Source organism: Vombatus ursinus, unplaced genomic scaffold (assembly GCF_900497805.2).
Source record: "Vombatus ursinus unplaced genomic scaffold, bare-nosed wombat genome assembly UNPS02015016.1, whole genome shotgun sequence".
NCBI classification, from domain to species: domain Eukaryota; kingdom Metazoa; phylum Chordata; class Mammalia; order Diprotodontia; family Vombatidae; genus Vombatus; species Vombatus ursinus.
The window spans coordinates 554,984-627,072 of record NW_020954794.1 but is presented as its reverse complement, the minus strand read 5'-3'; the positions used below and the strand labels follow the sequence as shown (position 1 = coordinate 627,072).

At 40.8% G+C, this 72,089-nt stretch overlaps 2 protein-coding genes and 4 gene segments (V, D, J or C); 5 read left to right on the top strand and 1 right to left on the bottom strand.

The window, feature by feature from the left end:
• The first annotated feature begins 3,752 nt into the window (after positions 1-3,752).
• On the top strand, positions 3,753-4,737 carry LOC114030851. The gene is made up of 2 exons (XM_027845752.1): positions 3,753-4,040; positions 4,202-4,737. The coding sequence occupies exons 1-2, from the start codon at positions 3,782-3,784 to the stop codon at positions 4,735-4,737; spliced, it is 795 nt and encodes a 264-aa protein (XP_027701553.1). The 5' UTR covers positions 3,753-3,781.
• Positions 4,738-13,871: 9,134 nt separating this feature from the next.
• On the top strand, positions 13,872-14,674 carry LOC114030846. The segment is given in 2 exon segments: positions 13,872-14,001; positions 14,173-14,674. Coding segments are annotated over 2 exon segments (525 nt in total).
• Positions 14,675-24,946: 10,272 nt separating this feature from the next.
• Positions 24,947-25,815, top strand: LOC114030843. The segment is given in 2 exon segments: positions 24,947-25,161; positions 25,325-25,815. Coding segments are annotated over 2 exon segments (525 nt in total).
• A 4,691-nt stretch (positions 25,816-30,506) lies between these two features.
• LOC114030841 lies at positions 30,507-31,364 on the top strand. The segment is given in 2 exon segments: positions 30,507-30,704; positions 30,865-31,364. Coding segments are annotated over 2 exon segments (534 nt in total).
• A 6,455-nt stretch (positions 31,365-37,819) lies between these two features.
• On the top strand, positions 37,820-39,329 carry LOC114030840. The segment is given in 2 exon segments: positions 37,820-38,465; positions 38,609-39,329. Coding segments are annotated over 2 exon segments (690 nt in total).
• Positions 39,330-70,148: 30,819 nt separating this feature from the next.
• The window catches only part of LOC114030835 (zinc finger protein 2 homolog), a 19,400-nt gene continuing 17,459 nt past the window's right edge, over positions 70,149-72,089 (bottom strand). For both annotated transcript variants that reach the window (XM_027845742.1, XM_027845740.1), the window contains one exon: positions 70,149-71,932. In XM_027845742.1, the coding sequence (XP_027701543.1) occupies positions 70,260-71,932 (1,673 nt within the window). In that variant the 3' untranslated portion in view covers positions 70,149-70,259. The remainder of the gene's footprint in view (positions 71,933-72,089) is intronic.

The window sequence follows — 72,089 nt, the reverse complement described above, 5'->3', positions numbered from 1 at the left end:
AATGTAATAAAAACTAAAAGGGATTAAGGAAAGCATGAACTGTAATAAAGGAGGTTGAGGGAGGGACAGGGATAAAAAAGTCTGCTTGTTTAGGGGGTGGATTGGATAGAATGTCCAGCCTGAAGTCAGGAAGACTCATCTTCCCGAGTTCAAAGGTGGCCTCGTACACTTAATAGCTGTGAGGCCCTGAGCATGTCACTTAACTCTCTTAGCCTCAGTATCCTTATCTAGAAAAATTATCTGGAGAAGTAAACCATTCCAGGATCTTTGTTAAGAAAACCTGAAATGGGGTCCTGAAGAGTCAGACATGACTGAAACAACTAAACAACAATGCACTTTCAACTGAAGTTGGGCTTCACACCAATAAAACAATTTAAAGCAGCTATGTGGTGCAGTGGATAGAACACTGGGTCTCAAGTCAGGAAGACTCGAGTTCAAATTCTGCTTCAGATATCTCCTTGCTCTGTGACTCTGGGAAAGTCACTTAACCCTGTTTGCCTCAGTTTCCTCAGCTGTAAAATGAGCTGGAGAAAGAAATGGCAAACTACTCCAGCATCTTTGTTAAGAAAACCCCAAATGGGGTTTAAAGAGTTGGACCCAACGGAAAAGACTGAACAATAAAGAATTATAAGTACTTTAAGGTTTGCTAAACACATTACATGTATTAACTGATTGGATCCTCACAACAGCATAGGGGCTATTATTATCCCCATTTTACAGATGAGAAAACTCAGATGTGGAAAAGATAAGTGACTTGCCCAGGGCCACACAGCTTGCACTCTACCCACTGTACCAGCCAGCTGTCAAGTTAGAGCTAAACAAATATGGCACATGAATGGAATGGAATATTACTGCATCATAATAAATGAGGAATATGAAGATTTCAGAGAAACTTGGGAAGACTTATATGAACTTAAAGTAAGAACTAAGAAAGCAATACATACAATGAATAACAATGTAAATATTAAGAATTAAACAGTGAAACTGAATGTGGTGTAACTATTATGATCAAACTTCCCCCTAAAGAGCAGCAGAGGAAATACACCTCCTTTCCTTCATTGCAGAGGTGGGGGATGATGGCTGTGGAATATTGTATACACTGTCAGAATCAATTGATATATTAGTTACTTTTACTGAACTCCTTTTTTCACTTTTTTTTTAAATTATTCATTACAAAAGGTGGCTTTCTGCAAAGCAGGAGGGAAATTCAGAAATGAAGATGAAACAAAAACTAAAAAATTAACTGAAATGTTTAAATCAAGGGCAGGATTTGAACTCCGGCCTTCCTAACTCCAAAAGCAATATTCTAGCCACTAGGCAACACTGCCTTCCTAGATAGGAGAGAGGCAGAATGCTTTAATAATCAAAGCACTGGTCTTAACATATCAAAAGACAGTATTTGAACCCCAATTATGTCATTTAGGGGTCAGGTGACCATGACTAATTCAAAACCTCACATTTCTCATCTATAAAATGGAACAAAAGCATTTATATAGCACCTACTATGTGCCAGGCACTGTGCTAAGCACTTTACGACTATTATCTCCTTTGATCACCACAATAACTCTGCAGTTATCCCCATTTTATAGATGAGAGAACTGAAGTAAATAGAGCTTAAGGGAATTTCCCCAGTGTGACAAGAGTAATATATGAGATTAGATCTTAAATCTGGTTTTCCTGATTCCAAGCCTACCTCTCTATCCACTGGTCTACCACCTGCCCCAAATGAGAATAATGATAACATCTACTTCACCTTCCTTAAAGGATGCAAAGGACTTTGTAAATTGGCAAATGCCATTTATACTGGTTTTTGCTATACTCACACAAGTCTGTGATGAACTCAAAGATTGCCACTGAGTCGCAGAACAATGGGAATTGGGAGCAGATTGCAGCATTTCAAGAGGGTAAAGAGACTGGGAAAAACAGAGGGCAGGTAGAGGTAATATGTTCATAAGGTTTATCAATCAATCAGTCAAAAATATTTATTAAGCACCTTTTAGAATCCATAGGTTCTTTCAAACCTCAGCTCAAGTGCCACTCTCTACATCAGAAGGTGGCATCACCTTCCCTCTGAAAATCCCCTCGTGTTTATTTTGCAGATGCTTAGATATGAATATGTTGATTACCCAGATGCAATGTAGCCATAATGTCTAGCACAGAGGAATCACTTAATAAATTCCTAGTTGAGGGAGGGAGTGTTGAACAGTCATCCTTAACAAGTGTCATTGCCATGAATCCTAACAGAAGGGTTAAGAATGACAGGGGCCACCCAGCTGGTTTTGTTCACAGGGAAAGATTCCAAGGTGGGGGCTGGTTGGTGTTTGTTATTTGTCCTTTCTGGAAGAGGACCAATGACATCAGGAGGGGGACAGCTTGACTTGCCAATGGATTTAAGTGAGGTAGGGCTGTGCAAAGACATCAGCCTCACTCTCTCCTCCAGTCATCACAGGCCAGTGGCAAGACATAGGTCAAGATGACTGGCACAATGGCCCCAAATGCAGTGGAAAGAGAAGTCTTTCCCAGGTTTCAGTTTTTCTTTTCTCTTTCTCAGGTCTCAGGGCCCATCTCCAGTCATCCTGATCTATGTCTCACCACTGAACTCACATGGCTCTCCAGGAGAGAGTGAGGCTGGTGATTTTGTACAGTCCTATCTCACTTAATCTAATGAACTTGCAAGTCAAGACGGACATCATCTTCCTGATGTAATTAATCTCTTCAAGAACAAAGGATGAACAATAATCTTGCGAAGAGGAGTAGCTGCCCCACTGGGGACCCAACTGTCCAGTTCCAGTTAAGCAATGCTCCTTCTTTCCTTCCTACCTTCCTCAATCTTTCTTCCTTCCTTCCTCCCCATGGGGAATCATACACTTGCATTTGGGTGCTCTGACCAAAGGAATATAAATTGCTTAAGACTGAGTTCTAGAAAACCAGGTTTTAATAAAACCCACTCAGATTCAAATGGAGCTACTTCACTATGACTTATAGACAAACCACTCTGGTTCTCATTGACTGGCCAATAAAAAGTCCCTACCCAAACCTTTCTGAGTCACTCTTTGGGTTCCGTGGCCCAGAGTGAGTGTAAAGAACAATTGTTTCTGTATTGGACAGAAACCCTGAAAGGCTTCCCCTCCCAAATCATTTTGTGACTTGATCTCCCCATATCACCAGGCTGGAAATACAACGGGTGCTCACAGGTTTGATTCCACTGTTGATTGGCATGGAAACTTTCTGAGTGGAGAAAAGGAGATGACGGACTTCAATAGGAAAAAGGCACCTGAATAACCACATCTTCCCTTTTCGCCTCAGTTTCCCCATCTACAAAATGAAAGGTTGAAACCACCAAACTTTTTTTTCTTTTTAGTTTTCAAATGATATAACATAAATACAGAAGAGAAAAATAAACTTCTCTCCCCAACAACTCAGGGGACACATTCTCCCTATACCATCTGGGAGACTATAGAATCTCCAGAGTCCCCTCCATCTCCATTGCATGTAAGCCTGTGTCCTTAGCTAAGGCTCCTTAAATATCGTTTATTCCTCGATCTTAGTTTTCTAACTCAGCTCCTTCCTTTGTTTCTTAATTTTGTCCTTTGCATAGACACTTATCAACTCTTGGTGTCTAGACTCAGAGCCATCTGATCTCTCCTGGGAAGAGAGCCCCTCACCCCCTTCCTTTCCACCCTTCCTACCATTTATAACCACAGTTGGCCACCTGTCACAGCCACCACCATGTCCAGTCTAAGGCAGGTACATGTAATAGAGCAATAAATACAGAAGCCACATGAGGTCACGCCTTCAAGGAAATACAATTGGGCCACTCCCTCCATGTCCATACAACCACTCCTGGGGTCATTCAGTTCAGGCTGGACCAGCACTGTTTTGCATGCTGATATCCAAGGCACCTTCTCAAACCCACCCTGAGATACAAATACCTCCCATCAGTGTCCCTCTGAGCTCAGAGCTCTCTGCCTCCAGCTCTACAAGGGTCACAATGCTCTCCCAGTCCTTGCTCCTCTGGCTGCTACTGCTCTGGCCTGAAGGTAAGACTTCCAATGAGCCATGGGTTGGCATCACTTTAGAGACAGAAGGAGTTTTCCAGGGGGCTTCTCTGACAAAGCCTGTGGGTAAGGGAACTACTCCTGCATTCACTGTGTCTACACAGAATTCTTCATCCACTGAAATCTTTCTTCTTCTCCTTTAGAATCCCAGGCAGCCATTGTATTGACCCAGTCCCCAGCCTCCCTGTCTGTGGCTCCAGGAGACAGAGTCACCATCAGCTGCAAGGCCAGTTCCAGCATTAGCAAGGGAATGAACTGGTACCAGCAGAAACCAGGACAGTCTCCCAAGCTCCTGATCTATGGTGCTTCCACCCTTCAGTCTGGGGTCCCGGCCAGGTTCAGTGGCAGTGGCTCTGGGACAGATTTCACCTTCACCATCAGTGCAGTTCAGGCTGAGGATGCGGCAGATTATTACTGTTCTCAGTATTATAATGCTCCATTCCCACAGTGTTTCAGCCCTGAACAAAAACCTCTCCAGGCTGCTCAGCCCTTCAGCATAGGGGAGCAGCTGCTTCCCCAGTCACAGGCGTGGGCCAACCACTGTCCTCAGGGGAGAATTGGGCCCAATTCAGCCCTGCTGCAGGAGCCATTTGTCCCAGGGACTCTGGCTGAAGTAGAAAGATTAAGAAGAGAGAGAAAAAGGAGAAAGAAAAAGAATCTTCTGCCTGGTGTGCTTTAGCCAAGGACCACAAACCGTTCCGTGGGGGCTGCTTCTCAAACTTACTCTGTCCTCTGCTCCTCATCCTATGCCCCAAGCCCTAAGCTGATGTTCAAGAGCAATGTGTAGACAATGCAGGGGAATGGGCCTGGACTTTCAGCTCTGACTGCTTTTCCCCAGCCGGGACAGACAAGGTATATTAAACAGTCCCCAAAGTTCTTGAGGCAATCCCATCTATAGGATGAATCCTGTCTCTCTCCTCACTCTGGTAACTCACTGTCACTGTCCAATCATTCATGTCTGCCATCTCCCGGGGTAAATGGCTGAAAATCTCATTTGAGGACATCAGTCCTGCTATCCCTATTCCCATAGGGCCAGGATATTGCCCTCCCCATAAAGAGGGGCAGGGCCTAGACTGAGCAGCAGTCACAATGGAGTCAGATGACAGAGGGGTAGAGGAATTAGCATTCATGACCACAAGCACACAAGCAATCAAGGGGACCAAAGCAAGTCTCAGATACACACATACACACACACACACACACACACACACACACACACACACACACAAATACAGGTAACCAGGTTGAAGGGAACCAAGAGGTCTCAAACCCATCGGGGTGTCTACCCCAAGGCTGTGAAGACTTCCCCTGGTGGAGTGGCAGATGAGAACAATCTGTTACAATGCCCACAAAGGTGGCTGAACCAGGGGCTGTGGAGTGCTTAGAGCTTGGTTAGACATCGAAGATGCCAAGGTCACCCACTGCATGTCTAGCCATCACCAGTCATCTTGGCTCTTTCCTTGACTCTGATCACTCTAGAGGGAGGTTGATAATTTTATGCAACTCTGTCTCACTTAAACGCAATTCACACATGAATCAAAAGACATCACCCATACCATTTTACCATTTTTACATATTTCAGAGTCCTGTGGTGACAAGCAAGTGACAAGCAGCAGGTGCAGATACACTGGGAGCTGAAGTCACAACCCTGCACACAGGTGACCCAGGCCACAGGGTCATTTCTCACTGGAAGCAGCAGTGGGATTCAGCAGCCTCCTGGGTGGCTGAGGAGCCTTTTTGAAGGATCACACTGCTCACCTCTTGGTGTGAGGGAGGGGCTGGTAAAGGTGCCTTAAAAATTCTCAGCTTACCCAACCCTGGAGTAATTGAAAGGATTACAGACTGCGCAGTACTTTCACTTTAAGTTTGGATCTCAAGATATAATGACACATACTCAGTACAAACTTAACAATCACATTTATTTTACAATGATTAATAATGATTAAAACAACATAAGCATATAAAGATAAGAATAACATTCAGTGCAATAAGTAATAATCAAAATCAAGAAAAGGAGGAATAAGAAAAGAAAAGATACACACTCACTGACCAGGCAAGTGCAAATACCTACAAGACCGGGGAGACTGGGGATGATCAAGAGGTCTGATCAGGAGGCCAGAAGAGTTGTGTCCTGCTCTTAAGCAACAAGGACCGTGCACATGTTCTGCCCTTGAACAACAACAGAGATTCGGCATCCCTATCTCTGACATCAAAGTACTCCAAAAAATCGCCTTTCAGATGCCCCTTTTATATCTACGTAAACCTGGGAAAAACAATCTTAATATTTTGTTTTGTGTACATATCCTTGGTAAGCTCAAGTCCTGGATAGGCACACATACACACAAAGGTTGGGGCTTGATCAGAGCCCCAGATACCTGTTTGTTGTGTAAGTTTTCAAGGAGTGATCAGGTCCTTGGACAGTTACACACCTCTCTCAAGAAAAATGTTCCTTGAGATAAGAATTGCTTTCCCAGGTAACATAGTTTGTTGGTCACTTAATGTTCCATCTCCATGGCACCCTCAGCCATGCATAACTCCAATTTACATTCTTTATGTAAGGTCATGAGGTGGTTTCACGAGGGGCTGGGGAAGATCTTCCTCAGTTTCCCTCATACCTGGCCTGATTACCACAGCAGGCAGGAATCCCACCCTGTGGTGGAAACATAAAAAAAGTGCAAAAATATCTGCACAGATGATTCCATTCACCATCAGTATAGGGCATGTGCACACACTTAGAGGCAACACAAAATCCAGTAGACCTGAAAGAGGAACAGCTCTTGTTGTAAGAGAACTCAGAAGGTATCCCATCCAAATAGCAGCCCTGAGTGAAACTAATTCCTGCACCTGATAGAAGAATCTTGTAAATATTGGAGGGTGCAACAATAAAATGAGCTCTTCTACCTTTTATAATTATCAAACAGATACTTCAATAATGGAAAAATCATTTCACTTTCTTTTCCATTATCCATACAACTTATATGTAAATTTCAATTTTGAGAACTTATCACCAAAACATGCTCAAAGCTTGAATTTCCATGAGAGATGAGTTGTAGATGTCTATATAGAGTTAAGCATAGTAATAGTAATCATAGTGAGAGAATTCATAGACACCTACATAGAGTTCTTTGAGAAAACTGTCTGATCCTCTTGCTTTTCTCAAAATTTACTATTCTATTTAATTAGAAAATGATCACATCACATCTTTGTCTCATTACTCTGCCTAATGATTTCCCCCTTAGGAGGATATCATCCCTATATCATTATTTGACCACAGATATAGGTTAAAATTATAAGATATTCATACTTGCATCTTATTATAGTAACTCAGAGATGTTTTAGTATCAATCTATTATTTAATAGATTTAGTCTTGTATTTGCAAAACTTCTTGATTATAGAAATTTGCTATAAAAGGAAAAAGAGGGACATAGTTGTAAAAATGTGCTATATCATAACAGAAGGGAAAAACTCCCTCAGCTATGTGTGATTCCAGGCATGAGTCATATCTCACAGCTAATCATGTAGTCACAAGGCGTTAAAAGCAAGGCTCAGGATTAACAAGTTGGGAATTTTCCTTTTCAGAAAGGAAATAGAACAATGAGGATAAAGAGTCAAGAGGATCCTACCAAGGCCTTGCCACCATCATTCCCAAAAGTTTGCCCTGGTTCAAACATTCACCTTTAGCACTTCCCAGACTGCAGCACATACCATTTTCTGCCATTAGCTTCATGAGAGTTCAGACAACGATCCCTGTAATCAAAACTTAAAACAATAGTAAATTACACTCCCAAGAATTTTTACCTGAAATAGCAACACTTACTAACCACAACTTAGGGCTTGAATATCCTTCCTCATGTTTCCCTAACAGTTAGTGTTTCATTTATCCTTTACATGGATGGGGGATTAAGCAGCCATAAAGCAAGGAAGTGCCCCTGACTCAGGATGTCTGTGCAAGCTTAATCAGATCTTCTGGTTGCTGACACAGCAGGAAAATTTCAGGTTCACTCAGAGATCAACGCAGAGGATTGTTGGCATCTCAGTCCAGAAGGGCTTAAATCGTCTTCTCTGATTGACCAGTCCACATGTTTGGCCTTCGTTGGGTAATGAAGGGCTCGAGCAGGTCTCACATCCTACACACCAAATATAAGCTCAGAAAACTCTAAGGCATCCCATAGCCTTCAAGGATGACTCCTTGAAGGCAATAACACCCCAAGGGACAGGTGACAATTCCTGACCTTGTTCTTCCACATACCCAACATTCCTATCTCCCATCTCCATAACTTGGTACTGGAGAGCCCCCATGCAGGCCCTCCCCTCTACCTTTTAGAATCCTCAGGTTCTTTCAAATCTAGGTTTCTACCTGAGAAGGTGGTGTCACTTTCCCTCTGAAAATTACCTCATATCAATTTTGCAGATGCTTAGATAAGAATATGTTGAATACCCAGATGCAATGTATCCATAATGTCTACCACAGAGGAATCATGTAATAAATTGCTTGTTGAGTAAGTGATTGATTGATTAATTGATTAATTGATTGACAAGTCATGCTTAACAAAGGAGTGTCAAGTCCTGAAATCAATCCAAGCCAGAAGGAGAGAAGTAAAACATATTTCATGGAGATCCCAGGGTAGCAAACCTGCCACTCTGGGAGATGTCCCAAGAGTGCAGAGCAAAATGGATTTCCCAATCTAGAGATCTATGAAAAGTTTTTTTACCTTTAGGAAGGAAGTGCAGGGGCTAGCAAGGCCTGGTCATGAGATGCCAGTCACCCTGGGTGAGCTGGGCAAGGAAAACCACTTCATTCTGACTGTTCTGTCCTTCATGCCATGAATCCTAACAGATGGGGTAAGAATGTCAGGGGTCAACCCGGCTCCAGCTGGTTTTGTTAACAGGGAAAGATTCCAAGGTGGGGGCTGGTTGTTGTTTGTTGTTTATCCTTCTCTCTGGAAGAGGACCAGTGATATCAGGAGGGGGATGTCTTGACTTGCCAGTGAATTGGATGTAAGTGAGGCAGAGCTGTGCAAACACATCAGCCCCTCTCTCTTCTTCTGTCCCATCAGAGGCCTGTGGTAAGACATAGGTCAAGATGATAGGCAAAATGGCCCCAGATACAGTGGGAGAGAGATCTTTCCCAGGTCTCAGTTTCTCATTTCTCTTTCTCAGGTTTCAAGAACTATTTACTCTCATCCTGATCTATGTCTTGCCACTGGACCCAAATGGTTCTGGAGGAGAGAGTGAGGCTGGTGACTTTGCACAGCCCTGCCTCACTTAAATCCAACTCACTTGCAAGTCAAGACATCACCTTCCTGATGTCATTTGTTCCCTTTAAGAATGAAGGAAAAATCAGATCTAGATAATTGGAAAAATATCAGTTGCTCATGGGTATGCTTGGCTATATAATCAAAATGACAATTCTACCCAAATTAATTTACTTATTGAGTGCCATACCAATCAAACTACCAAAAATTATTTTCTAGAGCTAGAAAAAATATTAATTTTGTTCTGGAAGAACAAAAGATCTGCAATATCAAGGGGATTAAATAAAAGAAATGCAAGGGAAGGTGGCCTAGGTGTACCAGATCTACAACTATTAAAAAGCAGCAATCATTAAAACTACTTGGTACTGGCAAAGAAATAGAGTGGTAGATCACTGGAATAGATTAGGTACACAAGACACAGTAGTCAATGACTGTAGTAATCTACTATTTGATAAACTAAAAGACTCCAGCTCTTGGGATAAGAATTAACTATTTGACAAAAAGTGCTAGGAAAATGAAAATAGTATGGCAGAAATTAGGCATAGACCAACACCTTACACACTATATCAAGATAAAGTCAAAAGGGTACATGATTTAGACATAAAGACTCATACTATAAGTAAATTAGGAGAGGAAGGAATAATTTACCTGTGAGATCTATGGAGAAGGGAAGAACTTATGGCAAAAGAAGAGAAAGAGAACATTATGAAATGCAAAATGGATAATTGTGATTATATTAATTTAAAAGTTTTTGCACACACAAATACCATACAATCAAGATTAGAAAAGAAGCAGAAAGCAGGAAAATAATTTTTATAGCCAGTATGTCTGATAAAGGCCTCATTTCTAAAATATAGAGAGAACTGAGTCAAATTTGTAAGAATACAAGTCATTCCCCAATTAACAAATGGTCAAAGGATATGAAAAGGCAGTTTTCAGATGCAGAAATTAAAACTATCTATAGTCATATAAAAAAATGCTCTAAATCACTATTGATTAGAGAAAGGCACCCTCAAAGAACTCTGAGGTACCACTTCACACCTATTAATTTGGCTAACATGACAAAAGAGGAAAATGATAAATGCTGGAGAAGATGTGTAAAAATAAGGACACTAAAGCATTGTTGGTAGAGTTGTAAACTGGTGCAAAAATTTAGAACTCAAAACCTTATAAAAGTGAATGTTGAAAACTAAAAATAAATGATTTTTTTTTAAAAGAATGAAGTACAAACAACAATCTGTGAATAGAAGTAGCTGCCCCACTGGGGAACCAACTGTTCAGTTCCACTTGGGCAATGTTCCTTCCTCTCTCTTTCCTTCCTCATTTCCTCCATATGATGAGTCATATACTTACAAATGGGTGGTCTGAAGTCATGCCCTGAATCCTAACCGAAGGGGTAAGAATGTCAGGGGCCAACCTGGCTTCAGCTGGTTTTGTTTACAGGGAACAATTCCAAGGTGTGGGTTGGTTGGTGTTGTTTGTTGTTTATCCTTCTTTCTGGAAGAGGACCAATGACATCAAGAGGGGACAGCTTGACTTGCCAGTGAATTGGATCTAAGTGAGGCAGAGCTGTGCAGAGACATCAGCCTCACTTTCTCCTCCAGAGTCATCAGAGGTCAGTGGCAAGATATAGGTCAAGATGACTGGCACAATGGCCCCTGATGCAGTGGAAAGAGATGTCTTTCCCAGGTCTCAGTTTTCATTTCTCTTTCTCAGGTCTCAGAGGACATCTCCAGTCATCCTTATCTATATCTTCCTATTGGACTCAGAAGGATCTGGAGCAGACAGTAAGACTGCTGACTTTGTGCAGCCTTGCCTCACTTAAATCCAATTCACTTGCAAATCCAAACGTCATCTTCCTGAAGTCATTAATCTCTTCAAGAACAAAGAATGAGCAACAATCTATGAAGAGGCATAGCTGCCCCACTAGGGAAGATGTGTAAGAATTAGAACACTAATGCATTGTTAGTGGAGCTGTAAACTGGTCCAAAAATTTAGAACTCAAAATCTTATCAAAGTAAATGTGAAAACTAAAAAAAGGAAAAGAAAAGAATGAAGGACAAATAACTATCTGTGAATAGTAGTAGCTGCCCCACTGGGGACCCCAACTGTCCAGCTCCAGTTAGGCAATGCTCCTTCCTTCATTCCTTCCTTTCTTTTTTTTTTTAGGCAATTGGAGTTAAGTGACTTGCCCAGGGTCACACAGCTAGTAAGTGTCAAGTGTTTGGTCTAAGGCTGGATTTGAACTCAGATCCTCCTGATCTCAGCGTCAGTGCTCTATCCACTGTGCCACCTAGCTGCCCCTCATTTCTTCTTTTATTCCTCAATTTCTGTCTTACTCCCTTCCTCCCCATGAGGAATCATACACTTGCGTTTGGGGGCTCTCAACAAAGGAATATAAATTGCTTGATACTGAGTTCTGGAAAACCAGGCTTTGATAAAGGCCATTCAGACCTGTATATAATTCTTACAGGAAACAGTCTAATCTTGTTGCTTTTCTCTCAAAATTTGCTCTCCTATTTAATTACAAATGTGTCACAATTACACCTTGGTCTTCATACTTTGTCCAATCACATCCTCCTTAGGAGGATGTTATCCATATGTTATTTGGCCACGAATGCAAGTTAAAATGGTAAGATATGCATACTTGCATACTACTATAGTGACTCAGTAGTGTTCCAGTATCAATCTCTTATTGTATTGCTATTATGTTGTATTGCCTTATTATATTATTAATATTGTACTTAACAGGACTTCTTGATTATAGAAATTTGCTCTAAAAGGGAAAGGCCAGGAAAGAAATAAACACCTCACCCTTGATCATAGCACCTTTGAAGAACTGAAAATTTACAGGTCTCTAGAAGTATCTATGAAAACAGCTGCAAAAAACCCCTGAAGCTTGGGACAGTGCATTCTCCACACTGGAAGCACACCTCTACCTTAACAAAGAGTTTATAACTCAAGTAATTGGCTGGGATCATGAGCACACAGCACAAAAAGAATCAGACCATAGAATCTTATTTTGGTGAAAAGGAAGATCAAAACACACAACCAGAAGAAGGAAACAAAGTCAAAGCTCCTACATCTAAAGCATCCAAGAAAAATATGAATTGGTCCCAGGCCATGGAAGAGCTCAAAAAGGATTTTGAGAAGCAACTAAGAGAAGTAGAAGAAAACCTGGGAAGAGAAATGAGAGTGATGCAAGAAAATCAGGAAAAACAAGTCAACACCTTGCAAAAGGAGACTCTAAAAAATATTGAAGAAAATAACACTTTAACAAAAACGCTAACCCAAATGGCAAAAGAGGTCCAAAAAGCCAAGGAGGAGAAGAATGCCTTAAAAAATTTTTAAATTAAAAAGCACACCCAGTCAGACACCTGCCACAGACACTACTGTGTCCAGCGTGAAGTATGGGCATTAGAGAAAAGACTGCATGGGAAGATCATACTAGCAAGAAAATATAACTGGAAGCTTCCCCACTTGTTTGTTTCTGAGCAAACAGGAAGCACGTGAAGCCAGGAAGCGGCAGTGAGGAAGAAGAGCATTCCAGGCACATGGGACAGCAGGGAAGGGGCACAGGGTCAGAGGAGGGTCCTTTATGAGAAACAGCCAGAAGGCCCCAGTCACTAGATGATGGGGTACTTGGAAGGGGGTAGAGCATAAGGAAATGGGAAAGGGAGGAATTGGCCAAGTCTGAAAGACTTAAAGGATATTTTATTAGATCCTGGAGGAGAGAAGGTGACATGGTGAGACCTGCTCTCTCAGATGATCAATTTAAGAGCTGAGTGCAGCATTGGCTGGAGTGGGGAGAGAATTGAGGCATGGAAACCAACCAGACCACCATGGTAGCAGTTCAACCTTGAGATGGTCAGAGCCTGATAAAAGGTGACAGCTTTCTGAGTAGAGAAAAGGAGATGAAAAGGGCACCTGAATAAGCATTTTGCTCCTTTAGGCGTCAGTTTCCCCATCTACAAAATGAAAGGTTGAAACCAGAAATTCTTTTTTTTCTTTTTAGCTTGTAGAAAGAAATAACAGAAATACAGAAGAGAAGAATAAACATCTACTCCAACCACATCCAACAACAACTCAAGGGACTCATTCTCCCCACAACACCTAGTAGACCAGAGAATCTCCAAGTCCCCTTCAACTCCATTTCATCTAAGCCTGGGCCCTTAGCTCTCTATAAATTTTGTTGGTTCTCTGGTCCTAGTTTTCTTTCTAACTCAGCTCCTTTCTTTCTTTCTTAATTCTGTTCTTTGCATACATACTTACCAACTCTTGGTCTCTAGACCCAGAGCCATCTGATCTCTCCTGGGAAGGTAGATAGGCCTCCCCCTGCTTATAACCACAATTGGCCACCTGCCATAGCCACCACCATGTCCAGCCTAGGGCAGGTGCATTTAATATAACACTAAAAATAGAGGCCACATGAGGTCATGCCTTCAAGGAAATACATTTGGGCCACTCCCTCCATGTGCATATAACCACTCCTGGGGTCCTTCAGTTCAGTCAGGACGAGTACTGTTTTGCATGGTGATATCCAAGGCACCTTCATAAACCCAGCCTGAGATACAAGTATCTCCCATCAGTGTCCCTCTGAGCTCAGAGCTCTCTGCCTCCAGCTCTGCAAGGGTCACAATGCTCTCCCAGTCCTTGCTCCTCTGGCTGCTGCTGCTCTGGCCTCAAGGTAAGACTTCCAATGAGCCATTGGTTGGCATCACTTTAAAGACAGAAGGAGTTTTCCAGGGGGCATCTCTGACACAGCCTGAGGGTAAGGGAACTACTCCTAATTTCACTGTCTCTACACAGGATTTGTTATTAACTGAAATCTCTTTCTTCTTCTCCTTTTCCCTCCAAGAATCCCAGGCAGCCATTGTATTGACCCAGTCCCCAGCCTCCCTGTCTGTGGCTCCAGGAGACAGAGTCACCATCAGCTGCAAGGCCAGTTCCAGCATTAGCAAGGGAATGAACTGGTACCAGCAGAAACCAGGACAGTCTCCCAAGCTCCTGATCTATGGTGCTTCCACCCTGCAGTCTGGGGTCCCTGCCAGGTTCAGTGGCAGTGGCTCTGGGACAGATTACACCCTCACCATCAGTGCAGTTCAGGCTGAGGATGTGGCAGATTATTACTGTTTTCAGTATTATAATGCTCCACTCCCACAGTGTTTCAGCCCTGAACAAAAACCTCTTCAGGCTGCTCAGCCCTTCAGCATAGGGGAGCAGCTGCTTCCCCAGAGTCACAGGCTTGGGGCAACCACTGCCCTCAGGGGAGAATTGGTCCCAATTCTGCCCTGCTGCAGGAACTATTTGTCCCAGGGACCCTGGTTGAGGTAGAAAGATTAAGAAGAGAGAGAAAAAGGAGGAAGAGAAAGAATCTTCTGCCTGGTGTGCTTTAGCCAAGGACCACGAACCTTCCCATGGGGGCTGCTTCCAGGAGCTGGTCTCATTCTTATGCTGCCCTCATAGTTGAAGACAATGTGATGGTCACAGATCCAGTGGGAGAGAGGTCTTTCCTAGGTCTCAGTTTTTCATTTCTCTTCCTCAGGTCTCAGAGGTCACCTCCAGTCATTCTGATCTATATCTTGCTACTGGACTCAGATGGCCCTGGAGCAGAAAATGAGACTGGTGACTTTGCACAGCACTGCCTCACTTAAATCCAATTCACTTGCAAGTCAAAACATCCCCTTCCTGATGTCATTGGTCTCTTCAAGATCAAAGGATGAGCAACAATCTGTGAAGAGGCATAGCTGTCCCACTGGGGAAGATGTGTAACAATTAGAACACTAATGCATTATTAGTGGAGTTGTAAACTGGTCCAAAAATTAGAACTCAAAGTGTTATCAAAGTGAATGTTGCCAACTGAAAAGAAATAATTAAAAAAAAAAGAATGGAGGACAAACAACAATCTGTGAATAGAAGTAACTGCCCCACTGGAGACCCCAACTGTCCAGCTCCAGTTAGGTAATGCTCCTTGCTTCATTCCTTCCTTTCTCTTTCTTTCTTTTTTTTTTTTAGGCAATTGGGGTTGAGTGACTTGCCCAGGGTCACACAGCTAGTAAGTGTCAAGTGTTTGGTCTAAGGTTGGATTTGAAATCAGATCCCTCTATTCTCAGGGCTGGTTCTCTATCCACTGTGCAAACTAGCTAAGCCTCACTTCTTCCTTTCTTCCTCAATTTCTGTCTTACTCCCTTCCTTCCCATGGGGAATCATACACTTGCATTTGGGGGCTCTTACCAAAGGAATATAAATTGCTTGAGACTGAGTTCTGGAATACCAGGCTTTGATAAAGCCCATTTAGAATTCAGCTCTGACTGCTTTTCCCCAGCCTGAACAGACAAGTTGTATGCAACAGTCCCTAATGTTCTTGAGGCAACCTCATCTATAGGATGGATCCAGTCTTTCTTCTCACTCTGGGAACTCACTGGCGCTGTCCAATCATTCATGTCTGCCATCCGCCTGGATGGGTGCCTGAAAACCTCGTTTGAGGACATCAGTCCTGCTATCCCTATTCCCATAGGTCCAGGATACTGCCCTCCGCATGATGAGGGGCAGGGCCTGGACCAAACAGCAGCAACAATGGAGCCAGATCAGAGAGGGAGTAGAGGAATTGGCATTCATGACCACAAGCACACAAGAGGTCAAGGGGACAAAAGTAGTCAGATACACACACACACTCATACACAAACACACACACACACACACACACATACACACATATATAGGTAATCAAGTTGAAGGGAACCAAGGGGTCTCAAACCCATCAGTGAATTAGGGGGTGTCTACCCCAAGGCTGTGAAGATTTCCCCTTGTGGAGTGGCAGATGAGAACAATAGGTTCCAATGGCCATGAGGGCCAGTGAAGCAGGCGCCATGGAGTGCTGAGAGCTTGGTTAAACTTTGAAGATGCCAAGGTTGCCCACTGAATCTCGAGCCATCACCAGTCATCTTGAATCTGGCCTGTCACTGGACTCTGATCACTCTGGAGGAGAGAGTGAGGCTGACGACTTCCTGCAACTCTGCCTCACTTAAACACAATTCGCACGTGAATCAAAAGATGTCACTTCTCTGGGTCACTGTTAGGGATTTGATGGCTCAAAGAGAGTGTAAATAGCAATTACTACTGTTCTGAAAAGAAACCCTGAGATCTTCCCCTCCCAAATTGTTTGGGAGTAGATCTCCCTATCTCACCTGACTGGTTAGAGCTTGGTTAGACATCAAACAAGCCAAGGTCACCCACTGCATGTCCAGCCATCACCAATCACCTGACTATCCTTCCACTGGACTGTGATCCCTGTGGAGGGGAGAGGGAGGCTGACAACTTCATGCAGCTGTGCTGCACTTAAACCCAATTCACACATGAATCAGATGATGTCACCCATACCATTTTACCATTTTTACCTATCTCAGAGACCTGTGGTGACAAACAAGTGACAAGCAGCAGGTGCAGATACACTGGGAGCTGTAGTCATAACCCTGCACACAGGCGACTCAGGCCATAGGGTCATTTCTCACTGGAAGCAGGAGTGGGATTCAGCAGCCTCCTGGGTATCTGAGCAGCCTTTTTTGAAGGATCACACTGCTTACCTCCTGGTATGAGGAAGAGGCTAGCAAAAGTCCCCTAAAATTTCTCAGCTTACCCAACCCTGGCCTGATTGCTGTGGCAGGCAGGGATCCCACCCTGTGGTGGAAACATTAAAAAATGGACAAAAATGTCTGCAAAGATGATTCCACTCACCATCAGTATAGGGAATGTGTACACACTTAGAGGCAACACAGAATCCAATAGACCTGAAAGACAAGAAGCTCTTGTTGCAAGAGAACTCAGCAGGTATCCCATCCAAACAGCAGCCTTGAATGAAACTAATTCCTGTACCTGATAGGATAATCTTTTAAAAATTGGAGGGTCCAACAATAAAATGAGCTCTTCTACCTTTAATAATTAACAAACAGATACTTTAATAATGGGGAAATTATTTCACCTTCTTTTCCATTATCCACACAATTTATGTGTAAAATCCAATTTTGACAACTTTTCACCAAAACATGCACAAAGTTTGAATTTCCATGAGAGATGAGTTGTAGACATCTATATAGAGTTAATCCTAGTAATAGTAATTGTAGTAAGAATAATCATAGACATCTATATAGAGTTCTTTGAGAAAACAGTCTAAACCTATTGCTTTTCTCAAAATTTACTGTTCTATTTAATTAGAAAATGATCACATTACATCTCTGTCTCATTACTCTGCCTAATGATTACCCCCTTAGGAGGATATCATCCTTATATTATTATTTCACCACAAATATAAGTTAAAATTATAAGATATTCATACTTTGGCTTAGATTCTTAAAATCTAGCCACTGCTCAGATTCTTGTAATCTAGCCAATAGCTTATTAATGTTCAGACTCCTTAAGAGTCTGTCCAATATGACTGATGTTCTGATAAACCTTGTCTTTGGCTGAAAGAAGGCTTGGGTTGAATTCTTTCAGGCAGTACATGAATGCTGTGATTTTGGGGTCCCAGCACCCCTAAATCCCTAAACCTCAACATTTTGGTGGCCTGTAAGGGGAAACTGCCTAACCCCAAGTTCTTCTTCAGCCAAGACTGGAAGTTATGTAAGCTTCTCCCACCCCTGCATTCTTGCTCTGCAGTTGGGGTCCCTCTCCAAGCACCAAAGCTTTTCTGGTAGACAGTTAATGAGGCTGTCTCACACTCAGCCTGACACTCTCAGGTTCTTGGTCCACTGGTTCGATTGGAGGCCATGGACCTGGGCGCACCTTCCACAGCATAGAGGACAAGGATGGACACCCTATCAGGAAGTGTGTGCCCAATTCTGTGAATTCTCTCTGCCCTAGGGAATTGGGGATAACTGCAGTTGCTTTTTGGTTCCCTGAGGCTTCCTTATTCCCTTTCGTCTATACCTCTGAATCCTCCTTCATGGAGGTTACAGGGAAAAGTTAGAACAGCTAAAAATATCTTGGCAGATTCTGGAGGTTTTGTGATTGATCATTAAGGAGTTTTGAAACTCCTCCTTACAACCCTGGTCACCCCTTTCTTCCACTCCCTTCACTTGAGTCAAGAGGGTATCTGTTAACCCCTCTCATAGGAGAAGAGAATTTCACCCTTTACCCCTCATCCCTGATTTCATCGTCCCCCACCTGGCAAAGGAAGGAGGGGGGAGGGTCAGCAGCTATAGCATGGGCCCCACTGGCAATGACCTTGGGCCCTGGGGCAACTTTTGCCTGGAGGCATCACCCAGGTTCAGCATATCCTGCTAAAGGTAAAGAAGCTAGTCTCAGAACCTGGGTAAGCACACCCTTTTTAAAGTTGTAGTTTTAACTGTTAATGAAATGTTGATCCTCTGTGTAAAGTAATCTGGAAATGCATTTAACAAAATTGAAGCCACCTGATTGCTAATGGGTTCATTTCAAGTTTCAAATTGGTGAACTTTTTGTAGCAGTTATGTCAAGCAACTTTTTACAATTTGGTTACCACTAAAATAATTTGGCTATTGTTGGTTATTGTTTTAATGTGTAAACTTGCCAAAAAACTTGTCTGGGTTTTGTCTTGCTGAGAATTTGCAAGTATTTAGAAATAATCTCTAATGATTGACTTTTTACACTAGGACAAATTTAAGTTTGAGATGTAAATCCTGGAAAAGTTTTTCCTGAGCTGTGAAACTAGCTGTGGGAGGTAAAAGCTCATGGGATTTTATTTTGAGTTGTCTAATGGATCTTAATAATCCATCAATAAATCAATAATCCACCACCTGAGACATGCCACAAGCTACTCAGGAGAATGTGATAGTGGTGGGAAGTCAGCATTGGGAAAAACTGAGAGGACAATTTTAGCCTCAGTCTAAGATAGGATCCTCCTGGCTCAGTTTCCCCATTATGTTCCTTTGAAAGGGAATGTTACCCATCTGGCTATTCCTGAGTCTGGCTATGAGATGGATTAGGTACTGCATGGTTGGAAAACTAAATTATCTGAATCCAAACAGAGCTAAGGATGTTTTATTCTCTCATATTTGGGCCCTAAATCTAGTCCCTGCTTTACATCTCGGCCCTACAGTCTTTTCTGTCAAGTTTGTGTCTTCCAGACTACAGGCCATTCACCTCCAGTTGGTAGCAAACAGTGGGTACCAGCCAGTGTTCCCCCATCCTTCCTTGGATGCAACTTGTGCTGGGTTCCAGTCAACCTCCTCTTTGGGACCCCCTCGATGCAGGGACAGCTCTATGCCCTTTGCCAGCAGGAAGCAGTTTCAGAAGCCAAGACCCCTTACCCCAAAAATATTTGGGTCCCATTTGTTTGAGGGGGGAATGATGGGGTTGGGATCTAGACCCCAAAAAGGAAAAACCCTGGACTTTCCCACATGACCAAATCTCTGGCTTTCATCTAACGCTATAATTCCACCAACTGGCCTTTCATTGTAGCTACACCCAATCTCTCAATTTTTTTACCCTTAACCTAGCCTAGCCCTCCATTGTCTTACCTCCCTATGCAACCTCCCCCCGACTCCCGCCACTTTCCACCCTTAATCCTATCTAGGCTCCATTTTTCTTTGGTCACTGGATGCAGGTCCCTGGACTTCTATTACTTTATATACAGGTATATACTTTATATACAGGATCTTATATACAGAAAGACTATGGGAGGAGTGGCCACTATTTGGCCATCTTGTCTCCATTAAGATGCTTAGATTCTCACAATGTAGCCACTGCTCAGATTCTTAAAATCTAGCCCATAGCTTACTAATGTTTCAACTCCTTAAGAGTCTGCCCAGTATGAGAGATATTCTAATAAAACTTTTCTTTGGCTAAAAAAAAAATTAGAATAGAACAAATGGAAGCTAATGACTTCATGAGAAATCAAGAAATTATAAAACAAAACCAAAAGAATGAATAGAAGGCAATATAAAATATCTCATTGGAAAAACCACTGACCTGGAAAATAGATCCAGGAGAGATAATTTAAAAATCATTGGACTACCTGAAAGCCATGATCAAAAAAGAAATAGCCTAGACATCATCTTCATGAAATTATCAAGGAAAACTGCCCTGATATCCTAGAACCAGAGGATAAAATAGAAATTGAAAGAATACACTGATCACCTCCTGAAAGAGATCCCCAAAGAAAATTCCTAGGAATATTATAGCCAAATTCCAGAGTTCCCAGGTCAAGGAGAAAATATTGCAAGGAGGCAGAAAGAAACAATTCAAGTATTTTGGAAATACAATCAGGATAACACAAGATTTAGCAGCTTCTACATGATGGAATATGATATTCTGGAGGTCAAAGGAAGTAGGATTACAACCAAGAATCACCTACCCAGCAAGACTGAGTATAATTCTTCAAGGGGAAAATGAGCATTCAATGAAATAAAGGACTTTCAAGCATTCTTGATGAAAAGGCCAGAGATGATGAGAAAATTTGACTTCCAAATACCGGACTCAAGAGAAGCATGAAGAGGTAAACAGGAAAGAGAAATCATAAAGGACTTCCTAAAGTTGAACTGTGTACATTCCTAAAAAAAAATACAATACTAAATCTATTAAATATCAATCTATTATTTAATAGTTTTAGTCTTGTATTTACAAAACTTCTTGATTGTAGAAATTTGCTATGAAAGGAAAAAGAGGGATATAGTTGTAAAAATGTCCTATATCATAACAGAAGGGGAAAACTCCCTCAGCTATGTCTGATTCTAGGTATGAGTCATATCTCACAGCTTTTCATGTAGTCACAAGGTATTAAAAGCAAGGCTCAGGATTAACTAGTTGGGAATTTTCATTTTCAAAAAGGAAATAGAACAATGAGGAAAAAGAGTCAGGAGGATCCTACCAAGGCCCTGCTGCCATCATCCCCAAAACTTTTCCCTGCTACAGACATTCACCTTTAGCAGTTCCCAGATTGCAGAATATGCCATTTTCTACCATTAACTTCATGACAGTTCAGACAACTATCCTTGTAATCAAAGCTTAAAACAATAGTAAATTATACTCCCCAGAATTTTTACCTTAAATAGTAACATTTCACTAACCACAACTTAAGGCTTGAATGTCCTTCCTGATGTTTCCCTAACAGTTAGTGTTTCATTTATCCTTTACGTGGATAGGGGACTATGCAACCATAAAGCAAGGAAGTGCCCCTGACTCAGGATGTCTGTGTAAGGTTAATTTGATCTTCTGGTTGCTGACACAGCAGGAAAATTTCAGGTTCACTCAGAGACAATCCCAGAGGATTGTTGGCATCTCAGTCCAGAAGGGTTCAAATTGTCCTCTCTAATTGGCCAGTCCACATTTTTGACCTTCATTGAGTAATGAAGGGCTCAATCAGTTCTCACATCCTATACACCAAATCTAAGCTCAGAAAACTCTAAGGCCTTCAGAGAGTCAGAAGGCAATAACACCCCAAGGGACAGGTGACAATTCCTGACCTTGTTCTTCCACACACCCAACATTTCCATCTCCCATCTCCATAACTTTGTACTGGATAGCCCCCATGCAGGCCCTCCCCTCTACCTTTTAGAATCCTCAGGTTCTTTCAAATCTAGGTTTCTGCCTGAGAAGGTGGTGTCACTTTCCCTCTGAAAATTACCTCATATCTATTTTACAGATGCTTAGATAAGAATATATTAAATACCCAGATGCAATGTATCCATAATGTCTACCACAGAGGAATCATGTAATAAATTGCTTGTTGAGTAAGTGATTGATTGATTAATTGATTGATTGATTGACAAGTCATGCTTAACAAAGGAGTGTCAAGTCCTGAAATCAATCCAAGTCAGAAGGAGAGAAATAAAACATATTTCATGGAGATCCCAGGGTAGCAAACCTGCCACTCTGGGAGATGTCCCAAGAGTGCAGAGCAAAATGGATTTCCCAATCTAGAGATCTATGAAAAGTTTTTTTTACCTTTAGGAAGGAAGTGCAGGGGCTAGCAAGGCCTGGTCATGAGATGCCAGTGACCTTGGGCAATCTGAGCAAGGAAAACCACTTCATTCTGACTGTTCTGTCCTTCATACCGTGAATACTAACAGATGGGGTAAGAATGTCAGGGGTCAACCCGGCTCCAGCTGGTTTTGTTAACAGGGAAAGATTCCAAGGTGGGGGCTGGTTGTTGTTTGTTGTTTATCCTTCTCTCTGGAAGAGGACCAGTGATATCAGGAGTAGGATGACTTGACTTGCAAGTGAATTGGATGTAAGTGAGGCAGAGCTGTGCAAAGACATCAGTCTCACTCTCTTCTTCTGTCCCATCAGAGGCCTGTGGTAAGACATAGATCAAGATGATAGGCAAGATGGCCCCAGATGCAGTGGGAGAGAGATCTTTCCCAGGTCTCAGTTTTTTATTTCTCTTTCTCAGGTTTCAAAAACCATTTATACTCATCCTGATCTATGTCTTGCCACTGGACCCACATGGCTCTCGAGGACAGAAAGAGGCTGGCGACTTTGCACAGCCCTGCCTCACTTAAATCCAACTCACTTGCAAATCAAGACATCACCTTCCTGATGTCATTGGTCCCCTTTAAGAATGAAGGAAAAATTGGATCTAAATAATTGGGAAAATATCAGTTGCTGATGGGTATGCCTGGTTAATATAATTAAAATGACAGTTATACCCAAATTAATTTACTTATTGAGTACCGTATCAATCAAACAACCAACAATTACTTTATAGAGTTAGAAAAAAAATAACAATTTTGTTCTGGAAGAACAAAAGATCCAGAATATTAAGGGAATTAATTAAAAGAAATGCAAGGGAAAATGGCCTAGGTGTACCAGATCTACAACTATTAAAAAGCAGCAATCATTAAAACTACTTGGTACTGGCAAAGAAATAGAGTGATAGATCACTGGAATAGGTTAGGTACACAAGACACAATAGTCCATGACTATGATAATCTACTATTTGATAAACTCAAAGACTCCAACTTTTGGGATAAGAACTATTTGACAACAAGTGCTAGGAAAATGAAAATAGTACAGCAGAAATTGGGCATAGACCAACATCTTACCCACTCTATCAAGACAGAGTCAAAATGGGTACATGACTTAGATATAAAGACTGATACTATAAGCAAGCTAGGAGAGGAAGGAATAGTTTCCCTGGCAGATCTATGGAGAAGGGAAGAACTTATGGCAAAAGAAGAGAAAGAGAACATTATGCAATGCAAAATGGATAATTGTGATTATATTAGTTTAAAAATTTTTGCACATGCAAAGCCCATACACCCAAGAATAGAAAGGAAACAGAAAGCTGGGAAATAATTTTGACAACCTGTATCTCTGATAAAGGCCTCATTTCTGAAATATAGAGAGAATTGAGTCAAATTTATAAGAATACAAGTCATTCCCCAATTGACAAATGGTGAAAGGATATGAACAGGCAGTTTCCAGATGCAGAAATTAAAACTATCTATAGTCATAAAAAAAGAATGCTCTAAATCACTATTGATTAGAGAAACACAACATAAAAGAACTCTGAGGTACCACCTCACACCTATTAGATTGGCTAACATGACAAAAGAGGAAAATGATAAATGCTGGAGAAGATGTGTAAAAATTAAAACACTAATCCATTGTTGGTGGAGTTGAAAACTGGTGCAAAAATTTAGAACTCAACATCTTATAAAAGTGAATGTTGAAAACTAAAAATAAGTATTTTTTTTAAAAGAATGAAGTGCAAACAACAATCTGTGAATAGAAGTAGCTGCCCCACTGGGGAACCAACTGTTCAGTTCCACTTGGGCAATGCTCCTTCCTTCTCTCTTTCCTTCCTCATTTCCTCCATATGATGAGTCATATACTTACAAATGGGTGGTCTGAATTCATGCCCTGAATCCTAACCAAAGGGGTAAGAATGTCAGGGGCCAACCTGGCTCCAGCTGGTTTTGTCTACAGGGAAAAATTCCAAGGTGGGGGCTGGTGTTGTTTGTTGTTTATCCTTCTTTCTGGAGGAGGACCAATGACATCAGGAGAGGATAGTTTGACTTGCAAGTGAACTGGATCTAAGTGAGGCAGGGCTGTGCCAAGACATCAGTGGGGGAAAGGAGAAGATGTGCTTTAATGGGAAAAAAGTAACGGAATAACAGTTTTGCTCCTTTTGGCCTCAGTTTCCCCCTCTACAAAAAAAAAAAAAAGGTTAAGACCATCAATCTTTTTTTTTCTTTTTAGCTTTCAGAAAGATATAACAGAAACACAGAAAAGAATAATAAACTTCTCTCCTCAATAACTGAAGGGACACATTCTCCCTATATCATCTAGTAGACCATAGAATCTCCAAAGTCCCCTCCATCTCCATTTCATCTAAGCCTGTGTCCTTACCTAAGGGTCCTTAAATATTGTTGGTTGCTCAGTCTATTTTCTTTCTAACTCAGCTCCTTCCTCCCTTTCTTCATTCTGTTCTTTGCATAGACACTTGTCAACTCTTGGTCTCTAGACTCAGAGCCATCTGATCTCTCCTGGGAAGGTAGAGAGGCCACCCCACACAATCCCAGTTTATAATCACAATTGGCCATCTGCCACAGTCACCACCATGTGCAGCACAGGGCAGGTGCATTTAATAGAGCAATAAATACAGAGGCCACATGAGGTCACACCTTCAAGGAAATACAATTGGGCCACTCCCTGCACATGTATATAACCACTCCTGGGGTCCTTCAGTTCAGGCTGGACCAGCACTGTTTTGCATGGTGATATCCAAGGCATCTTCTCAAACCCAGCCTGAGATACAAATATCTCCCACCTTTCTCACTGAGCTCAGAGCTCTCTGCCTCCACCTCTGCAAGGCTCACAATGCTCTCCCAGTCCTTGCTCCTCTGGCTGTTATTGCTTTGGCCTCAAGGTAAGATTTCCAATGAGCCATGGGTTGGCATCACTTTAGAGACAGAAGTTGTTTTCCAGTGCGCATCTCCGACACAGTGTGGGAGTAAGGGAACTGCTCCTGCATTCACTGTCTCTACACAAGATTCTTCATTCACTGAAATCTTTTTCTTCTTCTCCTTTAGAATCCCAGGCAGCCACAGTGATGACTCAGTCCCCAGCCTCCCTGTCTGTGGCTAAAGGAGAAAGAGTCACCATCAGCTGCAAGGCCAGTTCCAGCATTAGCAATTGGATGGCCTGGTTCCAGCAGAAACCAGGACAGGCTCCCAAGCTCCTGGTCTATGATGCTTCCAACCTGCTGTCTGGGGTCCCCACCAGGTTTAGTGGCAGTGGCTCTGGAACAGATTTCACCCTCACCATCAGTGCAGTTCAGGCTGAGGATGTGGCAGATTATTACTGTTTTCAGTATTATAATGCTCCATTCCCACAGTGTTTCAGTCCTGAACAAAAACCTCTTCAGGCTGCTCAGCCCTTCAGCATAGGGGAGCAGCTGCTTCCCCAGAGTCACAGGCTTGGGCCAACCACTGCCCTCAGGGGAGAATTGGGCCCAATTCTGCCCTGCTGCAGGAGTCATGTGTCCCAGGGACCCTGGTTGGGGTAGAAAGATTAAGAAGAGAGAGAAAAAGGAGGAAGAGAAAGAATCTTCTGCCTGGTATGCTTTAGCCAAGGACCACAAACCTTGCCATGGGGGCTGTTTCCAGGACCTGGTCTCAGTCTTTACTCTGCCCTCTGTTCCCTATCCCAATCACCTCACCCTGAGATGGTGTTTAAAAGATTACTGAGGAAGCCCATCAATTGGGGAATGGCTACACAACCTGTGGTGTATGAACATAATGGAATGTTATTGTCCTATAAGAAATGATGAGCAGGCAGAATTCAAAAAAACTTGGAAAGACTTCCATGAACTGATGCAGAGTGAAATGAACAGCACCAGGAGATTGTTGTACACAGTTACAGTCACAATATGCAATGACTGACTTTGATAGGCTTGGTTCTTCTCAGCAATGCAAGAATCTAAGACAACTCCAAAAGACTCACGATGAAAATTGCTATCCACAGGCAGGGAAAGAACTATGGAGTCTGAAAGCAGAAGGAAGCATACTATTTGCTCTCCTTTTCTATTGTTGTTTTGTTTTATTGCTTCATCCTGGTGGTTCTTCCCATTAGTTCTTTACATCATGTCTAATGGGAAAATATGCTTAACGTGAATATATATGTAGAGCCTTTATGGGCCCTCGGGTCAGGGGACTGGGGGAGTGGAGAAATAGGAGGAGGAGAAAATTTAAAACTCAGAATTTTATGGAAATGAATGTTGAAAACTAAAAATAAATAAATTTTTTAAAAAAATAAGAGGAAACTGTAAATGATCCAGGGGAATGGGCCTGGACTCACTGCTCTTCTTGCTTTTCCCCATTCAGGATAGAAAACTTGGATGGAACACTCCCTAAAGTTCTTGAGGCAACATCATCTATAGGATGGACCCAGTCTCTCTCCTCACTCTGGGAATATTACTTTCAGACAAGACCAGATCTCCTGTCCTTGCCACCTGCTGGCTTGGTAGTCACCTGTTCATATTCCCAGAGCTGCACCATCAGTATTGGTGATAACCATCCTTAACTTCCATAAGACTTCTAAGGAAAATGTAAATGCAAAGAAATTTAAGGGGCAAAGGAGAGAAAAAAAAGGGAGTAAAAAAGAAATTTTCATGATAACTTTGTTGTGTATTTGATAGGAATAACAAGTTGTGCATAGTGGATTGGTAGTTTTAAGTACAATCATCTTTATATCATACTACATTGTAGAAATGCCTGCTTCCCCAGAGTCACAGGCTTGGGCCAACCACTGCCCTCAGGTGAGAATTGGGCCCAATTCAGCCCTGCTGCAGGAGCCATTTGTCCCAGGGACCCTGGTTGAGGTAGAAAGATTAAGAAAAGAGAGAAAAAGGAAGAAGAGAAAGAAACTTCTCCCTGGTATACTTTAGCTAAGGACCACAAACCTTGCCATAGAAGCTGCTTCCAGGAGCTGGTCTCATTCTTACTCTGCCCTCATAGGTGAAGACAATGTGATGGCCATGGATCTAGTGGGAGGGAGGTCTTTCCCAGGTCTGTTTTTCATTTCTCTTTCTCAGGTCTCAGAGGCCATCTCCAGTCAACCTGATCTATATCTTGCTGCTGGACTCAGATGGCTCTAGAGGAGAGAGTGAGGCTCCTGACTTTGCACAGCCCTGCCTCACTTCAATCCAATTCACTTGCAAGTCAAGACGTCACCTTCCTGATGTCATTGGTCTCTTCAAGAATGAAGGATGAACAACAATCTGTGAAGAGGAATAGCTGCCCCATTGGAGACCCAACTGTCCAGTGCCAGTTAGGCAATGCTCATTCTTTCCTTCCTCTCTCCATTTCTACCTTCCTCCCCATGGGAAATTGTACACTTACATTCAGCGGCATGGACCAAAGGAATATAAATTTCTTGAAAATGAGCCCTGACGGCTTCGATTAAGCTCATTCAGATTCAAATGGAGCTACTTCAATATAACTTAAATCCAAATCACTCTGGCTCTCACTGACTGGCCAATAATAAGTCCCAACCCAAGCCTCTCTGGGTCACTGTTTGAGATTTGATGGCTCAAAGGGAGTGTAAATAGCAATTGTTACTGTTCTGGACAGAAACTCTGAGATCTTCCCCTCCCAAACTGTTTTGAGTCTAGATCTCCCTATCTCACCTAGCTGGAAATATAACAGCTGCTCACAGGCTGGATCCTACTGTAGATTGGTATGGAAACATTCATATACTCTCTTTCTGATCTGGGCTAGCTGGTATGTTTTAACACAGCCTCCCAGGGGAGGAGAACAGGGCTTATGTTGGTGCCAGACTTAGTCTGGACAACTGATCTGACCAGATGCTGCTCCTAACTTCTGAGCTCAAGCAATGCACCACCCTCACCCTCCCTAATAGCTGGAATGACAGAGTTGAGCCATCATGCATGGCCTAGGTACCAGGCCTAGTGTTGTTATTACTCAATCATTTGTGCTTCTGATCTTTTCATGTCACTCTGCATCAGTATATTCTAATAACCTTCTCCAGTTTCTCTGAAACCAGCTTTTTCACAGTGTACTACTATTGTAGACCATAATTTAGTCGGTCATTTTCCAATTATTTTCTTTAAGATTTCAGACTTATATTTATATTTTATTTATAGTTTCAACTAGTTTTGTCTTATCAGCCAAATCCATTAATTATGGATTGTTCTTGTTGTTCAGTCATTTTTGTCACATATGATTCTTCATGATGCCACTTGGGGTTTTCTTGGCAAAAATACTAAAGAGGTTTGCCATTTCCTTCTCCAGCTCATTTTACAGATGAGCAAACTGAGGAAAATAGGGTTCAGTGACTTCCCCAGAGTCACAAAGTCATGAAGTGTCTCAGGGTGTATTTGAACTCAGGTCTTCCTGACTCCAGGGCCAGTGCTCCATCTACTGCAGAACAAATGCCCTGATCCTGGAGTACCAGAATCCAAGGAGAAGCCTCAGATTTCCTCTTACATAATGGGAGAACAGCTGAATAAAATGTGGTATATGAATATGATAAAACATTATTGAGCTCTAGGAGTTGATGAAAGAGGCTGTTTCGTAGAATGCTGGGCAGTATGAACCAACACAGGATAAAGTGAATAAACCCAGGACATCAATGTGTATGAGGACATCAGCATGGTCAAGACAAACAACTCTGAACCATGTCTTTAGAGAAACTCTGAGAAGTGTTAACCACCTGACAAAGGCCACCAGATGCAGAAAGCAGACTCTGACACTGTCTAGACTTTGCTTTTATGTTACAGCGGATTTGTTTTCTTTATTTCTTCTCAATTTTTAATTCAAGAATGAGGCAGGAGTAATCGTGATGGGGGAAAAAAGTAGAGCATTGAATCATCGTTTTAAATGCACAAAAAAGAATGGAAGGCAGTAGAGATAAGCAGGACAGTTTACAAAATCAGGGATGGACTTGATGCTGTTATTATGTTGCAAGCAGTGAGAAAGAGAGATTCATAGTTTCACACAGAATCCTCTTTCTGTGTTCTGCTGCAGGTATGGAAAGGCTCTTCTCTTAGTGTTTAAGTTCAATATTAAAAATTTTAAATTAAAAAAGCACACCCAGTCAGACACCTGACACAGACACTCCTGTGTCCAGCATGAAGTATGGGCATTAGAAAAAAGACTGCAGGGGGAGATCATAGTAACATGAGAATATAAGTAGAAGCTTCCCCACGTTTTTATTTCTGAGGAAACAGGAAGCACATGAAGCCAGGAAGTGGCAGTGAGGAAGAAGAGCGTTCCAGGACATGGGACAGCAGTGAAGGGGTACAGGGTCAGAGGAGGGTCCTTTATGAGAAATAGCAAGAAGGCCAGAGTCACTAGATCATGGGGTACTTGAAAGGGGGTAGAATGTAAGGAAATAGCAAAGGGAGGAATTGGCCAAGGTCTGAAGGGCTTTGAAGGACTTTTTATTAGATCCTAGAGGTAATAAAGAGGGATTGGAGTTTCTGGAGTAGAGGAGGTGACAAGGTGAGACCTCCTTGCTCAGATAATAAATTTAACAGTTGAGTGCAGCATTGGCTGGAGTGGGGAGAGAATTGAGGCAGGGAAACCAACCAGAAGGTCATGGCAAGAGTTCAACCTTGAGATGATGAGGGCCTGACACAAGGTGAGAGCTTTCTGAGTAGAGAAAAGGAGATGAAAAAGGAACCTGAATAACTATTTCACTTTTTTTGGCCTCAGTTTCCATAACTACAAAATGAAAGGTTCAAACAAGCTATCTCCCTTTTTTTTTCTTTTTAGCTTTTAGAAAGATATAATAGAAATACAGAATAGAAGAATATACATCTTCTCCCCCAATCCCATCCAACAACAACTCAAGGAACACGTTCTCCCCAAAACACCTAGTAGACCAGAGAATCTCCAAGTTGCCTCTTTCTCCATTCCATCTAAGCCTGGGCCCTTAGCTCTCTATAAATTTTGTTGGTTCCCTGGTCTTTTCTTTCTAACTCAGCTCCCTCCTCTCTTTCTTAATTCTGTTCTTTGCATAGACACTCATCACCTCTTGGTCTCTACACCCAGAGCCATCTGATCTCTCCTGGGAAGGTAGACATGCCTCCCCCTGCTTATAACCACAATTGGCCACCTGCCACAACCACCACCATCTCCAGACTAAGGCGGGTACATTTAATACAGCAATAAATAACAGAGGTCACATGAGGTCATATTTTTAAGGAAATACAATTGGGCCACTCCTTCCATGTGCATATAACCACTCCCTGCATCCTTTAGCTCAGGCTGGACCAGCACTGTTTTGCATGCTGATATCCAAGGGAAATTTCACAAACTCAGCCTGAGATACAAATATCTCCCATCAGTCTCGCTGTGAGCTCAGAGCTCTCTGCCTCCAGCTCTACAAGGGTCACAATGCTCTCCCAGTCCTTGCTCCTCTGGCTGCTGCTGCTCTGGCCTCAAGGTAAGACTTCCAATGAGCCATACTTTGGCATCAGTTTAGAGACAGAAGGAGTTTTCCAGTGGGCATCTCTGACAAAGCCTGAGGGTAAGGGAACTACTCCTCCATTCACTTCTCTACACAAGATTCTTCATTCACTGAAATCTTTCTTCTTCTTCTTTAGAATCCCAGGCAGCCATTGTACTGACCCAGTCCCCAGCCTCCCTGTCTGTGGCTAAAGGAGAAAGAGTCACCATCAGCTGCAAGGCCAGTTCCAGCATTAGCAACTGGATGGCCTGGTTCCAGCAGAAACCAGGACAGTCTCCCAAGCTCCTGATCTATAGTGCTTCCACCCTTCAGTCTGGGGTCCCTGCCAGGTTCAGTGGCAGTGGCTCTGGGACAGATTACACCCTCACCATCAGTGCAGTTCAGGCTGAGGATGTGGCAGATTATTACTGTTTTCAGTATTATAGTGCTCCACTCCCACAGTGTTTCAGCCCTGAACAAAAACCTCTTCAGGCTGCTCAGCCTTTCAGCATAGGGCAGCAGTTACTTCCCCAGAGTCACAGGCTTGGGGCAACCACTGCCCTCAGGGGAGAATTGGTCCCAATTCAACCCTGCTGCAGGAGCCATTTGTCCCAGGGACGCTGGTTGAGGTCGAAAGATTAAGAAGAGAGAGAAAAAAGGAGTAGGAGAAAGAATCTTCTGCCTGGTGTGCTTTAGCCAAGGACCACAAACCTTCCCATGGGGAACTCACTGGCTCTGTACAGTCATTCATATCTGTCATCTGCAAGGAAACATGCCTGAAAATCTCATTTGAGGACAACAGTACTGCTATCCCTATTCCCAAAGGGCCAGGATACTGCCCTCCCCATGATGAGGGGCAGGGCCTGGACAGAGCAGCAGTCACAGTGGAGCCAGATTGGAGAGGGGGTAGGGGAATTAGCATTCATGTCCACTAGCACACAAGCAGTCAAGGGGACCAAAACAGTCAGATACACATACACACACACACACACACACATACACACACACACACTCACACACACACATATATAGGTAACCAGGTTGAAGGTGACCAAGGGGTCTCAAACCCATCGATGAATTAGGGGGTGTCTACCCCAAGGCTGTGAAGATTTCCCCTGATGGAATAGCAGATGAGAACAATCAGTTCCAATGGCCACGAAGGCAGGTGAAGCAGGCGCCGTGGAATGCTCAGAGCTTGGTTAAACATTGAAGACGCCAAGGTTGCCCACTGAATCTCGAGCCATCACCGGTCATCTTGACTCTGTCCTGCCACTGGACTCTGATCACTCTGGAGGAGAGTGAGGCCGATGATTTTGTGCAATTCTGCCTCACTTAAATGCAATTCACACGTGAATCAAAAGACATCACCCATACCATTTTACCATTTTTATGTATTTCAGAGTCCGGTAGCAATAGGCAAGTGACAAGCAGCAGGTACAGATACACTGGGAGCTGTAGTCACAACCCTGCACACAGGTGACCCAGGCCATAGGGTTGTCATCTCACGGGAAGCAGAAATGGGATTCAGCAGCCTCTTAGGTGTCTGAGCAGCCCTTTTGAAGGACCACACTGCTCACCTCCTGGTGTGAGGAATGGGCTAGTAAAGGTGCCCTAAAAATTCTCAGCTTACCCAACCCTGGCCTGATTATCATGGTAGGCAGGGATCCCACCCTTTGGTAGAAACATTAAAAATGTACAAAAATGACTGCAAAGATGATTCCACTCACCATCAGTATAGGGAACGTGCACACACTTACAGACAACACAGAATCCAATAGACCTGAAAGAGGAACAGCTCTTGTTACAAGAGAACTCAGCAGGTATCCCTTCCAAATACCAGCCTTGAGTGAAACTAATTCCTGTACCTGATAGAAGAATCTTTTAAAAATTGGAGGGTCCTGGGGCAGCTAGGTGGTGGAGTGGATAGAGCAATGGCCCTGAAGTCAGGAGGACCTGAGTTCAAATCCGGCCTCAGATCAAACACTTGACACTTACTAGCTGTGTGACCCTGGGCAAGTCACTTAACCCCAATTGCCTAAAAAAAAAAAAATTGGAGGGTCCAACAATAAAATGAGCTCTTTTACCTTTTATAATTCTCAGATACTTTAATAATGGAAAAATTATTTCTCTTTCTTTGCCATTATCTATACTATTTATGCGTAAAATCCAATTCTGATGACTTATCACCAAAACATGCTCAAAGTTTGAATTTCCATGACAGATGAGTTGTACACATCTATATAGAGTTAATCTTAGTAATGCTAATTGTAGTAAGAGTAATCTTAGACATCTCTGTAGAGCTCTTAGAGAAAACATTCTAATCCTATTGCTTTTCTCAAAATTTACTATTCTCTTTCATTAGAAAATGATCACATTACATTTTTGTCTTATTACTTTGTCTAATGATTTCCCCGTTAGGAGGATATTGTCCCTATATTATTATTTGACCACAAATATATGTTAAAATTATAAGATATTCATACTTGCAATCTATTATAGTAACTCAGAGGTGCTCTAGTATCATTCTATTCTTTAATAGATTTAGTATTGTATTTACCAAACTTCTTGATTATAGAAATTTCATATAAAAGGAAAAAGAAGAAGCTGGTGGTAAAATATACTATATCATAACAGAAAGGGATAACTCCCTTAGCTATGTTTGATTCCAGGCATGAGTCATATCTCACAGCTAATCATGTAGTCACAAGGTGTTAAAAACAACGCTCAGGATTAACCAGTTGGGAATTTTCCTTTTCAGAAAGGAAATAGAACAATGAGGATAAAGAGTCAGGAGGATCTTATCTAGGCCATGCCACTATCATCCCCAAAACTTTTCCCTGGTACAGGTTTTCACCTTTAGCAGTTCCAAGACTGCAGCATATGCCAGTATCTACCACTAGCTTCATGACAGTTCAGACAGCTATCCCTGTAATCAAAACTTAAAACAATAGTAAATTACACTCCCAAGAATTTTTACCTTAAATACTAACATTTCACTAACAACAACTTAGGGCTTGAATGTCCATCTTGATTTTTCCCTAACAGTTAGTGTTTCATTTATCCTTTACTTTTATATTAAAACTACTTACATTCTGGGCTTCAGACATACAAGAAATACCTGATTGTTGTCTCATCATTAATATGTTGAAGCTACATCTTTACTCTGTGCTATACATGTCCATAATGAACAAGAATTTCAAATGTAATTTTGCTATTATATATTATTACTATCTGCTTGGTAACAAAATATGCCTCATTAAATATTTAACAATTTTCAAATATCTATTTTTATCACATCTTTTAAAGCCCAATTCATAATCTAATACCACCCAAATTAAAAGGGAAGTTTTTGTCTAACAATATTTATGGTTTGCAATGGTCTCTTAAATTTCACAATATAAATTTCAGAATATGATACAATTTAGGAATGCTATAATAACACTAACAATAAACTTTAGATGATATCAGTTGCATTTTCAAATTGTCACATACATTAAAAAAATCATGGGTCTCATTACCTTTGGCATTTTAAAACCGCTTTAGAGTTAACAGGTATCAGGAACAATTACATTCAATTAAAGAAACAATAATAATATAGTATTCAGCACATGTCACTCACCATTCTAAGCGCTTTATCTCACAACAACAACCCTGGAAGGTGGGTGCCATTATTATTTTTCTTTTTGCAGGTCAGAAAATTGGGGCAAACAGAGATAAGATAACTTGCTCAAGTTATGTAGCTAAGAAGTTTCTCCAACCAGAAAAGAAAAGGGTGGGCTCACCAAGGGGAGAGGCTGGCTGGCTTTCCCCACCTTGTACTGCCATGTTCAGTTCTACCAGGAGCACATGGATCTTCCCAGGCAGCAGTTGGGCAGAAACTGCCTAGGGCTAGGCTTGCCCTGGATATTGACTGACTGGGCTTTGGGGGATATGGCAGAGTGTACTACCTAGGGGCTGGGGTAGCTAGTGCCAAGATTTTTCCATTGGTGGTGGTTCCTGGTGGCAGGGCAAGGTGAATGAATGCTGGCTGTGGGGCCTGATCTGCTGCCCCCAAGCTGCAGGCTCTACTGGGGCTAGGGACACTTGTAGCTCCTGGGGTAGGGCGGTCAGCATGTGTTGTACCTCAGTGATACACACAGGTTTTCCTAGAGGGGTGGGTTACAAGTTGCCCAGGGGCACAGGGCCATTGGGGCCACTGCCAGTGGGGCTCCACTGTGGCTGCAGCCACGCCCATCTCTCAGGTGGAAAAGGGTGATTCAAGTTTCCCTACAATTCTCCAGCCTTCTCTTTTCTTAATCTGATATGACATGAGAGGGGTTAATAGAGAGACATAGGCTGTTAGCAAGCCCCATAACTGAGATACACTCATTACTCCAGGGAAAGACAGTAGGGAAGGCAGAGAGATTGACTTAATTTTCCAAAGTCTCAGGAGTTCTCTCCAGCAATCTTAAAAAAATTAATTTCCAAACCCCTTTATGATTCATCTCCAAACCTCCAGAATCTGCTAAGATGTTTTCAGTGGTTCTACAATTTTGATTATCTAACTTAATTTCCATAGTAACAGCTTGGCCAATGTTAGGAAATGTCTTACAGACTTTTCCTCCTTTCTTATAATCTAATCTCCCATGGAAAGCCTAAGGTGGGAGTTAGTCCTACTTACTGAGACAGCTACTTCCGCTATGACCTCAAAATAACAAAAAACTTCATTAATCTTTCCCAGTGTTTTCTCTACTTACAGCCCTTACAAGGTTTTCTGGCTGGCTACATTTTAAATCTTTTAAGGTAAGAGATTCTAGTTCATAGCGCAAACATAACACAGATATTTTACAAACACAGACACAGACACAGACACAGACAAAATGACAAGAGAGATACCAACAACAAAGTGCACAAATCTAATTTTACCTGGTTGACCTAGGGAGTGCAGAAACCAAAGGCATGCACAGACCAGAGGCATGCAGAGAGGCCAAATTACAGAAGATATTCTTATCCTCAGAGGACACCTGTCCAATGTAGTGTGGACTCTGCCCCCAGAGCTGGCTTGGAGAGGAATGTGGACTTCTACCAAATGCGTGGAAGTCTGAGATGGGAGTGGGGATTGGAGAAAGGACTCACCCACCTGTCAAGGCTAGAACTTCAGGAGAATAGCTCCTGGTGCCAAGCTGCAGAGCTATTGGTGTTAGGGTCTGGCCTGCAGTTGCCCATCCTGTCTGAGTCACAGCACCAAAAATGTCAACCCCAGACTTCAGTCTAAGAAAAAAAAGCAGAATTAGGTTATATGGATGTTTATTTCTCTCAAGCTGCGACATGCAAGCAGAGCTATAGCTGGAACTGCTTGCAAAAAGGTTAGGATGGGGGATTATGGATTCATAAAGCAAGGAAGTGCCCCTGACTCAGCATGTCTGTGCAAGCTTAATCTGATCTTCTGGTTGCTGACACAGCTGGAAAATTTCAGGTTCACTCAGAGACTATCTCAGAGAATAGTTGGCATCTCAGTCCAGAAGGCCTTAAATCATCTTCTCTGATTGGCCAGTCCACATGTTTGGCCTTCATTGGGTAATGAAGGGCTCGAGCAGGTCTCACATCCTACACACCAAATCTAAGCTCAGAAAACTCTAAGGCATCCCATAGCCTTCAAGGAGTCAGAAGGCAATAACACCCCAAGGGACAGGTGACAATTCCTGACTTTGTTCTTCCACACACCCAACATTCCCATCTCCCATCTCCATGACTTTATACTGGATAGCCCCCATGCAGGCTATCCCCTCTACCATTTAGAATCCTCAGATTCTTTCAAATCTAGGCTTCTACTTGAGAAGGTGGAATCACCTTCCCTCTGAAAATTACCTCATATTTATTTTACAGATGCTTAGATAAGAATAAGTTGAATACCTAGATGCAATGTATCCATAATGTCTACCACAGAGGAATCATTTAATAAATTGCTTGTTGAGTAAGTGATTGATTGACAAGTCATACTTAACAAAGGAGTGTCAAGTCCTGAAATCAACCAAAGCCACAAGTAGAGAAATAAAGCATCTTTAATGTAGACCTTAGGGTAGCCACCTTGGGGGACATCCCATGAAAACAGAGCAAAATGGATTTCCCAATCTAGAGATCTATGAAAACTTTTTTTACCTTTAGGAAGGAAGGGGAGGAGCTAGAAAGGCCTGGTCATGAGATTCCAGCCACCTTGGGCAATCTGAGCAAGGAAAACGACTTCATTCTGGTTGTTCTGTCCTTCATGCCATGAATCCTAACAGATGGGGTAAGAACATCAGGGGCCAACCTGGATCTAGCTGGTTTTGTTTACAGGGAAAGAATCCAGAGTGGGGCTTGTTATGGCTGTTTGTTGTTCATCCTTCTTTCTGGAAGAGCATCAGTGACATCAGGAGGGAGATGTCTTGACTTGCAAGTGAATTGGATTTAAGTGAGGCAGGACTGTGCAAAGACATCAGCCCCACTCTCTCCTCCTGATCCATTAGAGGCTAGTGGTAAGACATAGGTCAAGGTGATAGGCAAGATGGCCCCAGATGCAGTGGGAGAGAGGTCTTTCCCAGGACTCAGTTTTTCATTTCTCTTTCTGAGGTTTCAGGAACCATTTGTACTCCTCCTGATCTATATATCCCCACTGGACCCAGATGGCTCTGGTGGAGGGAGTGAGGCTGGTGACTGCACAGCCCTACCTCACTTAAATCCAACTCCCTTGCAAGTCAAGACTTCACCTTCCTGATGTCCTTGGTCCCCTTTAAGAATGAATGAAAAATCAGATCTAAATAATTGGAAAGATATCAGTTGCTCATGGGTATGCCTGGCTAATATAATCAAAATGACAATTCTACCCAAATTAATTTACTTATTGAGTGCCATACCAATCAAACTACCAAAAACTTTTTTATAGAACTAGAAAAAATAACAATTTAGTTCTGGAAGAACAAAAGATACACAATGTCTAGGGAAGTAATTAAAAGAAATGCAAGGGAAGGTGGCCTAGGTGTACCAGATCTACAACTATTAAAGAGCAGCAGTTATCAAGACTACTACAAAAAAAAGGTTGAGACCAGCAATCTTTTTTTTTCTTTTTAGCTTTCAGAAAGATATAACAGAAACACAGAAGAGAATAATAAACTTCTCTCCTCAATAACTGAAGGGACACATTCTCCCTATATCATCTAGTAGACCATAGAATCTCCAAAGTCCCCTCCATCTCCATTTCATCTAAGCCTGCGTCCTTAGCTACTGGTCCTTAAATATTGTTGGTTTCTCAGTCTATTTTCTTTCTAACTCAGCTCCTTCCTCTCTTTCTTCATTCTGTTCTTTGCATAGACACTTGTCAACTCTTGGTCTCTAGACTCAGAGCCATCTGATCTCTCCTGGGAAGGTAGAGAGGCCACCCCACACAACCCCAGTTTATAATCACCATTGACCACCTGCCACAGCCACCACCATGTGCAGCCTAGAGCAGGTACATTTAATAAATCAATAAATACAGAGGCCACATGAGGTCACACCTTCAAGGAAATACAATTGGGCCACTCCCTGCACATGCATATAACCACTCCTGGGGTCCTTCAGTTCAGGCTGGACCAGCACTGTTTTGCGTGGTAATATCTAAGGCACCTTCTCAAACCCAGCCCGGGATACAAATATCTCCCATCAGTCTCCCTGTGAGCTCAGAGCTCTCTGCCTCCAGCTCTGCAAGGCTCACAATGCTCTCCCAGTCCTTGCTCCTCTGGATCCTACTGCTCTGGCCTCAAGGTAAGACTTCCAATGAGCCATAGGTTGGCACCACTTCAGAGACACAAGGAGTTTTTCAGTGGGCATCTCTGACTCAGTCCTGCATTCACTGTCTCTGCATAGGATTCTTCATTCACTGAAATTTCTTTCTTGTTCTCCTTTAGAATCCCAGGCAGCCACAGTGATGACCCAGTCCCCAGCCTCCTTGTCTGTGGCTCCAGGAGACAGAGTCACCATCAGCTGCAAGGCCAGTTCCAGCGTTAACAAGTGGATGAACTGGTACCAGCAGAAACCAGGACAGGCTGCCAAGCTCCTGATCTATTATACTTCCAAACTGCAGACTGGGGTCCCAGCCTGTTTCAGTGGCAGGTCCTCTGGGACAGATTTTACCTTCACCATCAGTGCAGTGGAGGCTGAGGATGTGGCAGATTATTACTGTTTTCAGTATTATAGTGCTCCATTACCACAGTGTTTCAGTCCTAAACAAAAACCTCTCCAGGCTGCTCAGTCCTTCAGTACGGTGGGACAGCTGCTTCCCCAGAGTCACAGGATTGGGGCAACCACTGCCCTCAGGGGAGAACTGGGCCTAATTTAGCTCTGTTCTGGGACCTATTTGTCCCAGGGGCTCTGGTTGAGGTAAAAAGATTAAGAAGAGAGAGAAAAAGGAGGAAGAGAAAGAATCTTCTGCCTGCTATGTTTTACCCAAGGACCATAAACCTTGCCATAGGGGCTGCTTCCAGAAGCTGGTCTCATTCTTTACTCTTCCCTTATATGTGAAGACAAGGTGATGGCCATTGGTACTGTGGGAGAGAGGTCTTTCCTAGGTCTGTTTTTCTTTTCTCATTCTCAGGTCTCAGAGGCCATCTCCAGAGAGTGAGCCTGGTGCCTTTGCACAGCCCTGCCCCACCTCAATCCAATTCACTTGCAAGTCAAAACATCACCTTCCTGATGTCATTGATCTCTTCAAGAATGAAGGATGAACAAGCATCTGTGAGGAGGAGTAGCTGCCCCACTGGTGACCGATTGTCCAGTTCCAGTTGGGCAATGCTCCTTCCTTCCTTCCCTCCTCCATTTCTTCCTTCTTTCCTTCCTCCCTTTCTCCATCTCTTCCTCCCCATGGAGAATTATACATTTGCATTTGGAGTCTCTGACCAAAGGAATGTAAATTTGCTTGAGATTGAGCCCTGGAAAAACCAGACTTTGATAAAGCCCATTCAGATTCAAATGAAGTTACTTCACTATGACTTAAATCCAAATCACTCTGGCTCTCACTGATTGGCCAATAATAAGCCCCAACCCAAGCCTCTCTGGGTCACTGTTTAGGATTTGATGGCTCAAAGGGAGTGTACATAGCAATTGCTCCTGCTCTGGACAGAAACCCTGAGACCTTCCCCTCCCAAACTGTTTTGGGAGTAGATCTCCCTATCTCACCTGGCTGGAAATACAACAGCTGCTCACAGGCTGGATCCCACTGTTGATTGGCATGGGAACTCTGAAGTGCTCTCTTTCTGTTCTGGGCCAGTTGGCCTGTCTTTAGGCAGCCTCCTGGGGGAAGAGGCCAGGGCTTCTATTGGTGCCAGACTCAGTCTGGACACCTGACCTGGCCTTATCCAGCTGCAGCTCCTAACTTCTGAGCTCAAGCAATGCACTAGCCTCAGCCTCCCTGGTAGGTGAGATGACAGGCTTGGGCCACCATGCATGGCCTATGTACCAGGCCTAATGTCGTTATTACTCAATCATTTGTTCTCCTGGTCTTTTCATGTCACTCTGCATCAGTAAGTTTTTATAAATTTCTCTGGTTTCTCTGAAATCAGCTTTTTCACAGAGTACTACTGTTGTAGACCATACTTTAGTCAGCTGTTCCCCAACTGCTTTCTTTAAGACTTCAGACTTAAGCTTATATTTTAAACTAGCATTGTCCTTGTCACCCAAAGCCATTAATTTTGGCTTCTTGCTGTTTGGTCATGTCAGACTCTTCACAACCCTATTTGGGATTTTCTTGGCAAAGATACTGGAGCATTTCCTTCTTCAGCTCATTTTACAGATGAGAAAACTGAGGCAAATAGGGTCCAGTGACTTGCCTCAGGTCACACAACTATTGAGTGTCTGAGACTGTAATTGAATTCAGTGACCTTAGTCTCTGGGACTCCAGGCCTGGGGTGCTCGATGCCCTATGGTGCCACCTAGCTGCCGTGAGGGGTACATCCACATACCTTTGGCTTCTATTGTTTCTTCTTCTTGGGCGCTATTTTCCAACATGTTCTTCACATCTTACCCTTTTCCCTCTTTTGCTTTGAGTTTCCTGAGCACTAATAAAATCAGTTGTTTTAATTTATGGGCCCTTCTTCAGTTCCTTTTATAATTTTTCTACCTTTCATTCTCACAACAGATGTTCATGGGTAAGTTGCAATTATCTTCATTGTAGTTTTTACACACATGATTTATTAATCCATCTTTAATTTGTTTTGGTAGATGGTATGACGTATGCATCTAAATTTAATTTTCTCCATATGGTTATTTGATTTTCCCAACAGCATTTATTAAATGATGAAACAATTATTTTTTCTCATTTTTTAATTTCATCATGATCATCATATATTAATCTTTTATTTTGTAAATAATTTATTATGGACGTTCATCTTGAACAACAAACAAACTAAGTAGATATACTTTACAATGATTTACATTTGGATTCATCAATTTCAGCATGAAAATATCCTATAACAAATGACAGTTACTCCCCCCATGTCCCCTTTGATTTTTTCCCTTTCATGGTTATTGATCTATATACTTTGGCTTTCCTATGTCTGTGGTCAGAGTCTTCTCTGCTCTTTTGGGTTTATATTCTTTATTTTTCATTCCTTCATTTTGATCATTTGAGATTTCTTTCTACTCTTCATCCTTTTCAATCTTAACTACATTGATTAATATAACAGAAATTATTCAACCTTCCCCTAATTTTTGTCCAACACCTTCCAATTCTTCATGAAAGAAATATTTCCTTTTTTTCAGTAACAAAGTTGTCATAAACCTATTTCAGCACATAGCTTTCCCCTTTTCTCTCTTTCAATAATTCTCTCAAAGCATATTCTTTGTGTCAAAGCATATTATTGTGTTAATTTTGTTGTTCAGTCAATTCAGTTGTGTCCAACTCTTTGTGACCCCTTTTTGGGTTTGTTTGTTTGGTTTTTTCTTTGCAAAGATATGGAGTGTTTTGCCATTTCCTTCTCCAGTTCATTTCACAGATGAGGAAACTGAGGCAAACAAGGTTAAGTGACTTGCCTAGGGTCACACAGCTGGTAAGTGTCTGAGTCTGGATTTGTATTCAGGTCTTCCTGACTCCAGGCCCTGAACTTTATCTACTGCACCATGTGGTTGCCCTAGAAAGGAAGTCCTTCAGGTCCAGCCCTCTTGTTTTATAGAAGAAACTAAGGCCTAGAAAAGTAATGTGACTTGGCCAGGGTCACACAGCCGATGAATGACAGATCCTACTAAGGTGGGATTTAGATCCAGGTCTTCCAGACTTCTACTTTTCTGTCTCTCTTTTTTATTCTTTCTGTCTCACTCTTTTTTTTTTCACTATTCTATCTCTCAAAGTATATATCTGTGTATAAATGTATGTGTATGGGTATATGTAACTGAAGGTCTAAATATGACTATGATTTTTGCTTGCTGACTCCTGCCTTAGATGATGAGTTCTTTTAGGCACCAAAGGTTTTGTATTCAATATTTGTTATTGTTACATCGCATTCAATTATTGATATAGTGTATATAATATTTGAATAAGTCCAGGCCCTCAGGTTGGAATGTGAGGCTTCTCAAGGTGATGTTGCATGTCCCAGCGCCCTTTGGTGGAGTCTGCGGGTGCTCTTTGGAGCACTCGAATCCGTGCTCTGTTGGTGGCCATTCTAAGGTGACTCTCCCTAAGTCTTGGGATGATGGGAGAGTCACCTTAGAATGGCCACCAACAGAAGGGATGACTTTGGAGGGCCATGACCTTCAAGAAAGAGGTAAGAGGTACAGAAGTGTCCAGGTGGGAAGAGGGAGGGAGGAACAAACTTTGCCAGGCCTCACCTGCCTTACATCACAGTCAGCCTGTGGGACATCTGCACCTGGCTGTCCCAAATGAAACACAACCAAATGGAACTCCCCTCCCCTCGCCCCCAGACCCAGCCATACCTTCCAGTTCTTCACAAGCCTGGAGTCATCCCCTCCCTCATCCCCACCTCCACTCCTGCAGTGTGCATTCATTGCCCAAGTCTTATCACTTCTACCTCTATGGTATTTCTTTTTTTTTTAATAATATTTCCCCCAATTACATGTAAAAACAATTTTTAACACTCACTGGGTTTTTTTTTTAAGTTTTGAGTTCCAAATTCTAGCCCTCCCTCCATTTTTTCCTCTCTGAGACAGTAAGGACTTATGATGAAAAATGCTATCCATCCTCAAAGAAAGAAGTAATGGTGTCTGAATATAGATTGAAACATACTTTTTTTACTTTATTTCTCTTGAGGTTTTTTTTGTCTATGTTTTCTTTCACAACATGGCTATCACGGAAATGTTCTGCATGACTACGCATGTATAACCTATATCAAATTGCTTGCCTTCTCAATGAGGATGGGTGGGGAGGGAGAAATGGAAAGAATTTGGAACTCAAAATTTTAAAAACAAATGTTAAAAATTGTTTTTACACATAACTGAGGAAAAGTAAAATAGTAAATAAACAAACAACAAAGAAGAGAAAGTTCATTCAAAGCAACTATCAAATGCCTAAAGCATTTGTAAATTAACCTATGAAGACACTCTAGACTTTTGTAATTACAGCTACAAAGTATGCTTTACAGAAATAAAGAAATACTTAAATAATTAGAAAGATTGGCTGTTTATGCTTAATAAAATAAATATGACTTCACTACTTTAATTTATAAATTTAGTGCTATAACCAATCAAACTGCCGTAGGATTACTTTATAAAATTAAACCAAATAATAACAAAATTCAGTGGGTAAAACTAAAACTCAAGACTCTCAAGGAAAATAATAGGAGGAAAAAGCAAGAATGAGAAAAGGGTAGTATTACCATATTTCAAACCATGTTATAAATCGGAATCCTTAAAAGTATTTGATACTGACTCTTTTTTTTAAGTCTGAGGAATGGTTTAAATAAGGAAGATCCAAGAACAATCAAATATAGCAGTCCAGTGCTCAGTAAACCCAAGAATACAAACTAGCAGAGAAAGAATTTTGGGTTTGACAAGAATTGCTAAGAAACCTAGAAGGCAAATTGACAAAACGTAGGCTTAGACCAGCATCCTATACCATATACCCCAAAAAAGTTCCAAATAAAAATGCAACCTAAGTATAAAAGGTCACATCATTTTAAAAAATTGGAAAACAGGAGATATCTTTCAGATCTATCTTTAAAGGAAAATATTTAACCCATCAAGAGAGAAAGGGGATCATAAAATATAAAATAGTGTATTAAGATTTTATAAAATAAAAGTTTTGCTTGAATATGATGCAGCTAGGATAAGAGGGCTGCTAGGGGGTACAATGAATAGAGAGAGTGCCAGCCCTGGGGTCAGGAGGACCTGAGTTCAAATCTGGCCTTAGATACTAGTTGTGTGACCCTAGACAAGTCACTTAACCCTGTTTTCCTCAGTTTCCTCATATGTAAAATGAGCTGGAGAAGGAAATGACAAATCACTCCAGTATCTTTGCCAAGACAACCTTAAATGGGGTCATGGAAGGTCAGGCATGACTGAAATGACTGAACAACAACAAAAGGATAAAAGGTGCTATCAACCAGATTTTTTTTTACTTTCTACCTACTTATTTTATTGTTCTAGTAGATATTTTCATTCTGTCCTATCCAGTCAAAGAATATGATAAATCAATTCTTTATCCTGTGAGCCATGAGGAAATATTGTTTCTCCTTAAATGAATAAGGCACTTGAGTTACCCACTCAATAAAACATCATATATAAGAGGAAATGTTGTGAATTTAATCCTTGTGTCCTAATTGTCCTCCTAGATCTCTGATCCTTGGAACTTACTCTGAGCAAAGGAATGGGTTCTCCAGTGCCAATATCCATGAGCCTTTTCTCCAATTCCAGGAAAAGGTGCATCTTCTCTTGGGCTTCCTTTGACCTCTCCCTTTATAAGGATCATGGGACTCAAAACTAGATGGTCTGTTGGGAATTCTATCTTTGTGCATTTGGGAGGTATAAGTAGGACCCTTTTTCCTCATAACTTTTTTTTCCTGTTTGAGGGCCACCATGTCCCAAAAAGGGAAAATTGAGGAGGAAGTGACTTCTAGACTCCTAAGAGCCTTATCTCAGGTGAATTGAGATTTCCTTTCTTTCTTGAAGTGCAATCTGATTTTTCAATCCATGTTTCTTTCCTTTTTCCTTCATCTTTTGTGTTCAACCAAAGCCCTGAACATCAGTCGTCCTCCCTCCAAAGCTGTTTCTCTTCTCACAAATAATAGTAGGATTCTTAGGGTTCAAAGATCACTTGAGCTTAACCTAGCTGTCTATCCAATGCTCATAAGTAGCTGGACTTGGGTAAAATTAGACTAAAACTCAAGCTCCTCATATGTAAATCATTCTTCTTTTTATTGTATCATGGTGCTCTCTAGGAAATTTTCCCAGAGCCTGCTCTCTGTTATTCTTCCTGTTGAGCATTTATTCATACATTTGATTCAACCTACTGCATGTTCAGTATTGAGCTAAATGTTGTGAAGCAAACCAGTATAAATCTTAATTCCTATCCTAAACACAATCTTATTGGGATAGTAATAATTATAATTATTATTGTTGTACCTGAAAATGTTAGATAACAGTATGAAGAAGTAGATTTATTAGGTGCCCAAAGGAGAAGACAATAAATGTTATGTGATGGAGAAGGGAGTGATCAAGCTAGGCTTCCTGAAAGTGTTAAGATTGGAATTGGGATTAAAGGATGGGTAGGATTTGAGTAATTGGAGAGCTGTGTGACCATGAGCGAGTCATTCAACATCTACGAGCCTCAGTTTCCTCATTTTTAAAATGAGGACGTTAGGGGCAGCTAGGTGATGCAATGGATAGAGCACCAACCCTGGAGTCAGGAGGACCTGAGTTCAATTCTGGCCTCAGACACTTGACACTTAACTAGCTGTGTGACCTTGGGCAAGTCACTTAACCCTAAATGCCTCGCCCCAAAAAAATAATGAGGGAGTTAGACTAGATGGTGTGTGAGTTACCTTCCACCTCTAAATATTATCTATAGGCAGCAGAAGACAAAGCTGAAAGCAACATGAATGTGTCATCCCTAGGAACCTGTAAGAAGCCTGGCTAGAGTAGAAAGTTCTTGGGAGGATTGGTGGGGATTTTTTTTTAATGGACTAGATCTAGTTTTATCCATGTAGGATGAAACTACATGAATGAATGGATGAAACTATTTACCTACGAAGATCAGCGATTGCTTTGTAATTTCTTGTCTTAAAGAGTTTCCTTGCACGCTGAGAGGTTAAATGGGGTACCCGGGATACATAGTCATTATATGTCTGGGAAGGAACTTGAACCCAAATCTTCCTAACTCAGGCTGGTTTTCTATCCACTATTCAGTGGCTGCCTTTATCTGGGGATAAAATTTTATAAATGAGGTGATATTAAACTTCAGAAGTCCTTAAATGCCTCTGAGGGACTTTGGATATTACTCTTAGACAATTGAGTGATTGAATCCTATTCCCTGACAGTGCAGCACTTTCTTTACTATATCATTTAATGCAATAAACATTTTTTAAAGCATCTACTATGTGCCAGGCACTGTGCTAAGCACTGAGGATACAAAAAGAGGCAAAAGACAGTTCCCGCCCTCAAGGACCTTATAATCTAATGGGAGGGCAACATGCCACCAAATATATACAAGCGATCTACATACAGGAAAAGTAGGAAATAATTAATAGAGATAAGACATTGGAATTAAGAGGGGTTGGGGAAGGCTTCCAGTAAAAGAAGGGATTTTAATTGGAACTTAAAGAAAGCCAGGGAGCTTGGTAGTCAGAGTGAAGGAGAAAGACCATTTCAGGCATGGGAGGCAGCATGAGTTTCCCTTTCAAAAGTCTAATAAAACAGACTTCAGCTGTTCACACTCTTAGTCCAGGGGCCCTGCAGATGGTCCAACCATGGGCCATAGGCCTGCTTGAGCTACTTGCCTCCTCTTGGGACTAATCCACAAAACTTTTGATTCTGCACCTTGGGTTCTCATCTTTCCCTCTTTCCTAAGCCATCCCTGAACCCCTGAATCAAGGTGCCAAGCTTTCTGACCTTTCATCCCCAAGTTTAGAGCTCTATCATACCCATCCTTTGTTACCTGGCCCTCTTAAGCCATCAGACTTAACTCAGTCAGTTCTCCCAAGGGACAATTCTGTAGGTCTTCCTGGGTCCATCTCAATGATTCTCCTCATTCTTGGAAATCTAGAACCATTTGTCTTTCTTGTATTTAGTTTGGTTGTAAGGAAATCCTAGGGAGGAAAAAACCTACTCTTCTATTGTGGAGATGGAGGAAAAGAGAACGTGAGGAAGTAGTTGCTAGAACTGGATGTATTATTGTGTCAGTTACACAATGATTAGATATAGTTTGGGTGCTACTTATGTCTGAACTCCTGAGCCTAGGAAGGTCAGGAGACTTGCTGTCAGATTTCTCTCTAAAACTTTTATATACCACCAGAGGTATACGTGTGCACATACCTATTTCCCCACAACCCCACCAATATTGTGTTTCATCATGTTTATTCCTTTTTGATACCTTAAGGAGTATGTGATAATGCCACTTGTGTTTTTCTTTTTATTCTTTTCATAGTTAGGAGTGCTAAATATTTTTAAAGTGTTTGCTTACCATTTGTATTTCCTCTTCTGTGAACTGTGTTCACACCCTCTGGCCTTTTGTCCTTTGCATATCTATTTTTGACCTTATAGACTTGTATCAATTCCCTGCGAATCCTGCAACTAAAGCTTTTAGACCTCCTGTTTCTCCCAAATCATTTTCTCAATTATTTCGCATTTGTTTACATCTAATTATTGCTTTTCATGTGATACAATGAACATCTGACTTACTTGCCAGGAAAAGATGATTGCCAGAGGCAACACAAGACTATAATATAAGCTCATTTATAAAATCTCACAAAGAAGGATGATAGACAGTTATGAGCAGTATCACCTCATAAATCAGAAAGTGTGGAGAGCAAAACCAGTTTAAAGAATGCTTGGCAAGATAGACAACTAAGCAGTCATAACAGGGGCATTTTGGGTATGAAAATGGAAGAAGGACAACAAACAGAAGAAAAATGGAAAAGATGTGTAAAAATTGTTATAAAATTTTTTTTCACCATCAGGGAGTTGCAACTGCCACATTTGAACTTTAAAATACGGCAATAGAAATGGCACTAAATATGATAAATATGGGGAAAACAGCTGTCTTGGACCAAATATATACAGAGGCAGTTTGTTAAGAAGAGACACAGCTGTAAGGGTTTTGAAGGACTTTTGTACACAGTATCTGAAGTAAGAGACAGTACCACAGGCATGGGAAAATTCTCATACATTAATACCTAAAGGTTTCTGAGAGAACATCAATGACTACTTTCCTATACGCTCCCTCTCCTATCTTTCCAAACTCTTGATGAGATTCATCTGTATATAAATTGAAGGAGTCTTCAATATGGGTATTAGCAGGAAACAAGCAGACTTTCACAATCAATAGTCAGCAAAGGGCAACATCTTTTCCATTTCACAGTTAACTGAAAGAGAAACATAAGGTCCCACTGTGCTTATTGTTTGTTGATTACCGCCCCCACAAAAAAAAAACAAGTTTGACTCAGTAGAACAAAATGGTACCTTACAGTCCCTTTTACAACATGACATCCATACATCAAAATCATTCAAGATTCTTTGAAAGATATGAGAATGGAAATAACTCTGTTCTATGATGCTCTGATTATAAAGGTCCTACAGATCCTTGCCAGAGGTGTTTGCCACTATGATGGAGACCCAGTATAGAGGCCAAGTGAGTGACTACCGATGGCCTCCACATGCTCCATTTTGCGTAGGAAATTGTGCTGGTTTCTTCTGGCCCCAGAAGATCTCTTGGAAGAGATCTATAATCACCCAAAGGCATTTGACCTGACTGCTGGCAGGAAATGCCACGGGAGTGGTATTTCATCCTCATAGGAAATACCGAGAGGATGAAGAATGTCTATTACCCAAATTAATACCTGTATTTGGATAAACAGCCTATAGAGTTTGCCCATCAATATGTACATCTGGGACACACAGAGAAGTTGAACAGGAGAAAGAGAGCAAGCTGGATTACCTTAAGGAAATTACAAAGCTCCTTTGATGACCCCCAAGGTTCCTGCGAAAGCAAATTTTAATACCAGCATTTTACCAGTGTTGTTGTATGTCAGAGAGATGGGGAATGAAACAGTCTCCAAAGAATTAAAAATTAATTTCGCATAGAGAACAATGGAGAGGCCTGTGGTAGATGTGAGCAGGCTTCAATGTATAACCACTGCTGAACATTTAAAAGATGTCATCAGTAATTACGTGATGAGAAGGGAAGATGGGCCAGTCATAAGGCAAACATCAGGGATAACAAGGGGACAGCCAGAATGTTCCACCACATCCTGGAGATAAAGGGAAAGTAAGAGAGACCTCTAATACGTTGGGTGGACGTGACCAGGAATTGCACAGGATGGACAGGTATAGCTGGGTTGTGATAGGCATTGTTGATGGGAACTTCTGAATCAATGACATTACAAATCCATTGCTGATTCTCAGTTTTGCATTTCATCATGGAGGTATTCATACAATTAAATCCATTAACCCGGACCTGACAATGGTTTAAGTAATGAAGCAATAAAAGAAATTATGACCCTTCTATATTTAGAATAACAACATTTTAATTTTTTCCAATGTTTTTTGTTATTACACACACATCTACATATATTCATTAATATGTATATGGATCTATGACCCCCTTGATGGGGATTCTCTGCCCAGTGATGGAGATTATAATTTACCCATACCTTTTTAACCTACGTAACTCCTATACTCATCCTCCGTAAGATAGTTCAAATGGAAGCATTTCAGTTTCCTGGCTTGGTGCTGGGAGACTGTCCAGATTTCACAGGCGTACAACAGTGAGGTCAGCACAACGGCTCTATAGACCTTCCATTTGGTAGGCAGCCTACTACCTCTTCTCTCCCATACTTTCCTTCAGAGCCTCCCAAACACTGAGCTAGCTCTGGCAATGTGTGCATCAACCTCATCATCTATGTGGACATCCCTGGGAAATAAACTGCTAAGATATGTGAACTTATGCACAGCATCCAAAATTTCTCCATTTGCTGTAATGAATGGTTTCATGTATGGATGGTGTGGCGCTGACTGGAAGAGAACCTGTGTTTTCTCAGTGTTAACTATTAGGCCAAAATAGCACAAGCAGCAGAGAATCGATGCATATTCTGATGCATCTCAGCCTCAGAGGCCGCATTGAGTGCACAAAGCAGAATCACAGCAACACTAAGGAAATGTGAGTTGCACAAATCTAGGTATCATTCCAAACGTTCAAATGGACTATTTGTGCCCAACCTGTGGTGGAACCTTCAAACGTTATTTTGGACTGATCAGCCAGTCACATTGTACCTTGACCCCGACATCGCAATGTCATTGGTTCAACAATTTATCCTCCCATAAAATCTTCCACTATACAAACATTCAATATACTGAGGTCTTCCTGTAGACCTTTCAAAACTGGGTATATACCAATGGACCCCACAGGCCCATACATTATCACTTGCTCTCACTCCATTAGCAGCCCACATCATTTTGTAGTCATACATCTCTTCGATGACATCCTATATGACATTCCTGAGCAACTCTTCATAGCTAATATACTATACCCTACTCACCCCGACTATGGACCTTTGTATCTTTAATTCTCTAGAACCTGATATTCCATAAGTCAGAGGCATAAAGCATCACCAGAATTAATATTGCTATTAAAAAAAGATGCATCTTTTTTTTAGGCAGAAATTGGGCATCATTAAAAATTCTGCACGCTTTGCCAAATACCGTACCAAATACAACCCACTTCTCTACCTTTCCAATTCTGGTCCCAGTTCATTGTTGCTCAGTCATCTTTGTCTAAGATATATGTATCAATGGACCAGCTATGTGGGCTGTCATTGTATGGACTATAAACGTTATTTACTTGGTTTTTCTTTGGCAAATAAGTCAGACTCTTTAGTGTTCCTGCATCTCATTTGGGAGGCTTCGCAATGCTGTAGAGTTTGATATCAGCCCAATGTTGCTTGTAAACAGAAGCATCTGGAGTACCTCCCCACCACTAACAATATGGGAATCCCTCTTTCACTTGGACTCTGTGCAGAACATATTCAATGATGGTGGCAGACCCTTTTCATGAGTACATATCTCCTTTTTTTGTGCCTCATTTATTTAAAATCTCTGTTGAATCTTTCAAGGAAATCTTGTACAATTTAAGATGGAGTAGAGCCAAGCTGGTGGAAGCCATAAAGCAAGTTTCTCTCCAAAAACTCCTAACAAATGTTGAAAATTCATCAAATCATATCCTGATAGGGAAATCCAGAAAAACTCAGTGAGTCCTTTTTCCAGTCTAGCTTGGCATAGAAAGACAGACTGGGAGGTCTGTGGGCGTAGGGAACAGATTAGACCAGAAGCCTAAGTGCATGCTGCATGCAGAACACACTAGTACACAGGGAGAGGCTGTGCACCGGGGCAAGAAGAGGTCCCAGATCCATAGCAGATCACTGAGACAGGCATAGCTGCCAAGTGGTAGCTATACCCAGTCCTGGGTCATAGATCCAGGGAAGACTGAGGAGGAGACCTGCTGAGGGTGCTTCTATACAAGGAGAAAGGCAGAGGTTCAGAAGCCAGTAGCAGCAGCAGTGGCACGGCTCAGACCTCAGGCACAAAGCTGGGTTTCATTTCCAGCCCAGCCTGCACAGAAACCATCAGGAATTCCTGAAAGGGGAACACAGAGTTCTGCTATGCTGAGCCAACAGAGTTTTCCAGTTGGCTAGTAGGGGCAGAGCTGCATCTACTGGTGCTTAAACCCAAATCTAGGTCAGGAATTTACAGAGCTCGAACCATAGGGGCAGTGATCAGACTTTGCCCTGGATCTGACCACAGAAAAAGTTTAGAAACTCGGAGATGCATAAAATGTATGTGTAGTATTGTATAAGATCAACATATGTTATCTTCTGATACCATAATAATTCAGACTTCTCTGGTACAAAGGGAGGACCAAGAAATTTTATGCAGATTTTCCAGATCATGGGGTCAACTCGCCCCTAACCCCACAAATATAGAAGGGATAACTGTAAATGCCGTCTACATGAGGCTTTTCCTGATCCCTCCCCACCCCTATCATGTTGTATCTTTTTTTATATATTCCTAAATATTTGCATGTTTTCTCCCTGGGCTAGATTGTAAATTCCTTGACAGCAGGAACTTTTCACTTTTGTCTTTTTACCCCCAGTGTCTGGTACAGTGTCTGACACATGGTAGGTACTTAATAAATGTTTATTTTGTTTTTTTTTCTTTAATACTATTTCTACTTTCTCATGCATCACATCTGGGACCATGTTATATTCCAAATGTGGTAGCACCAATGTTATTTTTAAAATATATTTCCATATTAGTCATGTTGTGAAAGAAGAAACAGACCAAAAGGAAAAAAAAAACACAAAAAAAATAAAGAATGTGAAAACAGTATGCTTTAGTCTGTATTCAGATGCCATCAGTTCTTTCTCTGGATGTGGATAGCATTTTCTATCCTGAGACCTTTGGAATTGTCTTGGATCATTGTATTGCTGAGAAGAGCTAAGTCATTCATAGTTTATCATCACACAATGTTGCTGTTACTATGTACTATGTTCTCCTGGTTCTGCTCATTTCATTTTGCATCAGTTCTTATAAAGTCTTTCCAGATCCTGCTTATCATTTCTTATAGTACAATAGTAATCCATTACATTCATATACCACAGCTTGTTCAGCTATTCCCCAATTGTTGGTGGACTTAACTTCAACATCCAATTCTTGGCCACCTCAAAAAGAGCTGCTATAAATATTTTTGTACATGTGGGTCCTTTTCCCATTTTTATGATTTCTTTGGGATACAGACCTAGAAGTGATATTGCTGGATCAAAGGGTATGCACAGTTTTATAGCCCTTTGGACATAGTTCCAAATTGCCATCCATAATGGTTAGATTAGTTCACAACTCCACCAACAATGCATTAGTGTCTCAATTTTCCCACACCAACATTTCCCTCTCCAACATTTATCATTTTCCTTTTCTATTATATTAGCCAATCTGATAGGTGTGAGGTAATTCCTCAGAGTTGTTTTAATTTGATTTCTCTAATCAATAGTGATTTAGAGCACTTTTTTAAATGACTATAGAGAGCTTTGATTTCTTCATCTGAAAATTGCCTTTGGGGGGCGGAGCCAAGATGGCAGAGTAAAAGCAGTGACTTGCTTGAGTTCTCCCCCAAACCCCTCCAAATACCTATAAAAAATGGCTCTAAACAAATTCTGAAGCAGCAGAACCCACAAAAAGACAGAGTGAAACAAATTTTCAGCCCAAGACATCCTGGATGGTTGATCTGAAAGGTATATTGCACCAGGCTGGGAGAGGAGATCAGTTCGGCGCGGGCACGCAGGCCGCAGCAACCCTGAAGCAGGCCTCAGAGGACTGAATCACAGGCAGCTGTGGCGGTTTCCAGACTTCTCAACCCATGAATGCCAAAGACAACTTGGAAGGTCAGTGGGAAAAGTCTGTGTCAGTGGGGAGAGAGAGAAACCGGTGGTCTCAGCTCCAGTCCCTGAGCTTGGCGGGGGCAGCGGCTGCCTCCTGAGCTTCCGGCCCACAGACTGAGGGGGAATCACGTGGCTGATCAGAGGGGGATTGCAGGGATCTCTCTGCTGGTGCGGGATTCTCTTGCTTTGCCCATGCTTGGATCTGGGTCACAGTTCTGGGTGGCAGTCCTGGGGTGAGGAGCAGCACTGGCATGGTGGAGCTTGTAGTGCTGTGGAGAGGAAACCCTCCTCACAGTTCCAAGACAGAAAAGAGTGCTCATGGTCACTCATAGACCAGAGCACAGGCCAGGAAAGGAGTAAACATCTCACCCTTGATCATACCATCTTGGAAGAACTGAAAATTTACAGGTCCCTAGAAATATCTCTGAACACAGCTACATAAAACCCCTGAAGCTTGGGACAGTACACCCTCCACACTGGAAACAGACTCCTACCTTAATAAAGAGTTTATAACTCAAGTAATTGGCTGGGATCATGAGCAAGCAGTGCAAAAAGAGTCAGATCATATTATCTTACTTTGATGACAAAGAAGATCAAAACATACAACCAGAAGAAGACAATGAAGCCAAAGCTCCTATATCCAAAGCCTCCAAGAAAAATATGAATTGGTCCCAGGCCATGGAAGAGCTCACAAAGGATTTTGAGAAGCAAGTAAAAGAAGTAGAGGAAAAACTGAGGATGCTAAAGGAGACCCAAAAAAATACTGAAGAAAATCACACCTTAAAAAATAGCCTAGAGGCAGCTAGGTGGCTTAGTGGATAGAGCACCAGCCCTGAAGTCAGGAGGACCTGAGTTCAAATCCGGCCTCAGACCAAACACTTGACACTTACTAGCTGTGTGACCCTGGGCAAGTCACTTAACCCCAATTGTCTCACTAAAAAAAAAAATAGCCTAACCCAAATGGCAAAAGAGGTCCAAAAAGTCAATCAGGAGAAGAATGCCCTAAAAAGCAAAATTAGCCAAATGGAAAAGGAAGTCCAAAAACTTACTGAAGAAACTACTTCCTTAAAAATTAGAATGGAGAAATTGGAAGATAGAGACAATTTGAGAAATCAAGGCACTGTAACACTAATCAAAAGGAATGAAAAAATAGAAGAGAATGTGAAATATCTCATTGGAAAAACAACTGACCTGGAAAATAGATCCAGGAGAAAGAACTTAAAAATTATTGGATCATCTGAAAGCCGTGATAAAAAAAAAGAGCCTAGACATCATCTTTCAAGAAATTATCAAGGAAAACTGCCCTGATATTTTAGAACCAGAGGGCAAAATAGAAATTGAAAGAATCCACTGATCACCTCCTGAAAGAGATCCCCAAAGGAAAACTAATAGGAAGGTTGTAGCCAAATTCCAGAATTCCCAGGTCAAGGAGAAGATATTGCAAGCAGCCAGAAGGAAACAATCCAAGTATTGTAGAAACCCAATCAGGATAACACAAGATTTAGCAGCTTCTACATTAAGGGTCTGGAGGGAATGGAGTATGATATTCCAGAGGGCAAAGGAATTAGGACTACAACCTAGAATCACCTACCCAGCAAAACTGAGTATAATCCTTCAGAGCAAAAAATGGTCATTCAATGAAATAGAGGACTTTCAAGCATTCCTGTGGAAAAGACTAGAGCTGAATAGAAAATTTGACCTTCAAATACAAGAGTCAGGTGAAACAAGGAAGAGGTAAACAGGAAAGAGAAATCATAAGGTTATTATTAAGGTTGAACTGTTTACCTTCCTGCAAGGAAAGATATTTGTAACTCATGAGTCCTTTGTCAGTATTAGGGCAGTGGGAGGGGAAAAATTATGTGTTTGTATAGATAGATAGATGGAGAACACAGGGTGAGTTGAAGATGAAGGGGTGACATCTGGAAAATAAAATTAAGGGGTGAGAAAAGATTATACTGGGAGGAGAAAGGGAGAAGTAGAATGAGGTAAAATATCTCACATGAAACAGACAAGAAAAGGCTTTTACAGTGGCGGGGGAATGAGGGAAGGTGAGAGAGAATGAGTGAATCTTATTCTCATAGGACTTGGCTCAAGGAGGGAATAACATACACAATGGGGTATGGAAATCTGTCTTACCCTACAGAAAAATAAGGGGTAAAGGGGACAAGAAAGCAGGGGGCCAATAGAGGGAAGGGCAGATTAAGGGAGGGGATAATCAAAAACAAACACTTCTGAGGAGGGACAGGGTCAAAAGAGAGACTAGAATAAATGAGTGGTAGGATGGGATGAAGGGAAATATACTTAGTTTTTCACAAGAGGATTACTATAGAAGTGTTTTGCATGACTACACATCTATAACCTGTACTGAGATGCTTGCCTTTTCAATGAGGGTGGGTAGAGAGGGAGGAAGGGAGAAAATTTGTAACCCAAAGTTTTAAAAACTCATGTTAAAAATTTTTTTAAATTAAAAACAAAAACAACCGCCTTTGACCACTTATCAATTGGGGAATGACTTCTGTTCTTATAAATTTTACCCAATTCTCTGTATATTTGAGAAATGAGGCTTTTATCAATGACACTTGCTATAGAAATTATTTCCCAATTTTTTTTCTTTCCTTCTAATCTTGGTTGCATTGGTTTTGTTTATGCAAAAACTTTTAAATTTAATAATCAAAATCATTCATTATATATCTTGTAATGCTTTCTAGTTCCTGTTTGGTCAAAAATTCTTCCCTTCTGCATAGATCTGACAGGTAAACTATTCTTTACTCTCTCCTAGTTTGCTTATGTTATCATCCTTTATGTCTAAATCATATACCCATTTTAACCTTATTGTGGTTCTTCCCATTCACATTCACAATTATGATTACTGTGTATTTCTCTGTATCCTTGCTCTTCTAATTTGTTTATGGTATCACCCTTTATGTCTAACTCATGTCCCCATTTTGACCTCAACTTGGTATACAGTGTAAGATGTTGATCTATACCTACTTTCTGCCATATTGTTTTCCAGTTTTCCTAGCAATTTTTGTCAAACAGTGAGTTCTTATTCCCAGAGGCAGGAGTCTTTGGGTTTATCAAATACTCGGTTACTAAGGTCATTTACTACTGAGTCTTGCATACCTAATCTATTCCACTGATCAGTCACTCTGTTTCTTAGCCAATACCAGATAGTTTTGATGATTGCTGCTTTATAATAGGTTTGAGATCTGATACAACTAGTCTACATTTTTTTTCATTAATTCCCCTGATATTCTTGACCTTTTGTTCTTCCAGATGAATCTTGTTATTTATTTTTTCTAGCTCTATAAAATAGTTTTTTGGTAGTTTGATTGGTACTGAACAGGTAGAATTGACATTTTTATTACATTGGCTCAGCCTACCCATGAGTAAATGATATTTTCCCAACTGTTTAAATCTAACTTCATTTGTGTGAAAAGTGTTTTGTAATTGTGTTCATATAGTTCCTGGGTTTGTCTTGGTAGGTAGACTCCCAAGTGTTTTATATTGTCTATAGTTATTTTAAATGGAATTTCTCTTTCTATCTCTTGCTGTTGGGCTTTGTTGGCAATATATAGAAATGCTGATGATTTATGTGGGTTTATTTTATATCCTGAAACTTTGTTAAAATTATTAAAATAGTTTTTTAGTTGATTCTCCAGGGCTTCTCTAAGTTTACCATCATCTTCTGCAAACACTGATAGTTTTGTTTTTTCATTGCCCATTTAATTCCTTCAATTTCTTTTTCTTCTCTTATTGCTATAGCTAACATTTTTAGTATGATATTGAATAATAATGGTCATAATGGGCATCCTTGCTTCACCTCTGATCTTATTGGGAAGGCTTCTAGCTTATCCCCATTACAGATAATCTTGCTGATGGTTTTAGGTAGATGCTACTTATCATTTTAGGGAAAGCTCCATTTCTTCCTATTCTCTCTAGTGTTTTTAATAGGAATGGGTGTTGTATTCTGTCAAAAGCTTTTTCTGCACCTGTCAAAATAATCATATGATTTCTGTTGGTTTTGTTATTGATATGGCTGATAATTTTCCTAATATTGCATTTCAACCCTTCATTAGTGAAGGTCAACATTTGATATAGATCTATATGTGGAACCATGGAATACAAACTTCCATATATCAGTTCTTTCTCTGGAGATGGATAGCATTTTCCTTCATAAGTCCTTAGCGATTAATTTTAATGATAATATTACCCAGAATAGCTGTCATTCACTGTTACTCTTTGAAAAATATTGCTGTTACTATATACAATGTACTCTTGGTTTTACTTATTTCACTCTGCATCATTTTATGCAAGTCTTTCATGTTTTTCTAAACCTTACCTACAATAATTTCTTACAGCACAGTAGTATTCTGTTACAAAGAACCAAATTTTCAGGGGACCAAAGGGCAGTCAGTGGAGAGACTTGGGGTTGATTGGAAGCATATTACTATAGAGAAAAGAAACATAGGACCAGATTAATGCTACACTGGTTTCTTCCAGAGCTTTGTAGGATCATTTAGGATTACTGAACACTTTACTTCAACTCTGGGCCTCAGTTTTCTCATCTGTAAAATAAGGGAGTTGGAGTAGACAGCTTCTGAAGTCCCTTTCATCTCTCAAGCTAAGATCCTATGACGTTTCAGAAATTGCTGACATTCCAAGATGTTGCTGTGGAATTCACCCAGGAAGAATGGAACTATTTGGATCCTGGCCAGAAGGACATGTACAGCGATGTGATGCTGGAGGACTATGAAAACTTTGTCTCTCTTAGTAAGGTTATTTTTTTTCAGTCATTCAGTAAGCATTTATTAAGCTCCAACTGTGTACAAGGAACTATCCTAGGCACAGAGGGTACAAAGGTAAAAATGAAAAATCCTTAGACTTTTTTTCTCTTTGAAGAGTCCTTTCTGGGAGATAAAGGGAAAAGAGCTTTCAGATATAATTAAGTCTGACCTACATTTAAAAAACAAACCACTGCTTCATCCTGTTGCCTATTTTACTTGCTTTCCAATTTCTCTCATTCTTTTCACTGACAGAGCCTATAAAGATGCCAACTACACCTTGGATCCACTTCTTACTATCGCTTTCTCATCTTGAATTGCTGCAATAGGCCTTTTATTCCCACAGCTTGATGGAAAATTATCTTTAAGGTCTTACTGACTTTATGATAATAATTATTAACTAATATACCAGTAGCACTTTATGTTTTACCAATCTTTGGGATGTGTGGTATATGTATTTATCCCCATTTTACAGATAAAGTCTGTGAAAATCAATGATGTCTTAACTTGCCCATGGTCATCTATGTAGTAAGTGTCACAACTGGTACTCAAATCTAGGCTTTCTATCTCATCAAATTTAGGGATTTTCCTAGTATGTGGGAACATAGGACATGAAAGCAGGCTCCAAGGATGTGAAGGGTTACCAAACAGAAAGAGTACCGGCTTTATAATTAGTGGACCTGGGTTCAAATCTCCCATCTGACACTTACTACCTGTGTGACCTTGGGTGAGTCACATAACCTCCCTAGGTCCCAGTTTCTTCATTTGTACAATGAAGGGATTGGATTAGATGGCCTCTGAGCTCTGAGTCTGTGATCTGAAGTTCTATGGTCTGAACTCTGTTGCATTCAGTACTTTTTGAATAAGGTTATTCACCTGTCTGCTAATCCAGTCAACTACATAGTCATCCAAAGCCATAATTCTTCTTGTCCATAAAGATATATTGAGACACTTTATCAAATGATTTTCTGTACACTAGGTAGTCAAAGTCTATGTTCGTCATCCACCAGGCTAGGAATTTAAATAAAGGACATACATTCAGCTTTTCATGATCTGTTCCTAGTAAATCAATTTTGAATAGTGAGGAACAACACTTTCTTCTTTATGTGCTCACAAACCATCCAGTTGATTATAGTTTCTCCAATTTTAAAAAGAAAATTGTATAGTGAATAGTCAGCCTCAGAGCCAAAAAGGCTCGGGATCAAGTTACACCTCTGACTCACACTGGCTATGCAACCTTGGGCAAATCACTTAACCTCTCAATGTTCTTTTGTTGTTTAGTCCTTTCAGTTGTTTCTGACTCTTTGTGACCCTGTTTGGAGGTTTCTTGGCAGAGATACTGGAGTGGTTTGCCATTTCCTTCTCCAGCCCATTTTTCAGATGAGGAAACTGAGGCCAACAGAGTTAAGTGACTTGTCCAGGGTCACACAGCTAGTAAATGTCTAAGCCTGGATTTGAACTCAGGAAGATGAGGCTCAGCACTCCATGCAGTATGGCGCCATCTAGCTGTTCAATGTTCTAGGCAGCTCTAAAAATATAGCTTTCACAGAAGGTGCCAGCCTGCTTTGGTAGAGAGAATTTCTTCATCTGGGAATTAATTATATCAGTGAAATCACAACTTCGATCACCATCCCTTCTTAAATTTTACCAGAGATCAACTTGAAATATCAGTCTATAGTTTTTTAGAATTAATGTTTTCCTTTCTGAAAATTTAGACATTTTTGAAGTCATGGGCAGTTCTGTTACTTTCCCCTCACCTTTCTTGGGCTTCAGCTCCCTCCTAGTCATGTTTGTTCTACCTCTTCCAAATTAGTCTCCTTTCTCCTTACTGGAGAAGACTGAATCTAGAACTTAATATAAAGCAATTTTCTTTTTCCCACAACATTGAGCAATGGGGTTGACACTTCCGTGTTTCTTCCAGATTCCCCTGTTAAGGAAATAGAATGTGAAACCAAGGAGTCAACTCCAAAGCAATGTATTTCTACAAGAAAGCCATCCACAGAGAGACGCAAAAAGGATGGTTTCTGGGAATCTAAATTGGGAGAAGCTTGGAATTATGAAATTGGATTAGAAAGGCAGATAAACAACCTGGAGAAACAGTCCAAGAAAGTAATAGTCAATCATAGAAAAACTTCTCGCAAGTTCAATGTTCCAGAGTTAAATAGATTTGGGAGAAAATGCAGTTTCCATTCTATCCTCATTCCACAACAGAGTTTCTATAGAACAAATGTTTTCATAAGCATAATAGCATTGGAAAGCGCTTCAAATGGTTTTAAGACCTCATTAAACATAACAGAATTTCCATGGTGAAGAAATGTTGTAAGTTTAATAAATACAAGAAGTCTTTCAGTTACCACTCAAAACTTAATCATTACCATAGAGTGCATTCTCAAGGAGAACCTCATAGAAGTAATGAATGTGGCAAAACCTTCAGCATCAATTCATGCCTTATTGTACCTCAGAAAAGTCATAATGAAGAAAAACCTTTTGAATGTAATAAATCTAGCAAAACTTTTAGCCAGAGGAGATTTTTAGTCAAAATAAAGGAATTCATACTGGAGAGATGCCCTATAAATGCAGTGAGCTTTCATCAGTAATCAATGACTAACTCAACATCAAATAATTTATACTGGAGAAAAACCCTTTGAATGTAAGGAATATGGGAAAACTTTTAACCAGACAAGTTATCTTAGTAAACATAATAGAATTCTTCTGGAGAGAAACCCTATAAATGTCAGGACTGTAGAAAGTATTTCAAAAGAAAGGAAAGCCTTAATGTACATAAGAGAAATCATACTACAGAGAAGCCTTTTCAGTGTAGTGAATGTGGGAAAATCTTTCATCAGAAGGCAAATATTAATACATACAAGAGAATTCATACTGGAGAAAAATCTTTTCAATGTAATGAATGTGGGAAAGCCTTCAGCCAGAAGGGAGACCTTAACTGACCTGAGAAAAGTCATACTGGAGAGAAACTTTTTCAGTGTAATGAATGTGAAAGGGCCTTCAACCAGAAGGGAAACCATAATTCACATAAGAAAATTCATACTGGAGAGAAACCCTATAAATGTAATGAATGTGGAGAAGCTTTTAAATGGTATAGAAACTTTAAAAGGCATGAACATATTCATACTGGAGAGAAATCCTTTGAATGATGTTGGAACAGCCTATAGTCAGAGTCCAATCTTCACATAATAATAAAAGAGAAACCCTTTGAATGTAATGAATGTGAAAAAAAATACATATTGCACAGCTCAAACCTTAAGAAACATCAGATAATTCATATGGAGAGAAGTCATCTAAATGTAAAGAATGTGAAAAAGCTTTCAGCCAACAGGAACATCTTAATAGATCCTAGAGATGAACTTTTTCAGTGTAATGAATGTGGGAAAGTTTTCAGGTGGATTGAAAATCTTAAAGCACATAAGACAATTCATATTAGAGAGAAATCCTTGGAATATAAGGAATGTTGAAAAGCTTTCAGGAAGAAGCAACAATTTATTGCACATCAGAGCATTCTGAAATGTGTTTAGAGTAATAAATGTGGGAAAGCTTTCACACCTTAAGGACTATAAGAGATTTCATACTGGAAAGAAACTCTTTAAATGTAATGATTGTGGGAATACTTTGAGGCTAAGGCAAAGCTTTGCTTCACATAAGCAAATTCCTACTTTTGACAAACCCTTTGAATAAATTGTATTTGGAAAAGCCATAAGCTAGAGATAGCGCCTTATAGAGTACTGGATAATTCTTACTGGTCAAAATAACTGCAGCGTAATCCATAAATTTAATGAATATAGTTTGTCTCTCCTCATAATTCCATGCTAAAGGCTAACCATATAGATGTTAAAGTGGGGAAGACTTTACAAAATGTTATTATTTGTTAAATACCAGGAAATCTGTCAGATTTTATTGTTTCTCATCTGTGTTCTTTCTTGTAGCACATATTAGTTGACGGTTGAATTGCATTATTTAGGTGCTAGGGAAGATTAATTAGAACTTGGTAGCTGACCTCATGAACCTCAAAATCAGAGTCTGGGAATTTGGGGGTAGGGTGGGGGCCATGACATATACACATAAAACTAACTATAATACAAAGTGTACAAGAGAGGTACATCACAGTGTGAGATTCAAGCAGAGGAGGGGAGATCAAAGAAGGCTTTATGGAGGAAGTGTCATTTGTATTGGGTCATAAAAGTTAGGTGGGATTTCAACAGACTGAAGGGAGTGGGGAAGACATTACAGATTTAGGGAACAGCATAAGCAAAAGCATGGAGGCAAGGAAGCATGAGATATATATGGGGGTTCCGTCATGTTTGTAAGAGTGTAGAAGAAAGCACTGAAGTTGGAGTCAAAAGATGTTTCCTATCTCAGCTCTACTCCCTTTGGAACCTTGGGCAAGTCATTTATCGCCTGTAAAATGAGAGCATTGGGTTAAATCAGGGATTCTTAACCTGGAAGTCTACAAACTTTGATGGGAAACTATCTTTTCTTCCACTAACTTTTAACTGAAATGTAAGCATTTCCTTTATGAATGTAAACAACAAACTACAGTATTAGGTTTTACCAGATTGCCAAGAGAGTCCATGACACAAAAACAAGGTTAAAGATCTCTGGACTAGATGAAGTCTAAGATCCTTCTCATCACTGATTATGATACAGTTATCCTAAAAGAGTGAAATAAAGCCAGAAAGGTAGGGTGATGCCAGACTAGAGAGGACCCTAGATTCTAAGCTAAAGAACAAGATCTGTGCCTTAGGAGGATTAATCCAACAGTCTTAAAAAAAGATGAATTGGAGCAATTGCACGCACAAGTTAGTGGATCACTGCTACAGTTCAGATGGGTGGTGTTGAGGGCCGTGTGAGGGTATTGGCAGTAGTAATAGACAGAAAGCTTAAAATCAAACCACACATACTTCCTTCAGTCTTCTACTTCATTCCACTGTCCTCTTTGGAATCTCCCATCCAAAAAATACCTTATATTTTGAATCTTTGCTTTATGTGTTGCCTCAATGAAGATCTGACTCCAGACTGTACCAAATTCCCTGGCGTCCTCTACTTTGGGAGTCTCACCTCTCACTACTGTGAAAGAGGTAATCAGCATCAGTTCTGGACCACTAATCTACCACCTTTTCTCTAGTTTTCTTTGCTATTAAAACATGCCATCCTCCAAGCATGTGCCATCCACATTCTTCACTCCCTTATCCAGCTCTTAGCCATCATCTCCTAGAATAACTTCTGCTTTTCTAGATGATGTAAGCATTTATTTCACATTTCTCTTCTCTATATTGGAAATGCTGTTTTCTTTGTTGACTTCAGCATCCAGTCTGACATATCGGACTTTACAATTCTTTGACTTCCCTGATCATCACCTTCATTCAATTTCCACTGGCAGGTCAGTGGACCTCAGACTTACATGATACCACTTCCCTCCAAAGTCTCACAATTCATAGCTCCAATTTCCAACAACAAACTGTCATCCCAAAGTCTCTCAGTGCTGAGCATAGATGTCCCCAGAGTGGTCAGGGGTGCTCAGTTCAGTTCCATGAATGCTCTATGGGGTAGACTTGAGACCCTTTGTTACTGCAATTACATCTAAATATGTCTCAATAAACTTTTTTTTTAGAAGACATGACTCAAAACCACTATGCTATTCCATACATGCCACTTCTTTGGTTTTATTAGTGATGAGCAATTTTAGAGGAGAGAACTGATGTGGAGAATACATTAAATGAGATTAACAGCTGCCTTGTTTAGCCTTTATAAGTAAAAACAATATCAGATAGGGTAAATTTGTAGCTATATAATTCTGCTTGATTCAATTAAATAAACATTAACATTAAATTAAATAAACAGTGCCTATGGGAAAGGCACTGTTCTGCATCAGTTTCCCAATTTTGTGCTGATGAGAAGATGTGAATAAAGGGGAATGTGAAGGTAATCCCAAGAAGCTCATTGGTGTAATGGCTACCATGAATGGGCCAGAGCTATAGTGAACTAACACCAAAGGAATCATTTACCATAGAATTTGGACAGAGTAGCCAAGTGTGGCTATGGTGGGATTTAAGGTTAGGATAAAATGGGAGAGGTTGGAGGGTAATCCCCACATCCCCAGGAGAAATAAGCCAAGGATTATAGGATTTGAAATCATAAGGGACTTTAAAGCATCTAACCCATCCCCAGATGGAGAAGGTGAAACAGATGACTTGCCCTTCAAGAGCCATACACAGAGTTGAGATTCAAATGCATGGCCTCATTAACATTTCAGTTCTTTCCCTATTGTACCATATCACCTTCCCTAAGAATTTTGTTGCCTGGGATCACCACATTATATCAAGAGAAGAAAAAGCTAGGAAGACACCAAGTCTCACATGGCAGATACCAAGTGGGGTCCTTTGAAGGCACTGGATGGAAGCAGGGCTAGATACCTCTCCCATCCAATAGTGCTTCCTAAGGAACTCCACTTCTGAGGGAGTTGGGAAGAGCTTGAAGTTGCACGTCCTCTTATGCATTTAGCTTCTATATTCTCTCTCTTTTATGTAGTTAAGCACATAGTCTTAAAAGCAACATGGTACAATGGATAAAAGCAACATGGTACAATGGATAGAGTACTAGATGTGGAGGCAGGAAAACCTGCATTTGAATCCCTCCTCCAATACTAGCTGGGTGACTGAGGAAAGTTAAGGGATTAGAACAGCAAGTAGTTAATTGTGAGAATTGAGTGAACCACATTGACTCCATCTTGTGACAATTCTGGAGCTAGCTCAGGTTCTTTTCTATTCAGTTATAAGTCTAGCCCAATGTCCATCTTGTGAGAAATTTTTATTCAATCGTAGCAATTGGAAGGAAACCTTATTGTATTGTTTGAACATAGGGAAGATCGGACCAACTCTATCTGCTGCTTAGAGACTCTTAACCAGACCTCAGTTATGCTGACCAGAAATCTGGTCAGATCCAAAGACCAATATGTTTTCTCACAACTGTAATGTCACACAACCCATATGTCTTATATGCAAACTGGCCCCATGCCAATCAATCAGTTATTGTTTCCATATTTCTTTGATTGTTTATAGATATGTTGGGGGGGGTAGGACAACTCCTTTTCTGATTTCAGAGAATTTCACTCTCCCCTTCCCAACTTAGAAAGTCATTCATCCCATTTCATCCAATTAGAAATCAGATTACCTAATGTATTGTTTCCTTTTAATTAATTGGTCTTATTTGGTTAATTTTTTTTTGGTTAATTGTTCTTAACATATAAAAGTCTGTCTCCCTCTGTATTCGGGGTCCAGCCCTAAGCTGAGTAAGGGGCCTGGTCCCAATTTGTTAGACAGTTGGCATGCATTGCCTAATAAATCAGAAGCTTGAACCTTTGTTTCCTCAGTTATTTCATCTTTTACCTGCCACAGTGACCCGGGGTAGATCATGTAACTTCTCTCAGACTCAATTTCTTTACCAGTGAAAATGAGATAATTGTAGCATTTGCTTCAAGGCTATGATGAGGCCACTAAAAGACTGAATGTTTGTGGGGAGTGTGTCCAATACTTCCTTTCCCCAACCTGTCTTATAAACCTTTCTGAACTGACAGATATTTGGTGCAGCAAGGAGAAAGTTATGGAGGAAAGAAATGAAAGAAGAGGCAAGATGACTGTGGATTATGGCCTCCCATGACTTAACAGCTAGTTACCCTCATTAATTAGTTCCTGGAATCCAGAGGGGCTGGAAAGGATAACAGTTTTGGCATTAGAGCATTGAGAAGAGGAGACATTTATGGAACTTGGGGAAGAGAGCACTAGAAAGGGAAGAACAAATTCAGGGACAGCTAGAAGACCTGACAGAGATCAAGGAACATTAGCTGTATTTCATCTTTGCTCTACGGAGTATCTAAGATACCTTCTTTGTCCCAAGGAAATGAATATTTTAGGAGACTTTTTAAAAAATAGTTATATATTAAATATTTCTAATTGGTTGGCTATCTGAACATGTATTTGTGATTTGTGTAACTAAATTTGTGTCTTAGTATGTTAATATGATCAAGTAAGTTTACATGTTTACCAAATTGACAAACCTAAGATAATTTAAGAAGTTAAATAGAGTTTATCAGTCTCTAACTGTGACTCACTCTGAGGAAACTTTCCATAAGAGAAGAAATGGAGACTTTTTCATAGTCTGGAAGAGAAAAGAAAAAAGAATTGTAACAAAAAGTTGACTAGGGGTTTATTAATCATTCCAATTCAGATACATGTGACCCTTCAGAACTTTACCATTACCCAGGGGTCTTAGAGGGACTCTAACTAGACAGAGGGTTGGGGTATGCTTCCAATATGTTTGGATGACCTCAAAAAAAGATGGAAATGTGGGCAAGAAAAAGGCACAGAGAGAGAAAGAATAGGGAAAATTATTTCACATAAATGGGGTATGCGAGGAAGAGTTTAAAAAATGATCAGGAAGCATTTCCCACCTTTGCCATCCCTGAAAATTCACACCATGATACATATCCAAACTTCCCTGTTTTATGTCAAAGGTACCACCATCCTTCCAGGCATCGATGTTCACCACCTCAGTGTCATCCTTGACTCCTTTCACTTACCCCACATGTGCAGTCAGTTGCCAGATCATGTCATTGCCACCTCCCCATCAGCTCACATCTGTCCCCTTTTGCCAACTCGCACAAATACCACTTTAGTTCAGACCCTCATCACTTCACCTGGACTATTGTCATAGCTTCCTATCCCAACCAGTCTCCCTGACACTAATCTGTCCTACATGTAAAGAAGAATTTGAATTGAATTTTCATGTCCTTTAGTATAGAGAAAATTGTCAGGCTCAGAAAAAAGGCTTCTGAGCAGCAAGGGCAGGCTCTGTGGTATGGGGAGGGGGGGACAGTGGTGGGAGTAGTGGAGGAAAACATGAAAACCTGTGAATATGTGTGTGTCTCTATGAGCTTTCAGCATTGTCTCCAAATTTCAGAATATGGACAGTTCCTAACCTGGATTTCTAGTCAGAACAAGGCAATATTGAAAGTATATTTCTCTTCCAAGAATGTGTCTGCTGTGGTTGATCTAAGAGACAAAATCATTCAGTACTCTCTCTCTCAAACACACACACACACACACACACACACACACACACACACACACACACCTCTGTGGTGAATATTATCTAATAAGAAATCAGCATTTATTAAGTGCTGAGGTACCATGCTACATACTGGAAATACTAAGACAAAAATTAAAGTCCTTGACCTCAAGGAGATTACATTTTATTGGGGACAGACAACGTGCACACATATGTGTACATATACACGTAAATACATGTGTATACATGTGCACACGTGTACACCATGCATAATCTGCTCTGCCTGGTATGAAACCACTTGGATCCTTGGGGAACTTGCTTATGGAAGTACATCACAAGATGGAATGCAGAGGCTCTGTTCCCAATTCAGAGCTTGCCCAAGTATTCTGTGACTGTTTCCTGCCTATTTACTGGGTGCTGAAAAAAAGCCTTTTGATGGTCTACAGAAATTCTGTAAATCCCCAATGGGGATAGACAGGCTTCAGACTCTTATCTTCCCACATTGGTTGATATGAATCCATGAAAATGTGGTGCTGCAGCTTTTCTGTCTTATTTTTCTTTCTTGTTCTTAGGTAAATGAGTGTAGGAGATGGAATGGGCTAGGCCACAACCCTGTTAGCTTTGAAAGGTTTGAAGAACTACCAGAAGTCCAGTGACAGAGCCCAGGAAGAAGCCAGTCATGAGAAGCAACCTGCTTGACCATGTCCAGCACTGAATCTATCTGGAAGCTGAGATGCTTTGCCCTGAAAGCAAGGGAGCTGGTCCCCTATGGCTATTGTGCATAGAGATATAGAACATAGTGGTGGAACTTATAGAACACATACAACTTAGAGGTGGAAATATTTTTTTAACCACCACTTTAAGTTTGTGTCTGCTGTCTACAGGGACTGAGAGAATATGCAAAAGGGAGAGAGCATCCCTCACCATGCTTTGGTTCTCAATATATCTTTCCAGTAAATATCCCTTTGTAAGAATGAATGGATGTTAATTGGTCCTCAATGTACTGGTTAGATGATATTGAGGCAAAGATCATTGGCAATTTACATTAGGGAGAAAACACTAGAATGAGAAATCAAGCCAATAATATTAGAAGAATTGTGCTGAATCCCTCAAGATAGCCCTAGAACTCTGAGGAGATGAAGTTGCCCTCTAAAAATCCATTTTGCCAATGAGAGTGGGACTTGGGATAAGATAAATTGACATTGATTTAGTTAGGAGCAGGAAAGAATAAAACAAAAGACAGAAAAACAGTAGCACCACACTTATATAGCTTTAAGGTGAGGAAATAAGGGCATGTGACCTCTGTCCCCACCCAGAGGGTTTTTCTTTTCTTTCTTTTTTTTTTTTTTTTTGGTCTTCATCAACACTATGAGAGAGAGAGAGAGAGAGAGAGAGAGAGAGAGAGAGAGAGAGAGAGATCTGTCCAGTTAGTACATTTTGTTTGCCCACTCAGTTCCAGCTCAACAGCCAATTAAAAGGCTGAGAAGGAGCACAAGAAAGTCACAGAATGCTTGTGCATGCTCTCATGTGGATAGGCTCCTCATCACCCACTTCCCGGGTTCCTAGGCATTCACCCGGGTTGGCAAAATGACTATGCTTCTGGGACTGGGACCTCATTAGCCAAGCCCACCCACCCACACACACACCAGAGTAAATTTTTGAGAAGACACTAGCATCTTAGAAAGTCAAAAAAGGCTTTATGTAGGTGTTCTTGAGTTTTGAAGGAAATGAGGGATTCTAAGAGGCAGAGGTAAGGTGTGAAAAAGTAGCAAGGGGACCAGTTTGCCTAGACTGCTGAGTGTGGGAAAGAGAATGATATCTAATAAGGTTGGAAACGCAAGTTGGAATCAGTTTGTGAACAGTTTTAAAAGCTAAACAGAGTTTACATTTGACAATAGATTTTTCTCATGAACAGATTTCATCATGCCCCTTCTCTGCTCAAGATTCTCAAGTGGCCTCCTATGACCTACCACATAAACTTCAAACTCTAGGTTGGCATTTAGGCCTAGCCCCAATATTGCACCTGTTTTACTTATTCTCCTTAAAATGTAGCAGAATGCAATCCAACTACCACGTCACGGTAGCTTTGCCAATCAGAGGATTTCAGAGTTGGAAAGGGCCTCAATGGCTATCTAGTCCAAATCATACCTGCAAAAGCCCAACCACAACCTACTTACCTAATGGTCATCCAGCCTTTGCTTAAAGACCTCCAGTGACAGAGAACCTGCTCCCGATGAAATTCATTCTACTTTTGGTTCATTCTATTAGGAAGTTTTCCATTACAGAAGTCTAAATTTGCCTACTGCTCCTGATTCTGCCTCTTGGGGATAGAAACAAATGTCTAATCTCTCCTCTACATGACGGTCTTATGAATAAAAACAACGATTATGTTCCTTAGGAACCTTCTCTTCTCCAAGATAAGCATTCCTAGCTCTTTCAACCAATCCTGACGAGGATACTCTCTGGCTAACCAATGTCCTTCATGATTTGCGGTGCCAAAACTTAACACAATACTCCAGGTGTGGTATTCTAGAGCACAGTACAGAGGGGACCATCGCCTCCTTACTCCTGGAATCTATGCCTCTCAATGCAACCCAACATCCCATCAACTCTTGGCTGCTGTGTCACAGTGTTGCCTCATTCCTTTAGTGGACTGCAGTTCAGAGATGTTTCAAAGACAAACTATTAACCAGGTATACCATACCCTACACTTAATTAATTTTTTAGACTACACTAACTCCTATTTAATTTCATCTTCTTATAGTCTGCTCAATATTCTAACCTAATTCTAATTAAAATATTTTTCAATTCCATGTATCATCTTGTATGTTAGCTACCCTTCACAGCTTTGAATGCCATTAATGTATATTACAAAAATGAGGGCCATATAAAACAGCCACTTCTCTTTCTCAAAGCAATAAGCAGTAATGTAGCTGAAGAAAAATCTAATAACTCAATTCCTGTATATTTAATATATGATAAAATTTTATTAAGCTCTCTCTCTCTACACAATCTCCAGCATCAAGTCTCTGATGAGTGATGAGGCATTCATTACATTTATGGAAATTCTCACCAATGTAAATTATCTTAAGTCTTCTTAGGTATTCCCTCTAGCTGAATACTTTCCCAAACACATTATATTCAAAGGGTTTCTCAATGGTATGAATTTTCTTATGAGCAGCAAAGGTCTGCCTCAGCCTAAAAGCTTTCCCACATTCATTACATTCAAAAGGTTTCTCTCCAGTATGAGTTTTCTTGTGGGTATTAAGGTTTCCTTTTTGGCTGAATGCTTTCCCACATTCATTGCATTCAAAAGGTTTCTCTCCAGTATGAATTCTCTTATGTGCATTAAGGCTTCCCTTACGGCTGAAGGCCTTCCCACATTGATTACATTTATAGGGTTTCTCTCCAGTATGCATTCTCTGATGTTGCAAGAGGTATGAACTATGCCTGAAGCTTTTCCCACATTCATTACATTCAAAGTGCTTCTCTTTAGTATGAATTTTCTTATGTATATTAAGGTAAGTACTGTTGATGAAGGTTTTCTCACATTCACTGCATGACCAAGGCTTTTCTCCAGTATGAATTATCATATGTACCTTAAGACTTCTATTCTGGCTAAAGGCTTTTCCACATTCATTACATTTATAGGGCTTCTCTCCAGTATGAATTCTCTTATGTACATTAAAGCTTCCTTTCTGGCTGAAGGCTTTCCCGCAATCACTACATTTATAGGGTTTCTCTCTCGTATGAATTCTTTGATGTTGGCTTAGATATTGATTACTACTGAAGGATTTGCCACATTCATTACACTCAAATGGTTTCTCTCCAGTATGAATTATCTTGTGTATATTAAGGTGAAAATTGTTACTGAAGGTTTTTCCACATTCATTACAAGAACAGAGCTTTTCTCCACTATGAATTATCTTATGTGCATCAAGACTTCTCTTCTGGCTGAAGGCTTTCCCACAGTCATTGCATTTATATGGTTTCTCTCCAGTATGAATCCTCTTGTGCACATTAAGGCTTCCTTTCTGGCTGAAGGTTTTCCCACATTCATTACATTTATAGGGCTTCTCTCCAGTATGAATTCTTTGATGTTGAGTTAGGTATTCATTACTGCTGAAAGCTTTCCCACATTCATTACATTCAAATGGTTTCTTTCCAGCATGAATTAGCTTATGTCTTTTAAGGTTTCCCTTCTGGCTGAAGGCTTTCCCACACTCATTGCATATATAAGGTCTCTCTCCAGTATGAATTCTTTGATGTACAGTAAGGCATGAGTTAATGCTAAAGGCTTTGCCACATTCATTACATTTATGGGATTTGCCTCGAGTATGTCTTCTATAGTAATGAATAAGATTTGAATGGTAACTAAATGACTTTCTGCATTTATTATACTTACAAAGTTTCTTCCCTAAAGTTATATTGTGTTTAATTGGATCTAAAAATGGCTTGAAGCTCTTTCCAAGTGGATCATATTTGTGAAGACATTTTCCTAAAGGAACTCTCTCTGGAAGAACGAGGATTGCTCCAAATGTATTATATGCTTGAGCATTCAGCTCATTAAAAGTTTTTTTGTTTGGGATTGTCACTTGTCTGGACTCTTTCCCTTGACAACTTTTCTCTCTCTCTAATCTGATCTGACAATCCCAAGGTTTTCCCAACTTAGAATTCCATGCACCATCCTTGGTGAATTTCTCCTTAGGTGACTTTTCTATAGAAACAAGCTGTTCTGGAATTGACTCCTTGGTTTCATACCTTGTCTGCAAAACAAGAGAATCTGGAAAAAAAAAAGTATAAATATCCATTATTTTCTGTGCTAGGAAAGAGGAAACTTGTATACTAAGTTCTAGATTCTGTCTTCTCAATAAAAAAGAATGAAGAATTGTCTTACTACTAAAGTCAAGTGACTGCTATTATCTCCCTACAGGAAGAAG

Excerpts from the sequence above, each read along its gene's own strand:
- LOC114030851 (XM_027845752.1), top strand. The coding sequence starts at position 3,782 with ATGAGGTCACGCCTTCAAGGAAATACAATTGGGCCACTCCCTCCATGT. Across the intron at positions 4,041-4,201 it reads GCTACTGCTCTGGCCTGAAG|AATCCCAGGCAGCCATTGTA; the intron begins GTAAGACTTCCA and ends CTTCTCCTTTAG.